Raw genomic sequence first — 56,519 nt, forward strand, 5'->3', positions numbered from 1 at the left:
TTCTTTAAGAAGAGAGAAGAACATGTGATCACCTACAAGAGTGGGTCGTCAAAAACACAAATAGATTTTCTTCTAAGGAGGAAAGGGGATCATATAACTTGTAAGGATTGCAAAGTTATACCAGGAGAGAGCGTGGCTAATCAACATCGCTTGTTGGTGATGGATGTACATATCAAACGAGTGAGAAAAAAGAACAAGACTTGGAAGTGCCCAAGGACTAGATGGTGGAATCTAAAAGAAGAAAAACAAGCCATTTTCAAAGAGAAAGTAATCACCCAGTGTGTGTGGGATAGAGAGGGGGAAGCTAACCAAATGTGGGATTCCATGGCTAGTTGTATCCGAAAAGTAGCAAAAGAGGTATTAGGAGAGTCCAAGGGCTTTGCCCCACACCAAAAGGAATCTTGGTGGTGGAATGAGGAGGTACAAACAAAGGTGAAGGCTAAGAAGGAATGTTGTAAAGCCTTATACAAGGATAGGACCGATGAAAATGGTGAAAGGTATAGAAAAGCGAAGCAAAAGGCGAAGAAAGCTGTGAGAGAAGCTAAGTTAGCGGCTTATGACGATATGTATAAGCGACTAGATACCAAAGAAGGAGAGTTGGATATCTATAAACTAGCTAGAGCAAGGGAAAAGAAGACAAGGGACCTAAACCAAGTGAGGTGCATCAAGGATGAGGATGGAAAGGTTCTTGCTACAGAGAACGCGGTTAAAGACAGATGGAAATGTTATTTTCATAATCTTTTCAATGAAGGACATGAAAGGAGTGCTTCTTTAGGGGAGTTGAGTAACTCAGAAGAGTGTAGAAACTACTCTTTTTATCGTAGAATCCGGAAGGAAGAAGTGGTTGTAGCTTTGAAGAAGATGAAGCATAGAAAAGCAGTAGGTCCAGACGATATACCAATCGAAGTGTGGAAAGTTTTGGGAGAGACAGGTATAACATGGCTTACTGACCTTTTCAATAGGATTTTGAAAACGAAGAAGATGCCAAATGAGTGGCGAACGAGCACTTTGGTGCCTATCTACAAGAATAAGGGCGATGTACAAAATTGCATGAACTATAGGGGTATTAAGCTAATGAGTCATACAATGAAGCTCTGGGAGAGAGTCATTGAGCATAGATTGAGGTAAGAGACACGGGTTTCGGACAACCAATTCGAGTTCATGCCAGGGCGCTCAACCATGGAGGCAATCTATCTCTTACGAAGATTGATGGAAAGATATAGAGATGGGAAAAATGATTTACACATGGTCTTTATAGATTTGGAAAAAGCGTATGATAGGGTCCCAAGAGACATTCTTTGGAGGATTTTAGAGAAGAAAGGAGTACGAGTAGCATATATCCAAGCTATACAGGATATGTATGAAGGAGCAAAGACTGCCGTAAGAACTCATGAAGGACAAACCGAAAGCTTCCCCATAACTGTAGGATTACATCAAGGCTCATCCTTAAGTCCTTACCTTTTTGCGTTGGTAATGGATGAGTTAACAGGACATATTCAAGATGATATTCCTTGGTGTATGCTATTCGCAGACGATATAGTGTTGATAGATGAAACTCAGGAAGGGGTAAATGCAAAGCTTAACCTTTGGAGAGAAGTGTTGGAATCTAAAGGTCTTCGCCTAAGCCGATCAAAGACAGAATATATGGAGTGCAAGTTCAGTGCAAATGGAGGCCAAAATGAGTTAGGGGTGAGGATCGGAGATCAAGAAATACCAAAGAGCGACCGTTTTCGTTACCTAGGATCTATCTTGCAAAAGAACGGAGAATTAGATGGAGATCTCAACCATAGAATACAAGCTGGATGGATGAAGTGGAAGAGTGCATCCGGCGTGTTGTGTGACCGCCGTATGCCACTGAAGCTCAAGGGAAAATTTTATAGGACGGCAATAAGGCCGGCGATGCTGTATGGCACAGAATGTTGGGCGGTGAAGCATCAACACGTACACAAAATGGGTGTAGCGGAGATGAGGATGCTTCGTTGGATGTGTGGGCACACGAGAAAGGATAAGATTAGGAATGAGGATATCCGGGGTAAAGTAGGAGTAGCCGAAATTGAAGGAAAGATGAGAGAAAATCGGTTACGGTGGTTTGGACATGTGCAAAGAAGGCCTACTGATGCTCCGATTAGAAGATGCGACTATGGGACAGAGGTTCAGGGCCGAATGGGTAGAGGAAGACCTAGGAAAACTTTGGAAGATACCCTAAGAAAAGACTTAGAGTACTTGGATCTAACGGAGGACATGACACAGGACAGAACACAATGGCGTTCTAAGATTCATATAGCCGATCTCACTCAGTGACTTGGATTTTCCAAGTCTCCAACCGAGAAGTTTTCCTCACTCGGGAAATTAAGGGAACACTACCTCAACCTACATGCTCCACTCACAAAGCTTCAACATACAAGCTTCAACAAAAGAAAATTCAAAGAACTTAGCGAATAAGGCTTTGGTGTATTTAACACAATACGTTGAAATGAAGGAAAGTTTATTTATTGATATGCCCGATAAGTTACAAATATGTACATATACTTGAGTCAAAATAAACAAACAAGAGGGAGCCTTCACAAAGGTTGCTTAGGAGAAGTCTCAGCAGTCGGTAGAGCCCCAGAAAGAGAAGGCACCGGAGGGGGATCATTCAGAGCCTCAGTACTGGACAGAACCCTAGAAGGAGGAGGCATCAGAGGTTGATCATTTGGAGCTTCATTACGCGGTACAGCCCCAGAAGACGAAGGCAATAAATGCCTTTGGAACAAACCCACAAATCTCTGATGATCAAGTAAAACCTGACCATCAGATTCCTTCATCTGGTCAAGCTTCCTCTTCATGTTTGTAGCATAGTCATGTGCGAGCCGGTGCAACTGTTTATTCTCATGCTTGAGCCCTCTAATCTCCTGTTTGAGACTCATCACTTCAGCCGCCAATGATTCAACTTGGCGGGTTCGAGCAAATAGGCGTTGGGTCATATTAGACACAGAACCTGCACACTGAACACTAAGAGCCAGAGAATCCTTAACAGCCAACTCATCAGACCGTTTGGAAAGTAGTCTGTTATCTTTGGGAGTGAGAAGGTTCCTGGCCACTACCGCAGCGGTCATATCATTCTTCATCACGGAATCCCCAACGGTAAGAGGACCAGTAGGGGAGACGAAGGATGGGCGCCATATGTTGTCTGGAGAAGGCGGGGCTGCCTCTTCAACAAGGTTCAAGTCAAAACGACGGTCGGAGGGGCCAGACATTTTCAAAGGTGTTGAAGAGAGAAGAGGTCGGACAAATCAAGATATTAGAAGTGCAAGAATGGAGCTTCTACTGGTGGATATTCAAGTGTGCTTTGGAACTTAATGTCTGCCCCTATAAAAATCTGCACTCGATGAAGCTTCAGAAATCGAAGAGGCGCCTACTCAGAAATCGAAGAGGCGTTTGCTTTCTCAAAAGTTGGGCTGCTCAGAGACCACGAGGGTCGATCTCAGAAATCGAAGAGGCGTTTGCTTTCTCAAAAGCCGGGCTGCTCAAAGACCACGAAGGCCGATCTCAGAAATCGAAGAGGCTTGCTTTCTCAAAAGGTGGGCTGCTCAGAGACCACGAGGGCCGATCTTAGAAATCGAAGAGGCACCTACTTTTCCAGCCCTGTCAGCACCTGTCACACGCACACTCAGCTTTGCGAAAATTATGGGCATTCTGTCGAAGATTTCTGGCGAAGTAGAAAGCACATGAATCGTACTGTTCAATCACCCACTTCCCACACGCAACAGTAGCTTATGGGTACCACATATAACTTTGCCAAAGTTCTCTGACAAAGTTGAGACACGTGAAGCTTGCAGCTCCCACTACATCGCTCTGACCAAGAAGGGTAAAAGATTAGCAAAGAAACAACACTAACAAAGTTTAGACACATAAATTTTGAAGGTCTAGCTACCATATTATTACCCACAAGGGTAAAAGAATAGTACCACTGCTGGATAATTGGAAAGTCCCTGTGTGTCAACCTCTGTGCTTCGTGGCAAGGTAGACTAGCAAACATGCCCAACCTTTACTCACATTCGAGAAAACACTCCCAACAAGATTGCTTGCTCCAAAATTGAAGAGGCACCGCCCTCCGAATCTCGAGAGCCAGACTCCCAACATGATTACTTTCTCAAAAATCGAAGAGAGGGTAAAGGAACAGTACCATGGCTGGATAATTGGAAAGTCCCTGTGTGTCAACCTATATGCTTCGTGGCAAGGTAGACTAGCAAACATGCCCAACCTTTACTCACATTCGAGAAAACACTCCCAACAAGATTGCTTGCTCCAAAATCGAAGAGGCACCGCCCTCCGAATCTCGAGAACCAGACTCCTAACATGATTACTTTCTCAAAAATCGAAGAGATGGTAAATGAACAGTACCACTGCTGGATAATTGGAAAGTCCCTGTGTGTCAACCTCTGTGCTTCGTGGCAAGGTAGACTAGCAAACATGCCCAACCTTTACTCACATTCGAGAAAACACTCCTAACAAGATTGTTTGCTCCAAAATCGAAGAGGCACCGCCCTCCGAATCTCGAGAGCCAGACTCCCAACATGATTACTTTCTCAAAAATTGAAGACACCGCTATTCGAATCTCGAGAGCCAGACCCCCAGTAGGATTGCTTTCTCAAAAATCGAAGAGGCATCGTTCTCTGAATCTCGAGAGCCATATCCCCGACAGGATTGCTTGTTCGAAAACCGAAGAGGCACCACTTTCCCAACTTCAAGAGCTGGATCTCCTTGGATAAAGCTTGTCTGTAATCTTCACATGCAACATCAGCTTTCCAGATACCACAGACCACTTTTTCAAAGTGCTCTGACAGAGTTAAAACTTGTGAAGCTGGCAGCTCCCACTACCGTGTTATGACCAAGCAGGGTAAAGGAATAGCATTATTACTTGATGTTAAGGAGACTCCTATATATGTCGACCTCCATCCCCAACGGACAGGCAGACCTGCAAAAATGCTCAACGCTTCCTCTTATCTGAGAGGGCACTCCCAACGAAGCCTTTCGAAATATTCAGCTTTCTTTCCCCCCGATAATACCTCTGTAAACAAGCTATACTAGAGCAAGAATATCTCATATCATCAGGGTTAAAAGTAAGAGTATCCCATATCATGCTTTTTCCCTGTCTTTTCCTTTGGCCTTGTTCTTACCTGCAAGACAAGGAGAAAGAGAGCAATCAGTCAGCACTTGGAATCAAGCTTCCAGCCAGGAACTGACTGCCTGGAACCCCTTACCTGATTACTTACCTGGCATTGCTCTCGAGTACTCATCTTCAACATCTTATGCTTCCAGGGAAGATCCCGCATCTGCCTGAGGAACAAATAGGGCAAGTGAGAAGGATACAAGGAAGCATGTGGAGACAAGCGTAACAGCACACGTGCCGATACATCCATTACTCTGTCAAAAGCAAAAGTATCACATATCAGCAGGGTCGAATGTACTCTAGATTTGATGGACTTGTTTTGACCCTCAAATTCTTCAGTCAGCCTTATCTCTGGAGGAAACCAGAAAACCCTCCAGCCTAGTTCAAGAATAAGCCTGGGGAAAGTTACTTCTTCAAAAGCAAAAGTATCCCATATCATCTCTTCTCATTTTTCTTTTCTTTATCCTTCATGCTGCCTGCAAGATAGGGAGAATGTGAACAATCAGCCGGAGCTCTGATTGCTTGCCTTGTCTGTCACCTCTTTCAGCAGATCCCCTAGCTCGACGACTTGGGGGACTCCTACTACATGGTTTGTATCGCGCTTGACCAAGCCTGAAACTACAAGTAAGCTTCAAGTGACATTGATACATTACCTTGTGCATCTCCACCAGTTACAGATACCACCCCTGGATGGAGGAAGAGTACTTCCAGAGAAGATGCCACATCTACCTATGAGACAGATAAGGAAAGTCAAGACGATACCACACTCCAGTACTTAGAAGTTTCGTGGTTACGAGATCATTCTCCCACAATATTTCTTACTGTCATTTGTACTAATTCATTCACTTGTACTCACTAAAGGAGAGCTTGAACCTATGTACTTGTGTAAACCCTTCACAATTAATGAGAACTCCTCTATTCCGTGGACGTAGCCAATCTGGGTGAACCACGTACATCTTGTGTTTGCTTTCCTATCTCTATCCATTTATATACTTATCCACACTAATGACCGGAGCAATCTAGCGAAGATCACAAAAAGTGACCGTTTTCGCTACCTAGGATCTATCTTGCAAGAGAACGGAGAATTAGATGGAGATCTCAACCATAGAATACAAGCTGGATGGATGAAGTGTAAGAGTGCATCCGGCGTGTTGTGTGACCGTCGTAGGCCACTGAAGCTCAAGGGAAAATTTTATAGGACGGCAATAAGGCCAGCGATGTTGTATGGCACAGAATGTTGGGCGGTGAAGCATCAACACGTACACAAAATGGGTGTAGCGGAGATGAGGATGCTTCGTGGGATGTATGGGCACATGAGAAAGGATAAGATTGGGAATGAGGATATCCGAGGTAAAGTAGGAGTAGCCAAAATTGAAGGAAATATGAGAGAAAATCGGTTCCGGTGGTTTGGACATGTGCAAAGAATGCCTACTGACGCTCCGGTTCGAAAATGTGACTACAGGACAGAGGTTCAGGGCCGAAGGGGTAGAGGAAGACCTAGGAAAATTTTAGAAGAGACCCTAAGAAAAGACTTGAGTACTTGGATCTAACAGAGGACATGACACAAAACCGAGCGCAATGGCGTTCTAGGATTCATATAGCCGACCCCACTTAGTGGGAAAAGGCTTTGTTGTTGTTGTTGTATTAGTGTCGGTTATAACCGACACATATAGTTTGAAAAAATTTGAATACAACGGCTAGCTGAATGCCAGCCGTTGTATTCAATTTTTTTTTTTTTTGAATTTAAACCTTTTTTTACTTCTATAAATATGGTGAAGCTCTTTCAATTCTTCACTTCATCTGCAATATTTCCTTCAATATATTTTTCAATATTTCCTTCATCTGCAATATTTCTTTCAATTTTTCAATAATTTCCTTCAATACTTTTTCAATAATTTAAATAATAAATTATGTTTGGCCCTATGACCCTTTGGCCTTCGGTTGAAGACAATTTTTTGTGACAAGGCTAAAACGAGCCATCTGGCCCTTTGACCCTCGGTTGGAGACGGATGCAAATATGGCCTTGTACTGTTCATTAAAATATTAATATCTTGGAGAATCTTGGAGGGCTAGAGGCCCAAGGATATCTCCAACCGATGGCTGGCCAGAGGGCTCGTTTTAGCCCTCTGGCCCTCCAAGATTCTCCAAGATATTAATATTTTAATGAACAGTACAGGGCCATATTTGCCTCCGTCTCCAACCGAGGGCCAGAGGGCCAGATGGCTCGTTTTAGCCTTATCACAAAAAATCGTCTCCAATCGAGGGCCATAGGGCCAAACATAATTTATTATTTAAATTTAAAAACTAAAACAACTTAAATTTAAAAACAACAACAACTTAAATTTAAAAACTACAACTACAATTTAAAAACGACAAATTGAATTTAAAAACTACAAATTAAATTTGAAAACAACATTAACTTAAATTTAAAAACTACAATAACTTAAATTTAATATCTATAATCAACATCGTCTTCATCATCCGCCATCGTAGGAGTATAGTTAGAGGTAAACAACTGCCGTCGGCTCATAATTTCTTTTTTTTTTCTATCAAAATAGGCCTTACTCATTGGAGTGTAATTTGAAGTGTTCATTTCCATATTCTTATCATCCATCTCTTCTTGTATTTGTTTGGCTCGTTCTTCATGCCTACATTTCCTTTCTTCCGCCTCAAGGGCATTTTGCTCCGCCAATAATCGCAATGAGGCTGCCACTTCATGTTAAGTGGCGCAATCATCATTTACCTTGCCATTTTCCTTCAACATTCACGCCTTGTTTTGTCCCATAGCCTCAAAGATAGATTTTCTACCTTTGTTTGTTGAATGGTTGGAGATTCATCTTCATTCATATCTGCAGTTGAGGATGTAGTTCCGAACACCGGCGTAGGAACTTTCTATGGTGGATCTTCAAATAACACCCACCCTTTACAAATTTCCCAACAACTGTGAAACTGAAAGGGTTTCGAGCTGCTCTCCATATACAATTCCTCCGCTTGGCGTACCTAAAAAAAAATTAAAGGAAATTAATTTATGAAATTAAATGTAATATAATTAAATATTTAAAATAAATTGTGAAAACACTTACTTTGTCGTAGTAATTAGCGCCGCTTTCATGTCTACTTGCGGCTGCTAACAATGCTTGATGCCATTTGTTCAAACTTGGCTGAAGATGTTTCTTCCATCTTGAAGAACAACTCTCGTGGTTTCGAATATTCACTGGAGTGGTGTTTTCATAGAACTATAAGTATTTTTTGGACACATGAGTCCAAACACCGTCATTTGTTTGACAATTCCCCCTCACACTATTTTCTGACACCTATCTATAAGCCTTGCAAAGAGCTTCATCTTCTTTTCAGGTTCAAGCCCTACCTTTCATTGCAGACGAGGCCATTTGAAAATTATTGAAAAAATTGAAGAACATATTTTTGAAAGAGGAAGGAAAATATGAGAATTGAAATGGTGTAGGAATTGTGAAATTTTTGTGAGGAATGGTGAATGAATGGTTTAGGTATTTATAGGAAGAAAAAAAATAGAATTTTTGAGAATTAAAAAAAAAGCCCCAAAAACCTAAAAAAAAATAAAAAAAATTGAATCCAACGGTAACTAGCACCAGCTAGCTGTTAGATTCAAAATTCTTTTTAAGAATTCCTGTCAGTTATAACCGACAGGAATACATTTATATTCAATACAATAAATGTATTCATGTCGGTTATAACCGACATGATTGAGCAGTTTTTTGGCCAGCCCTCCAGCCCTCTCTGATTCTGTGGGGCCCTCTGGCCTAGCCCTCGGTTAGAGACGATTTTCGGGCTAGTTTCGGCCCTCTGGACCCTTCGGTTGGAGATGGCCTTAACAACCTGAATGCCAAACTCCATAGAAAATGACATACAACTCCAAGCTGCTTCTTTAGGAATTCTAATCTTCTGGTTGTGTTCAAGAATGCCAAATCTATGGAAAATGGCACATTGTACTGGAATGCAATCATGTGAGGAATTACTCATATCAAGCTTCAGCATCACCATTTTCCTCGGCTCCAACTTACTCTGGCCAACCACAGCCACCATTAATACTTTCAGTTCTCTTTGCTGCCCATTATTCATATCAAGTGTCTTCTCCTTAAGGATTTACAATACAACAAAGTGTTCCAATTCCTGATAATCACTATCAGCCTTTATACATGAATGCCATGATTGCTCAAAGATCTAAATCTTTTTCCAATCCTACCACTTGGTTTATGGATACAAGAGCTTATCACCATATGACTTCAGATATTGCCAGTCTTAATCAAGTAACTCACTTTGAAGGTTCAAAGAAAATAAAAATAGGCAATGGTCAAGGTTTGCCTGTTAAAAATCTTGGACATTCATTGATTCACACTCTTTCTCACTCCCTTATTTTAAAGAATGTTTTACATTTGCCTTCCATTGCTGTGAATCTTTTGTCATTTCCTTAATTGTGCAAAGACAACAAATATTTGTTTGTCTACGATGATACTTAGTTTTTTGTGCATGACAAGGTGACAAGGGTGATCTTTTACAAAGGTAAGAGTAATCTTGGTGAATTGTTTCAAATTCATGTCTCTACTTTTCAGAATGCAAGTGCTTTCATTGGACAATCGGTGAAATCTTCTATTTGGCATCACATATTGGGTTATCTAGCAAATGAAGTCATGTCTGTTATGTTATCTAAGTCGCAAATTTGTCACACCTTAGAAGCTTAGATTATACTCATAGAATGTGTACTGCTTGTATTCAAGGAAAGAGGAGTATGAATCATTTTCATGTTGAATCTACTAGGTGTTTGTTCATTTTTTATGGATTCATACAGATGTATGTAGGCCATCTCCTATAAAATCCATTGAAGGCTACATATATTATGTAGTGCTTGTTGATGGTTGCACTCGTTTTGTATGCATCTTTCCTTTATTCAATAAATCAGAAGTTTTCTCAATTTTTGTGAAGTTTTATAAGTTCATAAAAGTTCGTTTGGAATGAATATTAAATGTTTGTAATCTAATGGGGTGGTGAATTCACAAGTAAGTTCTGCCACCAAATTGTAGTACAAAATCATCTCCAAATATCTCAGTCAGAGCAAGCATATGCCACTGTTTTGTTTAAGCCAGGGGAGAAGCAAAGAAAGCTTGTTAGAGTTGTAAACATGGGAATTCCTGCAATGAACGAGACAAGAACACGTGTACAAAATAATATTTGTATTAATGATTTAAGGGTTACAATCTCTTCTACAAATTTAGCCTCTGATTCTATCTTTGTAATGGGTAGATTTGATGTTGTTGATCCAAAGGGTCGTCAGGGCTTGATCTTTAGGGTGAACGGATAATGAATGATGAACACTTTCTTCAAGGGCCGTCGGGGCTTGATCTTGAATTAATGAAAGTTTCTTTAAGGGTCGTTGGGGCTTGATCTTGAATTAGTGAAAGTTTCTTTAAGGGCCGTTGGGGCTTGATCTTGAATGAGGATTTTGACGAAGAACGAAGAGGGTTTTCTTGATTCTTCGGTATTTGCTTGAGAGCTTTAGAGTTTTGGGGCTTCAAGGCTTTGGTGTGATGTGAATTCTCTTCCCATTTGGGAGTAGAGAGAATGTATGTAAAATCCTTTTTTATTGCTTGATGGAGAAGCCTATTTATATGCTTTGAGAATGAATCACCACTATCCATTTGTTTGGTGAAGTAAGTGGATATTGTAGGTGGGATGGGGGTGTGTTGTAGGTGAGGTGAGTGTATGATGTATGTGATGTGAGTGTATAATGTAGGTGAAATGAATGGGGGTTGTTATTTAATACAATTGTCAATACTTATTTCACCGAAATTTCAATGTCTATAAGAGTTCAACAGGAAATGGTATTTGGACAGTAGTGGATCAAGGTATGCAATGAGCATTTAAAGATTTCCTAGAACCCAAGTGTATGGTTCATAGGATTTCATGTCATTATAGCTTGTCATTACATCAAGATTACTCCGTAATGACATGATTACACTGTTATACTCAGCTTGTCATTACTTCAAAATTACTCAGTAATGACATGATTATACAGTCATGCACTTAGCTTGTAACATCTCGCATCGCCTAGGGAGTGGATCATGTAAGCCATATATGTATATTCTCATCTTTACCTAGCACGAGGCCTTTTGGGAGCTCACTGGCTTCGGATTCCGTAGGAACTACGAAGTTAAGCGAGTTCGCGCGAGAGCATTCCCAAGATGGGTGACCCACTAGGAAGTTCTGCTCGTGTGAGTTCCCAGAAACAAAACCGTGAGGGTGTGGTCGAGGCCCAAAACAGACAATATCGTGCTATGGCAGAGTCGAGCATGGAACGTGGTGGAGCCCAAGCCGAGGTATGACAATTTGGTATCAAAGCCAATCCCTGGTCGGAAGTGTGCAGATGAGGACGTCAGGCCCTTAAGGGGGTGGATTGTAACATCCCGCATCGCCCAGAAGAATGGATCATGTAAGCCTTATATGTATATTCCTATCTCTACCTAGCACGAGGCCTTTTGGGAGCTCACTGGCTTCGGATTCCGTAGGAGCTCCGAAGTTAAGCGAGTTTACGCGAGAGTAAACCCAGGATGGGTGACCCACTGGGATGTTCTGCTCGCGTGAGTTCCCAAAAACAAAACTGTGAGGGTGTGGTCAAGGCCTAAAACGGACAATATTGTGCTACGGCGGAGTCGAGCCCAGGATGTGGTGGAGCCCGAGCCAGGGTGTGACATAGCTTGTCATACTTCGAGACTACAATAATGATATGATTATCTTAACCAACTTACACTAGCTATGGCTAGTGTATTGTATTGTATGCTATGTCACTAGTGTAAGTGACAGTTTTAGTGAGCATGTTTGATGTGGAGACATCTTCTCGAAGCTATGACACATTCTTACCAGATAAGTTACTTACTCAGTTTTATTAACTTGTATTCTGACAAATATGCTCTAAACACGTTATTAGGCATGTTATTAAGGGTCAAAGACCTATTAGAGTGGCATTTTAGGGGATGTCTGGGAATATTTGTGATACTTACAAGTGTTTTAATTTGGGCTTATTACTATTTTTAGGAGCCATACTGCTAAATTTTTTATAGATTGTAATAGTTTCACAGTCTAGCTATGATTTCATGTGTATCATGGCTTCATCACCCATCCGGGTGATGGCCAACACACCTCGGTTTTGGTGCCACTGGACATCGGGTCGGGTTGTGTCAGAGAATATGTGAAAAGTAGGTTGCAAAGCTTTTAGAAGTATTTTTGTATGTTGAGTTGAATGTCCTTTTCTTTAACCTTTTTGCCGCCTTTTTTAGAAACCCTTCATTCTTCGAGATTAAACCTTTCATTCTCAGTTCATTGCCTTTGACACAAGTGGTAGATTTGATTGTTGCTAGATGATGAGCTTCCACTTGGATACTTGAGCTCTGCTCTTCTTGGAACTATCAACTTGCCATTGAAAAGTACTTTTCCTTTGCAAAACTCGACTAACAATCCTCCTTCAGTGTGAAAGAGTGCGATCCTGCCGTCCATTCCTGCCACTTCAAAAGTACTTCCAAACTTTGAGTCGTCCACTGTTTATGCCTATAAAAATGAGATACCCATTAAGAAATCAAAGTGATTTGTGGGATCTTGGACTTTGGCCAGGCCAATGTCTATTTTTAGTCCAAACATGGTCTATTGGACGTAACATTTTTAATGGGTTGGGTACTTGTTTGAAATGTTTTGAAATATTATGACCAATTTGAAATGACACTGAAAGGTTGGAGAATTTTCGTTACTTAATCCAATAATTAAATGGGAAGTTTAGTTTACTTTGTGTACGTGTACTTATTATCATTGAACAATAAATTTGTAGTTCAAGTAATTAAAAACGTTTACTTTACACTCAAAATACCTCAGGACCCAAAGTTTTGATCCATAAAATTTCTCTTAATTATCCTCTCTTAGTACAAAACAGATAAAGCCCCAATAAATAAAAGGGAACTTTAACGAAAAGCTACCGGTACTATTCACTTTAACGAAAAACCACATTTTAACACTAAAAAGTCAATCTTGGAACTATTCACTTTACCCTTTATTTTGTCCTTATTGTTAAAACTCAAAGTTTTCAAGTCATTTTCATTAATTTTTCTTAAATAAAAATAAAATTCTAGATATTTTGGGTCTTCTCCTCATTCAAGTGGCAAAGACTAAACTGGTGGCTCAAGTTAACATTACATGCAAGGTTGATCAATTGTACCAATAGCCAATTAGACTCCACCATATGTCTTTACCATGATAGATACACATCAGGAACACTCAAATAGATGATAATGGATTTGTCCTCGGATTTGGATCCTCTCCTGAGCTAATGGAGAGGATCCTCCTGACTAATCATCGTGGACCGTTGGATTTTTATCCAACGGTTACAAACAGGGGGTCCCTTTAAAGTTATAATAATTATAGCCGTTGGATAAAAATTCAACGGTCCATGATAACTGGTCAGGAAGATCCTCTTCATTAGCTCAGGAGAGGATCCAAATCCTTTGTCCTCTATCTTTAACAAAAAATTAAAAACTAAAAAGCAGAAAATTACAAACAAATGAGTTAGATGATAAAGTATTTGCCCTCTATCTTTAACAAAAAATTAAAAACTAAAACAAAAAATTAAAAACTAAAAAGCAGAAAATTACAAACAAATGAGTTAGATGATAAAGTATTTGCCCTCTATCTTTAACAAAAAATTAAAAACTAAAAAGCAGAAAATTACGAACAAATGACTATCAAACCGCCCTTTAAACTGTTACTTGAATTGACTCACGTAGATGGTTCCTAAGACTCACCATACACATATCAGCAACACCATAAAACTTTTGCAATATTTAATCAAATATTGGCCCGTTCACATGAAGCACGTTTTTGTCTCCTGGACCAAACGAGCAGACGTGTTACAACTTACAACTTGGAATTAGTTTATTTCTTTTGTTCTTTCAATTATTGTCGTTGTAGTTTGTTAAACACGGAAAATGATACTTGTCGGATCTTTTTTTTGGGGATCTTAAAGATTTTATGATCGTGACCGTTCATTGTATATCGTAGAGTCAATTTTTGTTAGGTACAATTTATATTTAATTTTAAATTTTAAATTTAAATGATTTCTGACCGTACGATATACGATGAAAGATCACGATCATAAGATCTCTGAGATCCACATAAAAAAATCCAACAAGGATCTTTTTCCGTTAAACACCACCACCAATTAACCTTATTGGATGACTTGCCAAGTTGCCAATCCAATATCTATCTCTTATGCGCTAAATGAGCTTCTCAGCGAAAACAGAGAACTAGCGCATCGTACCGTGTCTGACTGAGTACAGTGTGAACAGCCCAATTACCTATAAACGCAGGTGAGGTCCCTTTTATTGGATGTGGGATTTTTTTTAATAGGCTTCTTCACGTGTGATAAATTTTCTAGTTTAATACGGAGACAACATAAATCTGAGTGACGTGGAGCATGTGTGGTCATTGAATTACCCATTTGGAACAACCTGTTATGATATTATGAAGAAGTTGAAGTTCCATTATAAAACCAAATAGCAATAGGGAAATATCTCTATTACTTATAGTCGAAGGATGTTCTCTTGTAACAAAGGATTATAATTAAGAAACTTTCTCTCGAATGGATCGTACCTAAACTAATAAAACTCCATTACTTAGGTAATGGCGGTGATATATTGTTAGGTGACTTCAGCCAATTTTCCCTTGAATGGATTATAATTAAGAAATTTTCCCTCAACTACACCCAAAACTTCAGCCAATTAGATTGAGCACCACCATGCTGGCCAAACCATTTTTTTTGTATTTGTATATGACTTGCTCCTAGGAGTCATAACATACTACAACATTAATTAATCAGTGTATTTCCGCTAATCTTTTCTTTATATTATATTTCTACCTTTTTGTACATTTTTTTCTCTGAAAAAAAAAGTAATATTGGATCAGATTAGCATGTTCGTTATTAAGAGGCCATGGTCTAGAAATCTTGGCTTCCAAGACTCAGTTAAATTCATATTTTAGGCAATGGGACGGTGCCTGTAGGCATTAGTCATCATGAAATAATATATTCTGCAAAGACTAAGCTCCTATAAATACCCTAGCATCGTTGTTACTTTGTAATTAAGATCCAAAAAGAAACTTTTTTTCATATTCACAGATTCAAAGAAATTTTTGTTCCCAAAAAGCAACTCATTTCATTTACATGAAGGTAAGAATTTTAATCGCATTTAAGTACTCCATGCATTTTACGAAAGTTTAATGGTGGTTTCTAGGCAAATGAAACAAAAGGCTTTAACTTGCGATTGCTTGGCTTAATGGTACTACTATTCAGTTCGAAGAGGTCTCAAGTTTTACTCGACATGAGACCCCATTGTGGTTTGTCGGGTTATCAGTCGATCGGTTGTATAAATATAACTTTTTAGATATCATATCAGTCAACAAAAAGAGGAAACAAGAATTTAACTATGATCAATTTATGCACGCAGAAGATAGTCATCAAGGTGCAGCTGAAATCTGAGAAATGCAGAACCAAGGCCTTGAAGATTGCCGCAAACGCCAAAGGTATGCAGATTAGTATTCAATTAACTAAATAATAGGCAGTTTTAATGAAGACTTGGGTGAAGTTTATTTTAACCAAAAATCATTATATAACTTTATTTAATGAAAATGACTTAGATTTTAATGGAAAGAACTTCAATTTTAATGAAAAAGACAAAAGTTTAATAATAAAAAAATTAAAATAAAAGTAATAAAAATTTGCCGTGCATCCATCACACACACACACTCTCCTCTCCCACACTATTTCTTAAACTGAATACGTGTATTACATTCTTAAACTGAACATTGACTATTTTTAAAAACTGAATGCAGATACTATCACTTTTGTTTGTACCATACTTGACCAATCCCGAAACTACCGAGCACTGGCCAACGCTATACTGTCAAGGACCCAGAAGAGTTCCCCTCCGACCAGGAGGCCAATCACTACTCGACACGTGTCAAGATTAGAAGCCAATCAGAGCGCAGCACGTGTCAACATCAAGAACCAATCATAACATGACACATGTCAATGTGACAAAGCTACAAGTTTTTCTATAAATAGGGGTCATTCCCCCACAATATTGCCAAATGCCATTTTGTGTTAAATCATTCACAAGAACTCACTAAATTGAGAGCTTGATCCTTTGTACTTGTGTAAGCCCTTCACTACTAATAAGAACTCCTCTACTCCGTGGACGTAGCCAATCTGGGTGAACCACGTACATCCTGTGTTTGCTTCTCTGTCTCTATTCATTTACGTACTTATCCTCACTAGTGACCGAAGCAACCAAGCGAAGGTCACAAAACCTGACACTTTCTGTTGTACCAAAGTCTTCGCTGATTTTGTGCATCAACATTTGGCGCCGTCTGTGGGAAACGACACTTATTCCTACTCTCTTCAGCTGTGTCAAGCTGGTTTCTATCATTCGTACACTTTCTTTTGATCAGGCATCCCTCTCCAACATGGGAAGCGAAGGAAGCCACAGCACACAGAATGACACCCCCCTTGCACATAGTGCGAAACAACGAAAGAAGGAAGGAAAACGAGTTCTTCTTCAAGCTAAAGTCGATGAGTTGGAAGCTCAGAACAACAAGATAGCAATGAGGAATGAGGTCCTCCAGGAGCAATATGAGAAGCTCTTCGAGACACTCCACGAAGCTAGGCAAGCTCAGACACGCGAGCTTGTTGCCCCCGTGGAAGTCAACCATCAACTGGGTGCCCTCCAACATGGAGGGTCACATGCATTCGACATAGATATCCCTGATAGGGAACAGATTACCCCTCGACTTGATAATCAACATGAGGCTTCTCTTAACCCAGTTGCTTCGACCCGAACCATGAGAAGTGGAGGGAGACACCTCTTTGCTGAAGGGGCAGAAGGATCGAAAGCCGTCTTTCGCGATTGTCGGGATTTCCTGAAGCAACGTCGAGAGAATTCCATCCATATAAGCTCAAAGATCAATGACCCAAGGATTTCTGAGAGACTCGGTCCCCTGCCACGGCCCGAGCCGGCCACCAATTTGGGGAAGGGGCAACAAGTCCTAGAGAGACATGAGGGTACAGGGGACTCAGAGGTGTTCCGACAGACATACCCTGGAAGCCAGTACAACGAGTCCAAGGAAAAATCACATGCCCTTGATCAAACCTTCCTAATTCCAAGAGGAGATGGAGATTTACGAAAGAAAGCTCCAGTGGCACATAACTCCGCTCAGGACCCCCTTGTCCTACAACTTATTGAGGAAGTAAACAAGTTGAAGGCTGAACGTCAGGCTGAAATACCTGACTGGAACCAACCCAGGCCTGGCCCTCTTACAAGGAGGATCCTCAACACCCCCCTTCAAGCAAAGACAAAGCAAAAGCTTGGCTTGCAACTTTATACTGGAAAATAGGACCCGATTGAGCACCTTAACCTCTTTGAGTCCACCATGGCATACCGGATGCACACCGACGAAGAGCGATGTCTTCTCTTCCCCTCCACCCTCTCTGGCGGAGCTCTAAATTGGTATTGTCGTCTTACACCTGAGACGGTAGACTCATTTGAGGAATTGAGGAAACTATTTGTTTCCCAACACATTTTCCAAACCGATCGCTTGCACTCTGCAGATGACCTGTACACTATCCGCCAGAAGCCAGACGAGTCATTACGTATGTATGCTGGCCGCTTCAGCCATGAATACTCCCGGTGTGCCGAGGCAGACGACAAGACTGCCCTCAAAGCCTTCACGGCAGGCCTACGTGATTGTTTCTTTAAATACATGATCAATGCCAATACTTGGAAGACTTACTCTGAGGTGATGGCGCAGGCTTATAACCATGCCTCCGCCGAGGCAAAGACATATCAGGAGAAACCCCCTACAACCATCCTTTATCAACAAGTGGGAGGTGGAAGCCAGACTCACCTAAATGAGAAGACCTCGACTTTCCAAACAGCAGTGGCACCTCCCCATGCCTTGCATAATGCTTCGCCGAATCAACAGACATATCAATTTCAAGGCAAGAGGAAGGATTTCCATCCTCACCACTCTCATTTCAGTAAAAAGAGTAAGGGACACTATCCCGATAACCAAGGGTATCGCCACAATAACGCTCGCCCCCAGGCAGTCAATGCAGTGGGTCAAACCCGCGTCAAGATACCCCCTACCCCAAGGTATGAGACATACACGCCCTTGAATGCCACATGCGCGGCCATTTACCCCAGCATAGCTCACCTGATACCAAAGCCAAAGCCGAGGCACCCAGATTACACGCCCCCGAATAACGCGGGCATGTTTTGTTGCTACCATGAGCATAACGGCCATGATAGCGAGAAATGTATCATCCTCCGTGATCGTATTGAAGCTTTGGCACGAGAAGGAAAAATTGATCAATTCCTCCTTCACCCTCAAAGGGATAACCGTAACCAACGCCAGGTGAATGTCATATATTCCATAAGCGGCGGCACACCCATATCTGAATCTTCCAATAGGGCCATGAAAAACAGTGAACGAAGTCTGAGGCCTGGTCACCAAGTGTTTCACGTGGAAGACATCAGGGGAGGGAAGTATCAAAAACCTAACTGGGATCCGATATGTTTCTACCCTGAGGAAGAAAGAGGCATCATCTACCCTCATAACGACCCATTGATCGTGGAGGCTCACATAGCCAACTTTGATGTTAGACGAATCCTCGTAGACACAGGGGCTTCGGTCAATATCATGTTTGCCGAAGCTTTCAGGGCACTCAGTGTAGCTGAACACTTGCTCGATCGCTCGATTTCTCCTCTGATAAGCTTCTCCGGTGATATCGTGCAACCCTTAGGGAGCATACATTTACCCTTTACTATTGGTACAGGCCCTTACACGGCTACCATTACCACTAACTTCCTAGTGGTTGACTGCCCAACGGCATACAATGTCATCTTTGGGCGCACAGGCATCAATGATCTCAAGGCTATGGTATCCACGCATATGCTGTTGATGAAATTTCCAACCCCCCATGGCAACGGCTACATCAGAGGAGATCAGCTTAGTGCACGATCATGTTACAACACTTCAGTTAAGCAACAACACTTGCCCGGACCCAAGGAAACCCTGTCTGTACATGACCAAGTCACAAAGACCAGCCTAGATGAAGCGAACTTGGATCTTCCTGATAGCAACAATCAACCCGATGATCCTCGAGATGACTCTTTCACCCAGCAAGCCCAACCTGCTGAAGAGTTGGAGAAGGTACCTATCTCAAGAGATTATCCAGATCGCATGGTGAAGATTGGCACCACATTGTCACCACCCCTTCGGTTAGCATTGATATCTTTTTTGAAAGAGAACACTGAAGTCTTCGCCTGGTCATACGAGGACATGCCAGGCATCTCTCCCGATGTCATCTGTCATCGTTTGAGTATTGACCCCAAGATCAAGCCGGTGAGACAGAAGCGAAGATCTTATGACGCTGAACGATACGAGGCAATGAAAGCAGAAGTTGAAAAACTCAAAGGCATAGGCTTTGTCCGCGAAGTCAATTACCCGACATGGGTAGCAAATGTGGTCCTTGTTAAGAAAAATCCGACCAAAGAAAGTCTTTTGCTTCAAAAGGTCTTGTGGAGAATGTGTGTTGACTACACCGACCTAAACAAAGGGTGTCCGAAAGATAGCTTCCCTCTTCCTCTTATTGACAGACTTATAGACTCTACGGCCGGGTGTGAACTCCTGAGCTTCATGGATGCTTACTCAGGATACAACCAAATCCTCATGAACCCCTCAGACCAAGAACACACGGCCTTCACTACTGACAGGGGACTATATTGCTATAAAGTCATGCCTTTCGGCCTAAAGAATGCAGGAGCAACTTATCAGAGACTGGTCAATTCAATGTTCGCCGAACAAATTGGGAAGAACATGGAAGTTTACGTTGATGATATGCTAGTCAAAAGCAAACATGCTGACCAACACATCACCAACCTATCTGAAACTTTCACCATTCTAAAGAGGTATCGAATGAGGTTGAACCCCAACAAATGTGCCTTCGGCGTGGGCTCTGGCAAATTCTTAGGCTTCATGATTAGCCAACGAGGCATTGAAGCTAACCCTGAAAAGATCAAAGCAATCCTCGACATGAAAGAGCCAATAACTTCAAAAGACATCCAAAGTCTTACTGGCAAGGTGGCAGCCTTAACCAGGTTCATTTCTAAGGCCACAGACAAATGTGCTCCCTTTTTTAAAGCACTTAAGGGAAGTAGGAAGTACATTACATGGACTGATGAATGTGCCGAGGCATTCAAAAACCTCAAAGAGTACATGAGTAAAGCCCCTCTGCTCTCCAAACCAGAAGTTGGTGACACTCTCATCATCTATCTATCGGTTTCGGCTTCAGCAGTCAGTTCTGTTCTTATTCGAATGGACAGTGGTGTCGAACGGCCCGTCTACTACGCTAGCAAGGCCCTACAAGATGCGGAGACACGATACTCTAACATTGAGAAATTAGCTCTAGCATTGGTCATGTCTGCTCGGAAACTTCGCCCTTATTTCCAAGCACACGCCATCATCGTGCTTACCAATCACCCTCTTCGACAGATACTCCAGAGTCCTGACACGTCTGGACGAATGATCAAATGGGCGATAGCATTGGGTGAGTTTGACATCTCCTACCAACCAAAACCAGCTGAAAAAGGCCAAGCAGTAGCAGATTTCATCGCCGACTTCACATATCCTGTTGACATTGCTTCTACACCTGAAGCAGTAGCTTCATTACCATCGGAAGCTCAGAAAGTAGAATCAACGACCTCAGCATGGAGTCTATATGTTGATGGCTCATCCAACCAACAGGGCTGTGGAGCGGGACTAGTCTTGACTACGCCCGACAAAGTAGCAATGGAGTATGCTCTTCGTTTCAAATTCAAGGCATCAAACAATGAGGCCGAGTATGAAGCCCTTCTAGCAGGATTACGTTTGGCCAAACACCTCGGGGTTAAACAAATTGATATTTTCAGTGACTCCCAATTAGTGGTCAACCAGGTTACCAACAACTTTGATGCTAAGGACAGCTCCATGGCAGCATATCTTGCGCAAAAACAACTTTTGCTCAAGCACTTCCACTACCAGATCACCCAAGTTCCTCGAGCGGCAAACAGTCATGCAGACGCCCTGGCTCGCCTCGCCTCAGCTGTGGAAGACAAGATTGGAAGAAAAATTCATGTCGAACTGTTGGCAACACCAAGCACCATGGCCGCAGAAGTATGCAACTTACAACGGGGGGATAGTTGGATCACCCCGATCTATAATTTCCTTGCTCATGGCACCCTCCCAAATGATAAAGTCCAGGCTAAGCAAATTCGATACAAGTCTACCCGCTACCTGATCATCAATGATCAACTCTATAAGCGAGGTTTTAGCCTGCCATACTTAAGGTGTCTTACGCCTGCCGAGGCGGAAATCGTCCTTCGGGAAATACATGAGGGAGTCTGTGGAGATCATGCTGGATCTCGGTCCCTAGCACACAAGATTTTTCGCCAAGGATATTACTGGCCAACACTCCACCAGGATGCCATCAAAGTATCCCGCTCATGTGACAAATGTCAACGATATGCGGCTATTCCTCATTCCCCTCCAGAGCCTCTTACTCCTATGATCAGCCCTTGGCCCTTCGCCCAGTGGGGACTTGATTTGATCGGCCCAATGCCGGCAGGGAAGGGCAAAGTCTGTTACGCAGTCGTTGCAGTGGACTACTTCACAAAGTGGGCCGAAGTAGAACCCTTGGCAACCATTACTGAGGCAAAGATAGAAGACTTCGTGTGGAAGAACATCCTTTGTAGATTCGGCATTCCCAATGCGATAGTCACTGACAATGGGCGACAGTTTGACAACAAGAAGTTCAGGTTGTTCTGCTCTAAGTTCAACATCAACTTATGCTTTTCCTCTCCAGCTCATCCCCAGTCTAATGGACAAGTTGAGGCCATCAACAAAATAATCAAGCGCACTTTGAAAACCAGTTTGGACAAAGCTAAAGGCTGTTGGCCAGAATTTGTACCCCAAGTTCTTTGGTCATATCGCACTTCATATCGGACTTCAACAGGAGAAACTCCATTCTCACTTGCCTTTGGCACAGAGGCGGTTGTCCCTGTTGAGCTCGAGCAAGCAATATTCCGAGTCCAGAACTACATTCAAAGTGAAAATGACAAACAACTCACCCTCAACTTGGATTTAGTCGAGGAACACAGAAACCAAGCTCACTTGAGGAATGTCGCCTACAAGCAGCGCATCTCCAACTATTATGACTCTAGGGTCAAGCCTCGTTCTTTCAAAATAGGAGACTGGGTCTTAAAGAAAAGATTACTCTGCGACAGAGTCCCGAGTGAAGGCACACTTAGTCCAAACTGGGATGGACCGTATGAAGTCATTGGCATCAGTCGCCCTGGCTCTTACACACTTAGAAGCTCCGATGGCAAGACCCTTGGCCATCCATGGAACGCTGATCACTTGAAGTACTACTACAAATAGACTCACGATGTACAAGTGTTGAGCTATAGCCGTTCGGCATCCTATGTAATGAAGGCCATTTGGCAATGAATTCAATAAAGAGGTAATTTAGCCAACTCAGCCCTCACTCTTTTACATTCATAGCAAGCGATGCCGGAACCCTTCTCAATCAGAAAGCAATCTGTCTTCCACAGTCACTACAAAACAAGCAAATGAAGACCGTGTCAAGCGCCAAAAAAAAAAAAAAAAAAAAAAAAATAAAACAACTTCATCCAAAAAGCTTCACCCGAAAAGCTTCACCTCCAAAGCTTCACCCACAAAGCTTCACCTAAAAAGCTTCACCCAAAAAGCTTCACCATCAAAGCTTCACCTAAAAAGCTTCACCCAAAAAGCTTCACCTAAAAAGCTTCACCCAAAAAGCTTCACCATCAAAGCTTCACCTAAAAAAGCTTCACCCAAAAAGCTTCACCTAAAAAGCTTCACCCAAAAAGCTTCACCATCAAAGCTTCACCTAAAAAGCTTCACCCAAAAAGCTTCACCTAAAAAGCTTCACCCAAAAAGCTTCACCATCAAAGCTTCACCTAAAAAAGCTTCACCCAACAAGCTTCACCCGAAAAGCTTCACCTCCAAAGCTTCACCCACAAAGCTTCAACACCAAAGCTTCACCTACAAAGCTTCAACACAAAACCTTGCTCCAAATAAACAAATTTTGTTCACAAAACCCAAGATGCCCTTGAACTTGTACAAAAACACTTGGGTAAACATAAACATTTTTTGTTTTACACCCACAAGGGCCCAAAATTTTCCTTCTTATTTATTCACTTATATATGTTCCCAAACATATTATAATAGATCCAACAACAAGCCAAAGTCCCAAATTTCATAATGGACAAAAGTACAAGCAATTCATCAATAATGAAGGTGCTACAAAAATTGGAATCTGCCCCAAAATAGAAATCCAACCCAAGAGACTTTTTCTCTCTCTCCCTCTTCCGCCTCCTTTCATCTATCAAATTTCTGCAACCTCTGCTCTTCTCCAATGGAGCTGAATTTTGGACACCCTATAGTTCTTGAGCATATGAACAACTTTCAAGAAGGAACCATTTCTGTTTGAGCGACGGAAATTAAAGTGTTGAAGCTCCAAACATGATAGTCGGCTTCTTGCAGATTTCGAAGCTGTTGTGATGTTTCAAAGATCTGTCAATATTTAACCGTTAGTTCATCCTGAATTTTTGATATGTTATGAAAGAGTCGATGAGGAACAACTTCAATGAAGAAAGCATACCGATCTGAACAAGATAAAATGGAGTTTCGAAGCTCACAACAAATCTGACGGGTTGACAGACAAATAATAACCAGTCCTTCATCATACCTGAATTTCTTGAGTTATACAGCTCCGAGGGATCTCAAATTTGGATATGTTGTAGTTCACAAGCTGAGGAACAACTTCAATGAAGAAAGCATACCGATCTGAACAAGAGAAAATGGAGTTTCGAAGCTCACAACAAATCTGACGGGTTGACAGAAAAATAATAACCAGTCATTCATCATACCTGAGTTTCTTGAGTTATACAGCTCCGAGGGATCTCAAATTTGGATATGTTGTAGTTCACAAGCTGAGGAACAACTTCAATGAAGAAAGCATACCGATCTGAACAAGAGAAAATGGAGTTTCGAAGCTCACAACAAATCTGACGGGTTGACAGAAAAATAATAACCAGTCATTCATCATACCTGAGTTTCTTGAGTTATACAGCTCCGAGGGATCTCAAATTTGGATATGTTGTAGTTCACAAGCTGAGGAACAACTTCAATGAAGAAAGCATGCTGATCTGAGCAAGAGAAAATAGAGTTTCAAAGCTCACAACAAATCTGACGGGTTGACAGACAAATGATAAACAGTCACTCATCATACCTGGATTTCTGGAGTTGTACTGCTCCGATGGCTCTCCAATTTGGATATGTTGTAGTTAAGGAATTAACGAACAACTTTCATGAAGACAACTTTGTGATTCGACCTACAGATGATGGTGTTATGTTGAAAAACAATTCCGGTTGTTAGGGGAAATGAAAAACAATTCCACCAAAGAAACATCATTATGATGTTTCATCATTATGGTGTTTTCATCATTATGATGCTTTCATCATTGTGATGCTTCCATCATTGTGATGCTTCCATTATGATGTTAATGCACCAACGGTTACACCTTCTGCAATTCCACTTATTCGGGCCTAGCAACCTTCATCAACAAAATCTATGAAGAAAAAGTCCGGGGCTACCACTTAGAAAACAAAAGAATGAAGTTTTGGTACTTACGACATGGACTATTAGCAAGACACCTCATTCGTCAACTCCCTCGACTAGAGACTTGGGGGACTCCCACCATATGCTACTACGCCTTGGTACTCAAAAGTTCGTGACTACTCAGTGACTTGGATTTTTCAAGTCTCCAACCGAGAAGTTTTCCTCACTCGGGAAATTAAGGGAACACTACCTCAAACTACATGCTTCACTCACAAAGCTTCAACAATACAGGTTTCAACAAAAGCAAAAATTCAAAGAACTTTATGAAGAAGGCTTTGGTGTATTTAACACAATATGTTGAAATGAAGCAAAGCTTATTTATTAATATTTTCGATAAGCCACAAATATGTACATATACATGAGTCAAAATAAACAAACAAAAGGGAGCCTTCACAAAGGTTGCTTAGGGGAAGTCTCAGCAGTCGGTAGAGCCCCAGAAAGAGAAAGCACCGGAGGGTGGTTATCCGGAGCCTCAGTACTTGACAAAACCCCAGAAGGAGGAGGCATTGGAGGTTCATCATTTGAAGCTTCATTACCAGGTACAGCCCCAGAGGACGAAGGCAATAAATGCCTTTGGAACAAACCCACAAACCGCTGATGATCAAGTAAAACCTTACCATCAGATTCCTTCATCTGGTCAAGCTTCCTCTTCATGTTTGTAGCATAGTCATGGGCGAGCCGGTGCAACTGCTTATTCTCATGCTTGAGCCCTCTAATCTCCTGTTTGAGACTCATCACTTCAGCAGCCAATGATTCAACTTGGCGGGTTCTAGCAAATAGGCGTTGGGCCATATTAGACACAGAACCTGCACACTGAACACTAAGAGCCAGAGAGTCCTTAACAGCCAACTCATCAGACCGTTTGGAAAGTAGTCTGTTATCTTTGGGAGTGAGAAGGTTCCTGGCCACCACTGCAGCGGTCATATCATTCTTCATCACAGAATCCCCAACGGTAAGAGGACCAGTAGGGGATATGAAGGATGGGCGCCATATGTTGTCTGGAGAAGGCGTGGCTGTCTCTTCTCCAAGGTTCAAGTCAAAACGACGGTCGGAGGGTCCAGACATTTTCAAATGTGTTGAAGAAGGAAGAGGTCAGACAAATCAAGATCTTAGAAGTGCAAGAAATGAGCTTCTACTGGTAGAGATTCAAGTGTGCTGTGGAACTTAATGCCAGCCTCTATAAAAATCTGCACTCGACGGAGCTTCAGAAATCGAAGAGGCGTTTGCTTTCTCAAAAGCTGGGCTGCTCAGAGACCACGAGGGCCGATCTCAGAAATCGAAGAGGCGAATGCTTTCTCAAAAGCTGGGCTGCTCAGAGACCACGAGGGCCGATCTCAGAAATCGAAGAAGCACCTGCTTTTGCAGCCTCGTCAGCACCTGTCACATGCACAATCAGCTTTGCGGAAATTACGGGCAATCTGTCGAAGATTTCTGGTGAAGTAGAAAGCACGTGAATCTTACTGATCAATCACCGCTCTCCATATGCACCATCAACTCCTCGGGTACCACATATAACTTTGTCAAAGATCTCTGACAAAGTTTAGGCACGAGAATTTCGAAGTGCCAGCTACCCTACTATTACCCATAAGGGTAAAGGAACAGCACCACTGCTTGACAACTGGAAAGTCCCTATGTGTGTCGACCTCCGTGTTTTGTGGCAAGACAGGTTGGCAAGAACGACCAACCTTTACTCACATTCGAGAAAAGACTCCCAACATAATTACTTTCTCAAAAACCGGAGTAGCACCGCTTTCCGAATCTCGAGAGTCAGATCCTCGACGGGATTGCTTGTTCGAAAACCGAAGAGGCACAACTCTCAGAACTTCGAGAGCCAGATTTCCTTAGATAAAGCTTGTCTGTAATCTCCACACGTAATATCAGCTTTCCAGATACCACATACCACTTTTTCAAAGTGCTCTGACAAAATTAAAACACGTGAAGCTGGCAGCTCCCACTACATTGCTGTGACCAAGAAGGGTAAAGGAATAGCATTACTACTTGTTATTGGGAAATCCCTATATACATTGACCTCCCTCCTCAACGGACAGGCAAACCTGCAAAAATGCTCAACCCTTTCTCACATTCGAAAAGGCACCCTCAACATAACCTCTCGAAATACTCAGCTTTATTTCCCCCCGATAATACCTCAGCAAATAAGCCACACCAAGAACAAGAGTATCTCATATCATCAGGGTCGAAAGCAAGAGTATCCCATATCATGCTTTCTCCCTGTCTTTGTCCTTGTCCACACCTGCAGGACAAGGAGAAATAGAGCAGTCAGTCGGAACCTGAAATCAAACCTCCAATTTGGAACTGACTGCCTGGAGCCTTTGCCTGGTTGCTTACTTAGCATTGCTCTCGAGTACTCATCCTCAACTGCTGTCAAGGTCACGAATTCCACCGGCAAATACCTCATGACAGTTGATCAGATATTGGCTCTTTACACTGAAGCTGCCAAGCGTGGATGAGTCACTATGAAGGAATGTTCTGAAGGACCATTTAAATGCAAAGGTTGCACACCACTTCTGCCATGCAAAAGATTGAAGCAGAAGGTTCAACGGTGAGCTGAAACAGATCACTACAGCACGACACCTTTCCATACCACATTCATTATTCCGTCAACAGCAAAAGTATCCCATATCATCAAGGTCGAACGTACTCTAGATTTGATGGACTTGTTTTGACCCTCAAATTCTTGAGTCGGCCTTATACTCTGAAGGGAACCAGAAAACCCTCCAGCACAGTTCAAGAATAAGCCTGTGGAAAGTTACTTCTTCAAAAGCAAAAGTATCTCATATCATTTCTTCTCCATTTGCTTCTCCTTATCCTGGCAGCTGAATGAGAGACAAGGAGAAGGAGAACAATCAATCGGAAGCCGAAGTCGAACCTCCGATCCTGGGTTGCTTGCTTGGAAGTTTGACTGCTTACCTTGTCTGTCACCTCTTTCGGCAGATCTCCTAGCTCAACGACTTGGGGGACTCCTACTATAGGGTTTGTATCGCACTTGACTAAGCCCGAAACTACAACTAAGCTTCAAGTGAAATTGATACATTACCTTGTGCGTCAACATCAGCTAAGTACACCATTCCCGGATAGAGGAAAGTTACTTCCAGAGAAGGGCAGATGAAGATCAGACCACACTTCGGTACTTAGAAGTTTCGTGATTACTCAAGGGATTGGATCTTGCAAGTCCCCAACCGAGGAGTTTCCCTCACTCGGGAACTTAGGGGAGCACTGTTTGTACCATACTTGACCAATCCCGAAACTACCGAGCACCGGCCAACGCTATACTGTCAAGGACCCAGAAGAGTTCCCCTCCGACCAGGAGGCCAATCACTACTCGACACGTGTCAAGATTAGAAGCCAATCAGAGCGCAGCACGTGTCAACATCAAGAACCAATCATAACATGACACATGTCAATGTGACAAAGCTACAAGTTTTTCTATAAATAGGGGTCATTCCCCCACAATATTGCCAAATGCCATTTTGTGTTAAATCATTCACAAGAACTCACTAAATTGAGAGCTTGATCCTTTGTACTTGTGTAAGCCCTTCACTACTAATAAGAACTCCTCTACTCCGTGGACGTAGCCAATCTGGGTGAACCACGTACATCCTGTGTTTGCTTCTCTGTCTCTATTCATTTACGTACTTATCCTCACTAGTGACCGAAGCAACCAAGCGAAGGTCACAAAACCTGACACTTTCTGTTGTACCAAAGTCTTCGCTGATTTTGTGCATCAACAACTTTCTCAAACTAAACAGTGGTACTATCACTATTTCTTAAACTAAAAAGAGTACTATTTTTTAAAATGAACACAGGTAGATGTGTGCCTTGCACGCGCTTTTGGTCAAGTTTCTTTCTTTTGTCATTATCATTAAATAAAATTATTTGATGACTTTTGATTAAAATTTCTTGTTTTGAAACATTTTTTCATTAGTTTTATAGTGTCTACCCAAACGATCATTCCTAGGAATTAATTGTTGATAATTAACAAACTAATGATGGAGCACAAATTAAGCAGGTGTGAGCAGCGTGTCGATAAAAGTGGAGACTGAACAGGTGGAGGTGATTGGAGATGGAGTTGATGTCGTTAAATTGGCCAGATCATTGATGAAGAAGCTTAGCTTCGCCACCATAGTAAGTGTTGCTGAAGTGATAACAACGGGGGAGGAAACACCAGCTAATCCAATTCAATGGGCATCAAACAATATTCACCATCCACAGTTTCCTATGCACTATGATGATAGGTACTACGGAAGGCGTTTTTAGTCGTGCTTGGTGTTTAGAGTTGGATTTAGTAAGCCACGTTTTAATGTTTAGGATTGGATTAGATAACTCACTAGATTTAAAGTATATTGAAGAAAAAAATTGAGACTAGCTTTATATCCCCACAAAATTGTAGAATATCAACACCTTCAACTTTCAACTTGAACAAATTTCCAAAGGCAGCCTTCATTTCTTACATTAATCTACCTTAAATCTAGTAGGTATCTAATCCAAAACTATCCAATTCAAGCGTGGCCTTGCTTTTTTAAACAACGTACATGTTTTTTGGATGTACGTTGTTAAACCTACTTGTATACTATTGACTTAAAGAATCAGCTGTATATGTATGGTTTTTACCGTAGGATCTTATAACGTTAGTGGTTAAATAAGTGCGTTGTGGAGCGTCTCTTTATTGTTTTTGTTGTTGTAAACCTTGCTATATATAAATTATGTTATCGTTTTTTAATTTTGTTGATTAGGGTTTATGAAACCTTTAATTTATGATCCACGTATGTTTCCTTTGTTATTTTCCTTATTCACACCTTAAAAGCACCATTTGACCCAACAATAATGAGAAGGGTTAGAGCCAACGACCTAGAAAAACAAAACCCTGAACTGATATATAACCGACTTCTGTTTTAGCGATAGTTGTCTTTACTTGTTGGAATTGGTTTTAGGTTCAACTTATGTAGGGTCAAGGAACATATTTGTGATGTGTTTGATATGGATATGGCTCCATTTTATTTGCGTCACAGCATTACAAAACAATGATTTAAGTTTGATTTTGTCTCCTTTTTACACCTAGCCCAAGTGTAAGAAGTGGCAGCCCATTTTAAAGGCATGTAGAACATAAACTTTATTAGTTGAGAAAAATTGATTCAAACGGCCGACTTTGTATAAATGTGTAAATTGGGTCCAGATCCATAGAAAACACGAATTGGAGTTGGCCCTAAAAAGAAATTAGAAAAGGGAAAAAACTTTCCAGGCGCAAGCTAATAGTGGGTTATGTGGAGTTCCATTCTACGTAACTACTTCCATGCTATGGGATGATGGGCTCTGGAGTATGCTATGACGGTTATGAAATAGAGAACTACATAGTGATTGACTAATTGAAAGTAAACAAACACAAGCACTCCTATATATAGAAAAAAAAAAAAACTAAAACAAACCCTATATCCTATAGAGCATAAGATCATAATCCTTAACACACAAGAAAACTATAAATAATAATAAAATAATTAACTACTTTTCCAACAAGTATGATTCAATAAAATTATTTACCAATGTGTTCAAGTTGGGTTCATGCTTGAGATGGTTTGGTGTAGGGCTGGGTTCGGTTCTTATCGGTTCGGTTTTTTGCCAAAACCGAAACCAAACCGAAATTTCGGTTCGGCTCGGTTCGGCCCATATTTTTTTCGGTTTTTTTCGGTTCGGTTTTTTTTTCGGTTCGGTTTTTTCGGTTCGGGTTCGGTTTTTTTTCGGTTTTTTTTTTTTTTTTTTTTTCCTCCAAAAAATGCAAAACAACCACAACATAAGATAGAAATAGAAAATATGACATGTTTCCATCTCTCCAGGACGGTTTTTCAATATTCATGAGGGAAGTTACTACTTACTAATTAATCTAAAAACATAAAGTCTCATAAAACTAAAAGTCTTCAAAAAATGAAAATAAACATTTAAAGTCCAACTAGAAATAGAATCAATCATCAATCAAGTTTAAGTCTTCAAAAAGTCCAAATTAAACATCAAAGTTTAAGTCTTCAAAAAGTCCAAATTTAAACATCACACAAGTCAAATAAACCTTCAAGGTTTCATCACTTCATGTTTTGCACAAATAAAATCTTCCAGGTCTTCAAGCTCAAGCTCAACGCATAGGCGGTCTAGGAGGCAACATAGCACCTTTCTTTGAGCTTTCCCTTGCCATTTCTACATACAAATAAAAAAAAAAAAAAAAGAACATGATGTAAAGCAAGCGTGCAAAGAAGGAAACAAAGAATAAAGCTGGATATGAGCAAACTGTAAAATGCTATAACTTACAGGACTATATCCATATGCCGAGGAGCATAATGTCCACCACCTAATCCAAGAAGAATTTTATTCTTATCCTTCTCCCTAGATCGCCAATAATATAGAAAATGAAGTTAGAGAAGCATCAAACTTTGGTTAAAATTGCAAACAAAGACATGAGCTTTTCAAGAAAATCAATATACCCGTTCCAGTTTCCAACAGCAGCTCCTCCTCCAAGCCCAAGTCCTTCCCAAACCAACTGCAAGAACAGAAATTGCCACCAATTTACTCTCATGAGTTGTTTATTCTATTATTTTTTTAAGATCAGGGAAAACTAGAAACATTACGAAGAGGAAAGTATTTATTCAACAATAGGACGTATCAATGACTCTTGCTCAAATGATTGAAATGGTTAACTGTGTACTTAACTAGAGCAATAACTTGTGCTGCATCCTGCCTTTTCCAGTGCTCATCTGTACTGCCTATATCAACCAGAAGGAACAAATAAAAAAAAACAAAGAAACCCTCAAGTGCATGGTAAAAAATACGAAAAACCATGTCATATGCCGAAACTTCAGACCGAGCAGTTACAACAATAGAAATAGCAGAAGCAGTAAACTTTACCCTTTGAACGAAATAAATCAATTCTACGAACTGATCATCAAAAGGTATAAAAAAAATGTTCATAACATTACTAAAAACGCATTGGAGGAAAGTAAGAATTCATGCCGCGCAATGGAAATATGTATAATTTTCCCTTCCAACAAAAAGAACAAATAGCATCATGCAATGTAATTCCAGAATGAACAGCATAAGAGCAACGGGGTTCATCAAAAACTCACCAATCTCTACGAACATAGTGGGCGTATTCGTTACCGGTCCATGATGCGTACCCTCCAATGTAATCTACATTCAAACATACACAACGGTATAAATTATGAACACACAGACTCAGACCCACACACACACATTTACACAAACAGATGACGAGCATTAAAAACGGAGATCAAGAGAGTGAGAAGGAAACCTCGAACTCAGGAACCATGTTGTGGGCTTGGGCAAGCTTCCTCAGGTGCCTGAGCCAGGGTCCAATGCGGGGGCTCGGCGGCGCAGCCCAACCCGGCTTCCCGCCTTGCGCCCCAGCCTCGCCTTCACGCAGATGAGGGATTCCGATCGCAGCCATGGGGATCGGTGCTGGAGCTTGAGGGAGGACTGAGAGAGAAGAGGGGACGAGAGAGAGAAGAGGGAGAAATTGGAGGCATGGAGTAAGTCTGGAGGTGTGGCTGCGCAGAGAGAGATGAGGGGAGTGACAAATAGAAAAAGTGTGGCTGCTAGGGTTTTATTGATTTGATTATAAAAATTAAAAAAAATCCCAAAATCCGGGGGGCGTGAAGAGGGTTCGAACCCATGCGCTCCACCAGCTTGGAAAGTTTCACTAACCAACTTCACAACAAGTTCTGTTTTGTTATAATTGTATGACTAAACTATTTATAAACATTGAAAAAAATAATTAAATATATATATCGGTTCGGTTCAGTTCGGTTCGGTTTTCGAACCTCAAAAACCGAAACCGAACTGAACAGATTCGGTTCGGTTCGGTTTGAGAGTTTCGGTTCGGTTTTTTTTTCGGTTCGGTTTTTTTCGGCTTCGGTCCGGTTTGGTTTTCGGTTTTTTTCGGTTTTCGGTTTTTTGAACCCACCCCTAGTTTGGTGTAATTTCATAATCAGCTTGAACATCTTGGTACTCGATTCGGCTAGCTAATTTCATTTACAACCTTAGTTAGTGAAGTAATAATAATTTACCTACAAAAGTAACATACTAAAAAAATTGGAGTAATGTACGGAGAGTCATATGTCAAACTAAAAAAAAAATAAAAAATTGGAGCAGAAGGTTTGGTGTGTGTTGTTTGGTCCATATGCACTGGTTTGATGGCTTACCCTAGTGCCAATCACATAAGCATGAAGCAGCAGCCGCCGTTTGCCTCGTTAGTGTTTGCTGACCGAAACCAGTATTATTTGCCTCGTTAGTGTTAGCCACACAATAGATATAATTTTTATATTTTATTATAGAGAATGATTAGTGTTTATTATTTCGTCGTTATATAATTGTTGTGTAGTCTGTCATCAATATATGAATAATATATTGTTCTTACTAAAAAATGATCATTTTTGTAAAATATGTTTATTATAGCTACTTTCTTTATGTTTTACTCTTCAGTTTTGCTTATATTGAAGTTTCATTAGAATCATTTTCAATAAATAAATTTAAAAAAAAAATAGTATAATGCGTTACAAAGTTACCATCTTCCCCTGTGACAACTACCATTCAAAGATTCAAACTTTGACATACAGGTCCGTAGGGGTGCCATGTCCCAATTGTCTTTCTCAATGTTATCATGTAGGCAAATGTCTCTTTCAGTTTTCTGTAACTTGTTTGATCATCTCCATACAATCAACGCCCAGGAAAGAAAGAACTATTATTTGGACTTCTATTAGTTATGATTTAATTTAATTATGAACTCAAGACAAAAGGGTCACTAGATCTCCTTCAATAAACTAAAGTGTTTATTTAGAATTAGAGAAACATAAACAATATTCAAATAAAAGAATGTATAGAATATGCATGCGTAGAAGGTTTGTTGATTACATGGTCTTATATTAGGATATCTAGCTAACTTGTAAGCTTCAACAGAATCTGTATATGGGAACTCGAAATTTCATAGAACCTTGTAGTCACATGGATGCAAATTATAGCTACCCTATACCTACCATTATCTATATAATTAAGTAGAAACTTTTCGATATCAAATGTTTATTAGCTACTACTAATTGTGACTAGGTGTTTCGCCTAATACTAATCATTTTAATGTTCTGCTTAGTTACAAACTCACTCTACTAAGCTTAGAATTCATAAAATCATTAAATCAAATTTAGCTTTAACCACCTTTATCCCGTTGCCCTTTACTGGTTACTAAGCAAATTCTAGTATTGGTTGCTCACAATCAGATGCAATCGCGCACCCATTTTTACCTTTCACAAATTTTTCTAAATTTTCATCTATCTTCATCTATCGGATGGTATGAAGATGATCAAAGGGCAGTCAATGTATCTATCATATGGTAATAGACATGGTAGGGTAATTATGCCTCATTCTAGAAGATGGACTCAGTCCATGCTCACCATCATTACCCATATATATCAAATCTTCAAAGGTAATGTAAGTTGCAAAAAATATGTACCTCTTTTGATCACGTTACATTTCTCAAAGATATGAGATCTACTTGCATACATAATTCATGTGTGAGAGACACATGATGAACGATGCAGATTCAAGATTTTTCTTTACAAGAACAAGATGAAGAAACGATCATATATTTTTACAGAAAAAGAAAGTTCACATTACTCAACTTCGCAACTGCTTGTTTACACAACCTATTTAACGCACTTTATCAAACATTCTGCCCTTAGTTAGCCTCGTAGTTGGGCAAATAATGAAAACCCTATTTGAGCGGGATAACTCGAACCCGGTGTGCGAGAGAATGTTTCACGCACCAGACACGAAGTTATTTTGCATCAATTCCGAATCCGAGACGTGACACCCCCTCTACTAATCCGCCCCCATCATATATGTCAATTTCCAACTTGTTCACATTTCTCAACCCAAACAAGTAAAAACAACCCAACTTTCGTTGTAAAAACAACCCAATTTTCGTTTTCTGTGAAAAAATCATCAACTAGTCTATAATCCCAATTGAGTGTCCTACATATACAATTAACTTTTGGTGTTAATCCACCAATTTGGTCTGTTGCCTACGTATGTGGCTCATGATTCATCCCACTAGCATGCATAGTGTGTGTGCCTTATTTTACATAGAGGAAAGATGGATTAATAAGCCAAGTTACTTGCAATATTGGGATGCTTTATAAGGATTCGAGTTTATATGTCCCACACAAAGATACCTTTCTTGTCGACTTATATTGTATGCCCAAGCTTCCAATCAAAGAATTTTCATTTCCTAATAATATAACAAGAGGAAACAAACGAACCCAAGATTCCAACCCTTCCTAATCGATGCCCCCACCCCCACTTTGCTTTCTCCCTCTCTTAATTATCTTTCTAATGTTCTCTCCCTACAAGAAAACTATCAATTGTTTTTACTTTATTTTATCAGGATTCTCTTTCCATATCGCAAATTAGTTTTATAGTGAAACCTTAACTTTCTTCATAGTATCAGAACCAACTAGGTTATTTCATGTGTGAAACCCAACGGCCACACGCGTTCCACGTTACTCGAGTTGTGTTATATGCGTGTTAGGTTTGAAAATTTATCACATGTGAAGGGGCGTGTTGAGAATGAATCGTCACATTCTCACACCCCTCCTATTCGAACGGTCACAATTAAGTCATATCAACATCTAGTGTTGACTTTTTTTTAGAGAGAGAAAAAGATAAAAGTGAGATAGAAGTTGAGGGGAGAAGGGAAGAAGAGATTTGAAAGGGAGAAAATTGTACTCTATTTTATTAAGTAAATCATGTTCAATTACATTAGTAAGTAGATATCAGTATTCAGGATATGGTCCAAAAGATTTAATGGCTGATGGCGTGTGGTACCATCAAATAATTTAAAGTGTAGGCATAAATTCCATTGGATTTGCCTATTAGTTTGCACGTCCTTTTCCTTTTCCTTTTTTCCTTTTGGATATAATGAGACTACCAATAATAATATACTTGTAAATTGTGATTTGTGACTCATGAGTTTTAACTTCAAAGTCACCACAGAGCTAACATACCTGAGGTGATGAGCTAAACATCCTAAAAATACATAGCCAGAAGCTTACAAAATGAAACTACCAAATCATTACTATTCTAGACACTTATCCTTTTCTTGACGTCTTAATTTACAAAAACATATTCTCTTCCAAATAGTATAGATATCCGGTCAAAATGATCGTCATGACAAATGGCTCGCACACAATAAAAGAAAGTTTAGGAAAAAGAGTTATTTATATAATATTTGTACCTACACTGTAAGTGCTTTTATCATAAACACTTTGAATTTTTTATGAAAAACCCTAGTGCTCTCGAAAGTGTTTTCAAATTGCAAGTTTTGTCAAACATCGACATAACAATAAATAAGCTAGGACATTACTCAAAAGTATAAGATGCTTTGCTTCAAAGCACCAAACACCCATGCAAACAAACCAAGAATCCAAGCTTGTTTGCTTAATTAAAAAAAAAAACCCCACACCCACGCACATAACCCATCACATCCTCTCCTCAACCAGTTTGTAATCCAACAAACCACCCCCATACACGAGAAGCACCTCTCCCTCTCTATAGGCCCCTGCCCCATTCCCTCTCCCTCCCTCCCTCCCTCTCTCTCTCTCTCTCTTCCAAAACAAAGCTTCACTATCAATGGCGTAAGAAACAACCAAAGCAAAGCTTGCGTGCCAGAAACCATTGAAAAATCGCAACCTCAGGAGATTTAAATAACAAAGATTAAAACCCATATCCAAAAAAACTTTATCTTCTCCTGAAAATTTTGAAATTTTTCACACTGATACAGTAGAAACAGAGGAAAAAACAGAGTCAATCAGTGGGAGAGACAGAGGGAGAGAGAGACCAGAACGGTGTCGTTTTGGGTTCGTGGCACATGCTAATGAGAAGTAGCCAGCATTGTGGGAATTGTCAACCTGGGAAAGCCGGGAGAGCATCTGTTGGAGGGTATTTTCGACTGCATCCATGAAATCACGACGGCTCTGGCTTTCTCTGCTGCTAATAGGATGAGCGATTCAGCTTACAGAGTCGAAACCACGTCGCGCCTCGCCCAATGGAGAATCGACAACTTGTCTTCCTGCACATACCGAAAGTCCGATCCTTTCAAGATTGGCAAGTGGAATTGGTCAGTCATAAATTTCCTCCATTTTTTTCTTCAAGTTTTCATTTTCTTTACCAATTTCCTCGATTTAATTCAAATAATTGATTAAGAACCTTAATCAAGAATTACCCTTTAATCTTTCAATCATATATATGATAATCTGATTGGTAGCTGGGAATTTTGGTTTGTATATTTTCTGGGATTGAATAATTTTTAACCTTTTTTTTCCTACTTATTTTTTTGTTTTTTTTTTTGGGTTTGAAATGAAGGCACTTATCTGTGGAGAAGAACAGAGTGTTGTTTGTTAAATTGTATCCAGAGATATCGAATTTCACGAGAGAGAATCCGCCGATTGCTTCGTTTATTATTCGAGTGGTGTGTTCTGTTGGTGATCGAAAGGCCTTAACTCATCCAGGTAATGGAATAGATATGTTATCCACAATGTGTCGATATTATTGTCACCAAAACGTAGCAGCATGTTATCAGTGTGTAGATACAATATCGATGCATGTCCGTTCTCTACCGAGAGAATTTCTGTGAGGATTAACTCTAATGCCGGCTTTTAAGATATTGTTCTTTTTCGGTTTTTTAATAGACTCTATCTTTGTTACGTATGTTTTAGAAGTTACAAACAAAAAGCTCAAAAGCAATGATGATTTTGTTTGGGCTATTGAGGTTCCCTTAACTGGAAAATTCATCATCGACGTTGAATTCCGTGATTTGAAGACTGCGTCCGGAGAGGTAAGCATCTTTATTGCTGATCTCTTCCAATTTTTTTGTTAATACAACATTGATGAAATTTGCATAGAGCCAACAAAATCACGTTGTTCTTACGGAACTGATCGGTTAGGGTAAGCAAAAGTGTAGGTGCTGGTTTTACCGTTCCTAATTTGACAATGATTTTGCCATTACATGTATAGGGTGGAGAACCTTGCTCCATTTGGGCTGGAGGATCAACGCAAAAGCAATCAAATGCAACTGCTCTTGCGTCCCTGAGTCGAATGTTAACAGAAGGCATCCACACGGATATCATGATTAACGTGTCTGATGGAAGCATCGGAGCTCACCGGGCGATTCTTGCTGCTAGATCACCTGTTTTCCGGAGCATGTTTTCACATGACCTCAAAGAGAAAGAACTGTCTACCATAAACATCTCCGATATGTCAATTGACACTTGTCAGGCTTTTCTTAATTACATTTATGGAAACATCGGACATGAAGAATTTCTGACCCACAGACTGGCACTTCTCCATGCTGCTGATAAGTACGACATCTCTGACCTGAAAGCCGTCTGCCATGAAAGTCTTTTGGATGACATTGATACAAAGAATGTGCTCGAAAGGCTCCAAAATGCATCTCTATACCAGTTGCCTCAATTGAAAACCAGCTGCATGCGGTATCTTGTGAAGTTTGGGAAGATATATGACATCCGAGATGATTTCAATGCTTTCTTGATATGCGCAGACAGGGACTTGATAGCAGAAGTCTTCGGCGAAGTTCTTGGTGCCTGGAAAGGTTTCTGAAGTCTGCAAAAATTAAAGAAGTCATAAGCGTGGCTTCATATCTGTCCTACCTATGAATATGTGGATTGCTAGTAAAATTAGTGTCCAGGATTTGTTGTCATGATGATTCTTTAGTGCAGATTGAATTTTTTTTATGTCTTCATGTACGTATATATTGGCTCTGAACTGATGACATAGGAGTCGTCATCCGTGTTACAGAAACATAAATTCTTGGATTCAACAATGAAATTTGAATGATTTATATCTTGTTCTGTTCCTGTTTTTTTTTTTTTTTTTTCCAGATAACTGGGGCCAAGTGAGTTGATATGTGCATACTGAAATTACTTCACCATGTTTTCAATCTATTCGGGATCAATTGAACAAGAACCTAGAACAAAGATTTCATCCAAATTTTAACAAAATGCAATCCAACTATATGAAATGATATCGACCAATGTCAAACAATATGGTCGAAACTGTATTCAATGGGGGCGAAAGTAAGCATATACAATTTATGGCATCAATATTAGTTTTCACCAAAAAAAAGAGACAAACATTTGTTTGCTGCATAAAATGCGAACATATTCCTACTCTGATATCAGATAGTTTAGTAAGCAACATCAATGTGAATTCAGAGTCCGACAACTCAATCCAACTCTTCCTCAATCCGATTTCTCCTCACCCAGGACTAAGGATTAGTAATCATGTCATTAATGTAACGCTAAGGAAATCATTAATGTAACGCTAAGGAAAGTAATGAAGACAGAATAGTATAGAAATTCTCCTTTTTACTCAAGTCTTAAAACTCAGCATGAGCAAAGCAACCACAAGGGCAACTGGGCAAGTTTCAAAGCAAAGTTGCTTACCTTGGAGAGAAGCTCTCATTTGGGGTTCTCCCTTCTTCTTTCTAACGTTGATGTAAAGTAAGGGATGCATAAAAATGAGAGCTTGAATTATTGCTAGCAAACCATGACAGAAGAACACCTTCTGGGAGCTGCTGTTTATATGCATTTGCTCATGGAGAGAATATGGAAAGAATATATTAGGACGATCCTTTTATTCTCTTTTTGATTTTTGGGGTGGGCTACATGATAAAGTGGACTTTTTGGGCGCTTGGAGCCTTCAAATATATCTATCTATAAGGCCAGTACAAACTCAATAATGAACTCTTCTAACATCCAGCCCAAATTATTACAAAGAGAAATGGAGAAAGGTGTCAATAGGTCGTGTTCTAGTTTATTTATTTACATATATGCCGTGTTTATGTCAACTCAGTTAATCAACAACATGTATGAAGATATAAAAACAATCATACAACTCAGACTATTCATAAGAAAAATGAGAAAACTATCAATTAGTAATACTAATATCAGTTTTTTTTTGTCAAATAATACTAATATCAGTTAAACAATATTGTATACATCAAATGTTATATTTTATAATGTGTCGTGTTTGAATTTGTCATCATTTGCATCATGATTTTAAAGTTTTATTGTTGCCTTTGTTTCTTTTCCTTTCTGTTTACCATTTTGGTGAATGAAGGGTCTCATCCTACAAAATAGGATGTGAAATAATATGATCATTTTACTAGTTGGAAAACTATAAGTTCCCACCCTAATAAAATAGACTTCTCAATAGGAACAAAAAAAGAAATAGATTCCTTAGCAGCAGACAAACGTCAATGTGTTAGGTTCTCCTTTGAGGGGAGGCTTGGAGTTATGGCCACATGTTAAAGCAAGAAGGTTACTGAAGGCTAGAAAAGCTTGAAAGCATTGTTTTCTACGTTCTGCCAAGTTTTAGCGTCCCGCAACCCATAAGCTATGCAGCATTTGGAACATGTAATAGGCAAACCTTTTTTATATTCAAAATAAATAAAAAACATTAGTATGAGAACGAGTCACTTAATACTATGGTCTAGTAGTATTTTTTCTTTATTTATAAGTAAGAAATCTTAGGTTCGGATTTTACGAATTGCGAATTAGATACTGATTTGTTCTTCCCATCTCTTAGTGTAAATATATTATTGTATTAAAAAAAAAAGGAATTTTAACGAAAAGCTCCCGGTACTGTTCACTTTAACGAAAAACCACATTTTTACACTAAAAAGTCAATCCTAGTATTATTCACTTTACCATTTATTTTGTCCTTATTGTTAAAACTCAAAGTTTTCAAGCATCTTTCATTAGCTTTCCTTAGAAAATATATATATGAAAAGATGAAAACTGTAAAAGTTCTTATCGTTAAAACTCAAAAGTTTCAAGTATTTTTCATTAGCTTTCCTTAAAAAAATATATATGAAAAGATGAAAACTGTAAAAGGGTTAAAGATATATATTAGTATAGGGTCGAACATGGGAGATCATTTTGGTCTGAAAAATGGTGAAAGGGTTTAGATGTTCGTTGGTTAAAATAACCTACAGGTCATCCAAGTGGGTCAGTGCAAGACATTTCACTAAACAGTCTTTCTCTGTATATGATCTCTTTTATTTTTTAAAGACATGATATATTGAGAAAATCTCACGTTTACTTAAATTTTTTTATCACAGATATTCAATTGAACTATGCATCAAATCATCACACAACTTGCTCAATTTTCTTCAACATTGATCCCATTTATTGACACAATTGTTTGTTTACGGTATAGACTTTAGATTTCTAGTCTCATATTAATTAATCAATTTAATCTTGTAGATTTTATATCCACTAATAATAGTGGCTCTAAATTACCTTTCTATGAATTTATACCCTTTAAAAAACAACTGTGTCAATAAATAAGTCAAGTTGAAGAAAATAGAGGAAAAGCTAAGTTTTCTCAAGACACCTTTAACAAAATTGGGAGTAATTTAGCTCAACCTAACACCCATAAAACGTGTACATAAAACTAAATCAAAAGGCTAGTCTAATTGTTCTCTTGCTAGATCGTCTTGTTAGATTAAATTAAAAGGAACCTCCCGACTTTTCGGCGAATTTATTTTAATTGAATGTTAAGGTTGATTTGTGTGAGGGCTATTTCGTGTCCCTCCTTATGCTTGTATGGTGTAATCTAAACTTTTTTTTAAAAGGAAAACTAATGAAAAGTTTAAAAAAATTTCCTTTTAATGAAAAGCCTTTTTTAAATGTATAGTGAATAGGATCAAAAAAATGTATAAATGTGATTTTTCATTAAAAGTGAACAGTACCGAAAATGTTTTGTTAAAACTTTCTTTTTTAAAATGAAATTTTATCATTGCTTTTCAAAAAAAAAAAAAAAAAAAAAAGAGCTAGTCTAAATTCTAAATTTCTAATGTTCAAGAGGATCCTTGAGAGCCTCATGACGTGTCATGCAGCAATCATAAACTCTCATTTATCTAAAACTGGACTACTTTATCCTTATATCAGAATGATGAAGACGTTTTTATCTATTTTGGCAAACCTAGTTGAAGGTTTGCATTCCCCAAAGCAGAAGTTGTGTTTTTTTTTTTAGTACATCAATATTTTTACATTCTTACATTAAAAGGAGGGGGAGTTCGTATTGAACTAAACATGGTAAATACCAAAAATATATATATGACAATATTTGGGAATTTCTAATATATTCATTAATCTCCAAAGTGGAGTATATATAGGAGTTATAATTGGTATTACATATATATTTCACCAATATGTGACAATAAACTACTATTTACACTCTAACTAATATATAACTCGCAACACTCCCCCTCAAGTTGGTGCAAAGATGTCACGCATGCCCAACTTGTAAAGCGAGTTGGAAAACACACTATTAGACACAGCCTTAGTAAGAGCATCAGCAAGTTGATCTTCAGATCTCACAAACGGAAACATAATAATTTCAGCATCCAATTTTTCCTTAATTAAATGTCGATCAATCTCCACATGTTTTGTTCGATCATGTTGCACTAGATTATGAGCAATCTCAATAGCAGTCTTGTTATCACAATGAAGTTTCATAGCACCTTTGGGTTTAAACTCAAGATCTCTCAACAATTTTTTCAACCACAACAACTCACATACACCATGCGACATACCACGAAACTCAGCTTCTGCACTTGACCTAGCCACCACGTTTTGTTTCTTACTTCTCCAAGTAACTAAATTACCACCCATAAACGTAAAATATCCAGATGTAGATCGCCGATCAGTGATAGAACCTGCCCAATCTGCATCTGTATACCCTTTGACATTCAAATGACCATTCTTGGAGAAAAATAGGCCTCTGCCAGGAGCCATCTTCAAGTACCTCAAAATACGGGTTACTGCACCCATATGAGCTTCACTATGAGAGTGCATAAACTGACTTACCACACTAACTGCATAAGCAATGTCAGGACAAGTGTGAGACAAATAAATTAATCTCCCCACAAGCCTCTGATACCGCTCCTTATGAGTAGGAACTTGATCTGGAAATAAACCCAGACAATGATTCTGCTCAATCGGAGTATCAACAGGTTTGCAATCTAACATACATGTTTCAGCTAACAAATCAAGAACATATTTCCGTTGAGACAGAAAAATACCATGCTTGGATCGTGCAACCTCGATTCCAAGAAAATACTTCCATTCACCCAATTCTTTCATCTCAAACTCAGTAGCTAGGTACTTTTAAAGACGTTGTATCTCCTTCTGATCATCACCAGTCACTATCATGTCATCAACATAAATAATCAATGCAGTTAGCTTACCATTTTGTCGCTTTAGAAACAAAGTATGATCTGAATGACTTTGGATATACCCAAACTTCTTCATTGAACTTGTAAACCTCCCAAACCACGCTCTAGGAGATTGTTTCAAACCATACAAAGCCTTTCGTAACCTGTATACAACACCTTTTCCAGGAGATGTTCCAATACCAGGTGAGAGATCCATATACACTTCCTCCTTAAGATCACCATGAAGGAAAGCATTCTTAACATCAAACTGCAACAGAGGCCAATCCTGGTTTGCTGCTAAGGACAGAAGAACACGCACAATATTAAGTTTGGCAACAGGAGCAAATGTCTCCTGATAGTCCACCCCATAGGTTTGAGTATAACCCTTAGCAACTAATCTAGCTTTATACCGGTCAATATAACCATCTGCTTTGTGCTTAATAGTAAACACTCATCTACATCCAACGACTTTTTTTCCGTTTGGTAAAGGAACCAAATCCTAGGTAGAATTCTTTTCCAAAGCTTTCATCTCAACTTGCATGGCATTAACCCACTTAGGGTCAGACAAAGCATCTTACAATTTTGTTGGAATTGATACATTAGATAGCTGACATATGTAAGATGCATATGGTTTGGATAAACGATGAGTAGACACATAATTGTTGATAGGATATTTGGATTTGGCATGCATATTAGGCTCATATTGTACTTTAGGTTTTCCACGATTAGCTCGTGGAGGCAACTGATAAGTAGAAGAATCGTCAGAATTTACCTCATGTATGCCATCATCTTGTACCAAACTGTTATAAGAATCATCACTGGATGAACCATCATCAGGCAACTGGTTAGACATATCAGCAGCAGGCAACCGATCATTAGAAGGTAATTCGTCAGACATACTAACAGGCAACTCGCTAGGCACATCTGATCTATCGTCAGTAGAAATAGTTCTGGGAATAACAGGTGACCGATCACTATCTGTAGTCGACTGATCAGTATCACGCAACATAATAGATTCTGTTCCCAACTCTGCCTGTAACACATCATCCATACCATCTCTTCAAATCTGCACTTCACTCCCACTCTCCCCCTGAAGTGGAGAGTCGGAAGAGGGCTTCACAAAATACGAAACTTCTTCATGGAAGGTGACATCCATGGTAATATAAGTTTTTTGAGTCGGAAGATGATAACATTTATAGCCTTTTTGATTGTTAGCATACCCAATAAAGACACACCAGAGAGCACATGCATCAAGTTTACTCCGCTGATTAGAGTAGACATGCACATACGCAATACACCCAAATACTTTCGGAGGAAGCTTTGATACAGAAACAAGAGAAACATGTTTTTGTAGCACATCGAACGGTGTCTGAAAATCAAGAACCCTACTTGGAACACGATTGATCAAATACACAGCAGCCAAAACAGCATGACCCCACAAATGATTAGGAACACATTTATCAAACATCAAGGAGCGAGCAACTTCCATTATTTGATGATTCTTCCGTTCGGACACACCACTTTGTTAGGGTGTAAATGGAGTAGTCGTCTGGTGAATAATACCATGATCACGAAAAAAACATGTCAAAGTGTGATTCACATATTCTCCCCTGTTATCAGACCTGAAGACCTTAACTTTGGTCTGAAACTAAGTAGACACCATTGTACAAAATTCTTGAAGAAGTAACGGAACATCACTCTTATTCTTCATCAAGAACACCCAAGTTAACTGAGTACAATCATCAATAAAAGTAGCAAACCAACGGAATCCATTAGAAGTAACTTTCGCCGGGAGAATGTATCAAATCAAATGGCAAAGGATCTTTAGAATCACTTACAGGAAATGAAGCACGATGACTCTTAGTCATGACACATGTTTCACACTTGAACTCTGAATCACTACAAGTGCGAAACAAAGAAGGAAATAGATGTTTCATATAATTGAATGATGGATGTCCCAATCGTCGATGCCACAACCAAATTTGATGTTTGTCATCCACTTTAGCACTTAAAACTTGGTGATTATTTGAACCATAAACAACAGTATCCTCCATAGTCAAGATGTACAAACCCCCTATTCTTTTACCATGACCAATTATCTTCTAAGTTTGAATATCTTGAAAATAACAATACGTAGGGTAGATGTGAGCAGAATAATATAAGGTATCAAGAAATTTTCCTACCGACAAAAGATTGCACTTAAGATCAGGAACAAGTAAAGCACGGACCAATGATAAGGTTTGAGTCAGAGAGATAGTGCATTCACCCTGCACAGGGGAATGTGCTCTATTTGCACTAGTAACATACGGATCACAAACATAGTCACATAACTCATCAAACACTCTAGGGTCACTAGTCACATGATCAGTGGCCCCAGTATCAATTATCCATTTATTTGTTCCACCAAGATGCATAACAACACTATAATTATATTGAGCCATTGAACAAAATCACGAACAATAAATGCACAAAAGATATGCAGCGGAATGAAAATAATTTACCAGAACCCTGTAGCAGCTGTTCACGGCACTGTAGCAGAGCACTATTCATGGCACTGTAGCAATAACTGTTTACGGCACTGTAGAGGATCATTGTTCACAAAGCAGACCATTGTTCACGCATTGTACTGTTGCGCGACACTATTCACTTTTTTTTTTTTTTTTTGGAAGGAAATCACGAAAAAATGTGGGTACAAAATTAAAGCACACAGGTCACTAAGAGCAAATTGCTCTGATGCCATATTGAACTAAACATGGTAAATACCAATATTAAACTAAACATGGTAAATACCAAAAATATATATATGACAATATTTGGGAATTTCTAATATATTCATTAATCTCCAAAGTGGAGTATATATAGGAGTTACAATTTGTATTACATATGTACTTCACCAATGTGGGACAAAAAACTACTATTTACACTCTAACTAATATATAACTCGCAACAGTTCGGCTAAACCATACAATGGACAACCTAATTTGGTTTCCTCAAATGACAGGGAAAAAAACCCAAAAAAGTAGATTAATTGATGCTAATTACTGATTTCTTGTACTAATTTCTTGTCAAATTCAATCACTATCTCAAACTTCATATATAATCCAGCAAAATAGTGTTTGACTAATGGAGAACATAGTTATTTGCAAAATAGTCAATTGTCCTTTTTTGAGACCACTGATTTTTCCACCAAAATTTTCGAAATCTTATCCAACCATACATCCAGATAAAATAAATAAATAAAACTGTTTGCAATGTTTTTTTTTAATTATATCTCCCCAAAATTACTCAAATTCCCTTAAAAGGTAACTTTCAAATTGGAGGAAATCCCACCACTTTCCGTTATTAATGCAGAAGGAGGAAGCAATTTTTGCTTCCGAAAACAGGCAAAAACGGAGTTTTAAAAACAGGAGAAGGAAGAGCCTCTTTCTACACACACTTCTTCTCTTTACAAAATATTGGCAGATGGGAAATTCAATTCTCCCTTCTTTTCTTCTCTCAGTTCTTCTCATCTCTTTGTTTCATATTCCAGCGCATGCTGCCAAAAGTGTATGCATGCATTGCATTCTTTCATTTCGTCGAATTAAGTTTTTGAAGTTTCGGTCTGGTCAAATTTCACTAATGGCCTTGAAATGATTTCTTTGTTTCAGTCTTACATTGTGTACTTAGGAGCAGGTCCTCATGTTCTGGACCCTTTGTCCGCCGATCTCGATAGCGTGACAAATTCTCATTACAATCTTCTTGGAACAGTTTTGGGAAGGTATATGCATTCTGTGTAGGGTTTGAATTTTCTCCCCGTGCTAATATCGTTGGATTTTTTTTTTTCATTTGTTCCAATTTGTTCAACAGCAATGAAAGGGCACAGGAATCAATATTTTACTCATATACGAGAAATATCAATGGCTTTGCTGCAATTTTGGATGATGAAGAGGCTGCTCAGATTGCAAGTAATATTTCTATTTGCAGCTTCCTTTTCTTTCCTACGTTACTTTTTTTTCACAATGCATTTTCTGTGAACTGCAGAGGATCCAAATGTTGTGTCTGTTTTTCCAAACAGAGGAAGAAAACTACACACAACTCGTTCATGGGATTTTCTTCGATTGGAAGAAAACGGCGAAATCCGGGCCGGCTCTATTTGGAAGAAGGCACGGTTAGGTGCAAATACAATTATCGGAAACCTTGATACTGGTAATCTTAATTATTTTGTTGCTTTACAATTTAGGTTAAATTGTACTATTTGAAGTGTAAAATCGACCACATTCTTTGCTTTCCTTGATATATTTCTGCACCAGTAAATGTTGCATGAGTATTTGACCTAACCACATTAGTTCAACGTTTTTCATATTATATAAAAGTTCAGGGAAGTGATGTATGATAGTTTAGGTTCAAATGTTATAATTTTTTTAAACCCTACCAACCCAAATGATTTTTGACCTAACCATAATGATTTTGACCAAACCACTTTCATATTTTACAGCATTTTGCAAGTTGAAGTCAAATTCTCTGAATTATAAACAAACCAAATGTATTCCTTTTTTGTTTTACTTCACTACAAAAAGAGAATTTATTTCTTAGAAATTAACTGCAGTAAGAAATGCAGATCAGTCGAGATTGTGCTTCTAATTTCTTCCTCATTGGAATTTTCTCGGAAATATGAACAAATTAATTTGGCTGTAGAATTTTAATTAAAATAGAATTGGAAGGATATTCTAAACAGACAAGAAATTGATACAAAATTTATAATTTATATATGATTTATTGTCTATTTAAGGTCTTTTAGTTCTATTCCTGAATAAAAAATTTATAACTAGTTTTATTTGTGAATATTTCTTTTCTTTGGCATATTTTCTCCATGCGTTCTAGTAATTTTCCATTATGTATAGCATATTATTTTGTGGGCAACACTAGTCATTTGTCAAACATGCTTTCTGACATTTTCTTGTTGGGTGCTATGTTTTCTTTATTGGTTTTGTGATAGGTGTTTGGCCGGAATCAAAGAGCTTTAGAATTGAAGGGATGGGACCAATCCCATCTAAATGGCGTGGAATCTGTCAGCTGGACACCAAAGATGGTTCTCGTTGCAATAGGTCCATTCTCTTCTCCACTTCTTGCTCTTTTTTCTCAGATACTTCATTTTTTAAAGTAGATTACATCGTTTTAAGGGTGGGTTCATTGGTCCCAATTTGTATATTCAGTTAATTTAGAATCTTGATATGTAAGGTGAAAATACCAAAAGGTGTAATCGAATCTTACTCAAGTCCGTCTCTTACTCGGACGACTAATGACCACTAATATATGTTGATGCCACTTTGCATAAACAGCTAGAAATCGCTCATTCACGCAAGTAGTTATCCTTAGCGTTATCCATTAAATACTTGCCCATTTAATGTGTGTGTGCTAACGACCTGCCTTGATATTTCACTTATTAGGCACTTGTTTAAACTATGTGCAATTGAACGCCTGTTCTTAGCACTTCACTTATTAAACACTTGCCTGACTAATGTAGGATAGGTTCTCACCAATATGTTGGTTTCTACCACTTAGGACCAGCTTTCATTCATGTGGAAAGTGATTGGGTAATTGACTTTTGAAAGTGAAATAGCATACGTTGGGAATCGTCGGGCTACATCTATCTAAAACGCGAACTTTAATATAAAGTTTGAAAACAAAGGTGGGTCCTTGGTACAAAGTTCCCCAAAGTTGTGTCTCCCACCTCTTTTTCCAGTATTGTATATATTTTAGCAATTTATCACATATCATGTTGGGGAAAAACTTTTCATTCTACTCGGAACATAGAATTTATTATTTCTACTAATTAATAAAATTCTTTTTGTCATCCAAAAGATGATGGAAAAGGCAAATTAGTCTTATATCACATTAAAAAAATGATGGGCAATAATGTAATTTCCCATATCTAAATTTTACTTTTTTTTATTGAAATCTCACCAATATGTGATGTCAAAATACCTCAAATATTAAAAAATAATAATAATAATAAATAAATAAAACCAAAAATAAAAACCTCTCACTCTCCCCACGTCCTCTCTTCCTCTCCCTCTCTCCTTCTCATTTTCTAAAAAAATGTGTTCATACACACGAAGTGTGTAGGCAAATGCTAGTATGTTATTAAAAAGGTTAAGAAAGTTTTATTTTTGAAATGTTATTCCACTTGTATAATAACGTGTAGTGTATCATCCCATAGTTTGGGGACACTACAAAATCTCTCCAGGTTGGAAGGCAAGAATATTTTGGAATTGTGATGGCAAAAATATGCTTTAGGAGCCATCAAAAGGAAATGTGTAGATGACAAGAAAAGCAATTTCCTCACTTATATCCACATTTAGAGGCTTTTGTTTGGCCAACTGGAACCAATAAATCTGGAAAATAAGTCAACTGGATCATTGTTTATTTTGTACATTTGCATCACATGCAGACGTAATACCAACTATGCTAGCAATGTTTGTATCATACAAAATCGTTTGGGTTTGAACTAATCTAATCCAATTAAACAATTATTTACTATTTACTATCATATTTAGATCTGTTGCTGTGTTTTGTTCATTTGCTTAATGCACATCACATCGTTATTTAATTTCGTTAATGCTGTTGTTTAACTAGGTGATAATGGCTAATTAATTTGGATTAACACCTATGTAGGAAGCTGATCGGAGCAAGGTACTTCAGCAAAGGATACGCCGTGTATGCTTCCACGGTTAACTCCTCTGCAGCCAAGTCCATCCAGCCCAACGCTCGTGACCATGCCGGTCATGGCTCACACACCCTTTCAACGGCAGGTGGTAATTTTGTTCCTAGAGCAAGTGTTTTCGGTAATGGCAATGGCACTGCAAAGGGTGGATCCCCAAAAGCTCGCGTGGCTGCGTATAAAGTATGCTGGCCTCCAATCGATGGCAACGAGTGCTTCGATGCAGACATCTTGGCCGCATTTGAAGCTGCAATTAATGATGGTGTTGATGTGCTCTCAGTGTCTCTTGGTGGTGAAGCTGCGGAGTTTTTAAGTGATGGGATTGCAATAGGGTCCTTCCATGCTGTTAAGAAGGGGATTACCGTGGTGAGCTCAGCTGGGAATTCAGGTCCTACTCCTGGGTCAGTGTCGAATGTGTCACCGTGGATGCTCACAGTTGGAGCTAGCACGATTGATCGCGAGTTCTCCAGTTATGTTACTCTTGGCAACAAGAAGCATCTCAAGGTATATAAATCTAACACCCTAATCGCTAGTCGTGCGTTTATTGTAACGAGTAATGCTATAGGGGTCACCTTAATCTATGACATGATATGGTAGTCGGTGTGCAAATACACAGTTTTGTGTAAACAATTAACCCTAATCGCTGTTAGTCTGTTCATCATCACGAATAATGCTAGAGAAATCACATTGATTTACAACGTGAACAGTTTAACATCCTTACCGTATTCTTGTTAGGCATTGTACTTCAAATGAAATCCTTTACAAGTACGAAAATTCTTCTCGTTGTACTGATAGTATTCCAACGTTTGTTACTAGGGAGCAAGTCTTTCCTCTACAGCTTTGCCAGCTAAAAAGTTCTACCCATTGATAAGTGCATGCGATGCTAAAGCTGCTAATGCGTCTGGTTCTGAAGCGTGAGTAACATCAATTTTCAATGATATGCCGTGCATAATGTACATTAACTGTATCTTCTCGAACTTCTTCAGCCATCTCTGCAAACCTGGAACCCTCGATAAAAAGAAGGCAAAGGGGAAAATTTTGGTTTGCGTTCGAGGGCAAAATCCAAGAGCCAACAAGGGTCAACAAGCTATTCTTGCAGGCGCTGTTGGAATGATTTTGGTTAATGATAAGCTAAGCGGGAATGAAATCATAGCTGATCCTCACTTGCTTCCAGCTTCACATGTTAATTATTCTGACGGAAAATCTGTCTTTGCCTACATCAAGTCGACCAAGTACATATCCTGATCTTTCATTTCATGTTTTCTTTACCTGAAAATTTCATGATTAATCTTCTAGCCTCTCATTCAATGAAAATCCATCAGGAATCCTATGGCTTACATTAATCGTGTAAAGACAGAACAAGGAACAAAACCAGCTCCATTTATGGCTTCATTCTCTTCAAGGGGACCCAACGCCATTGAGCAGTCAATCCTTAAGGTATTCCTTTGAAATTATTATGTATAAGGCTTCTTCAAATTAGTCTATCTAACTTATTCTTGTTTGCACATCAGCCTGATATCACAGCGCCAGGAGTGAGTATAATTGCTGCTTATACTCAAGCAACCGGGCCAACTGGTCAGAAGTTCGATAACCGGCGTGTATCTTTCAATACACAATCCGGAACTTCCATGTCGTGCCCTCATGTATCTGGAATTGTCGGTCTTTTGAAAACCCTTCACCCGACATGGAGCCCTGCAGCTATTAAATCTGCAATCATGACCACCGGTACAAGTTTCCCCTTCTGATTTAAGGCACCATAATTTTGTCACACTTGTGTTCGAATGGTTAAGTTTATTCGTTGGTTCCTTCTACAGCAAGTAAACGAGATAACAGCAAGGGCACAATGCTGGACTCATCCAAGGCCAGAGCAAAACCGTTTGCTTATGGTGCAGGACATGTTCAACCAAACCGTGCGATGGACCCTGGACTTGTTTATGACCTAACTACTGATGATTACTTAAACTTCTTATGCGCTCGTGGCTACAATGCAACGCTGCTCAAAGTGTTTTCTAAAGAGCCACACAAATGTTCCAAGGCATATAGTCTTTTTGATTTTAACTATCCTTCTATAACAGTTCCCAATCTCCGTGACACGCCAGTGACTGTGACTAGAAGGGTTAAGAACGTCGGCTCTCCAGGCACATATGTAGTTCGTATTAAGGAACCGGTGGGAGTTTCTGTTACAGTTAAGCCTAGTACCTTGCAATTCAAGAACAGTGGCGAAGAGAAGAAGTTCAAGGTTGTTCTGAAGCCTAAGGTTCAAGGGCCTGAAGACTACGTATTTGGAGAGTTAAATTGGACGGATGGGAAGCACAATGTCAGGAGTCCTATTGTTGTCATGCACTATCAGAGATGATAAAAAAGTTCAATTCATGTTCATCATTGTTTAGAGCCTTCAAGATATCTGAATTTTAGGTTAGGAAGATGTATTTAAACGTCTTTTCTGTCATTCGGAAAAGATTTACTTATCGAAAACATCAGTGCAAAATAAGGGGAATAAAGAAGTTGAAGTATTCAGTTGGTTATCACGGTACACATGTTATATAAATTTTATAGTTATGTTAACTTCTGCAATTCTTGAAGAAGAGAAGAAGAACCCGCAGGGATTGCAAGTACTTAGCTAATTACACTTACCCCGCGTTTCGATGAGGAAATTTAAGGGTCATAATTTTTATTCCAAAGTCATATCTTTATTTATTTTTTCATCTGTACAAAATTATAAGTATGAAGTTACACCACCAACACTCCAAACAACCAAATTAGATACTCATGCACCACGAACAAACGCCAACCCCCTGTTAAACTTAAGCAACCGCACACCGTGAACCAAAATAGATAGGAACTTCATACTCAGAGATGCACCACGAAAATATGGAATAGCATCGTATTCAAGTGCCAGAACCTGATAGTTTCATTTGAACATAAGTTTCGGTGTCTTTAAAAATAGAAATACCCTGATTAATTAATATAACAAGTAGAGATGTCAAAACAGATTAGAAACACGGAATCATCAGTAAGTAGGAAAAGAATTAAATAGTAGGGAGGACAGGAAAGAGTAGATACAAAAACAACAGAAAGTTGACCAGCTTGGAGACCAGTGATGAGATGGGGAAGTAGCAGATTTCGTGGGATGCTGCCATGAAAATAGAGTTTGGAGGACAGGAAAGAGTAGATACAAAACAACAGAAAGTTGACCAGCTTGGAGACCAGTGATGAGATGGGGAAGTAGCAGATTTCGTGGGATGCTGCCATGAAAATAGAGTTTGGAATCGATTCATCTCTCAGCGAATAGAGCACGATCAAGTACATACAGATTGTCCATCTCAGCAATGCAATTAAAAAAAATGCAGCACATAAGAACAAAATTTCACTTGCAAATTGTAATTTGGATTCCTTGAGAAGGCAAATTTCAATAGAAAATCATCCATAAATGCTGCTAGTATACGAAAGAACGTCATATATCGCTCTAACCAGCCTCTAGAGACCAGTGCCATTGTCTCTAAACTTTAATCTCTAGCAGCCTCCCACACTCTTACTGCAAATGCAAGTTCACATGCCAAGTTTAATAACTAAAGGAAAGCAGAAACAGTAGGAACACAAATCGGCTTGATTTAAACAAGGTATCACTAAATCCCTATAAAACATGACAAGCAAAGAGACAGGCACATGTTATGAACATTTGCTCAAATATTTCAGACTGTATATACCAACCCGTGCTGATCATTAGACTTCTAGTAATATTCAATTCGTGATGCTTGTCATGTCGTGGCCAACAACGATGTTCTAGCGTGCCATGATGCAAGGGCTACCGTGTCAAGATAAGCCATGACAAGCCATGCCTAGCATGCAATATGCATGCCATGACATGTCATCACATGCCCACAACAATATTTTGGCATGCCACGATGCGAGGGTTAGTGTGTCAAGACAAGTAATGACATGCATCTTTTATTTGCAGGTGTTCTTACCGGTAAGTGTTAGGGAATGCCTTAGGTTAGTGCCAGGTGTCATTAGTAGAGTAGAGAATATGGAGTTAGTTATAAGGTGGTTGTATTTATATATAAGTAAGGGATGTAAACAGATTGATATAGATGTGGAAAATACATAATATTCTTTTAGTCTCTCTCTACTTCCTCTCTCTACATTTTCTCTCTGTACATTCCTTCATTACTATTGACATGGTATCTTCGTCGGCAAAGGGTAACACCGTCGTCGGTTCCTGATCCCTGTGCTTCCGCTCGTCTTGTTAGTGCTTTGTTCTTGGTAATAGTTGCTCTCGTTCCGTCGAGGATCTCAATCGGTGGCTGAAACCTTAGAAAATTTGGGGCTTTTTCGTCTGTCAGTTGGTGATTGTTCTTCTTGAAATTCCTTCGTTAATTGTTGCTGTCGTGTGTTTCTTGAAGGCATTGTGGTGTAGTTTTATCGTCATTTTGTCTCGCTCATTTGCGATTGTTGCTGAAGTTGAATTGTCGAGATTTTCTTGATATTATCTCGATTGGAGATTATTGCGTTGCTTGATCTGGTTTCTTGATGTGCCTATTGCTTGCATATGTATTGTTGTTCGTCTGTGGAGAATCCTGTTGAAAAGTTGTGTGTTTTGGTTGTTTTCTGAGTCTTGAAGATACGTTGATCTTTTACAGTTCTCATCATGGTTACAGTTGCTCAATTAGCACTTACTCAATCACCAATTTCTTCGTTGATTCCTAGTATTGGTAACAATGTCACTGTTAAATTGGATGATTCCAATTATATTACCTGGAATTTTCAAATGGGACTTTTATTAGAGGGAAATGGAATTCTTGGTTTTGTGGATGGATCCATTCCTTGCCCAGATAAATATCATGATTCTGATTCTGAGGACGAAACTGTTACTAATCCACACCATATTACTGATGATTACAAAGTATGGAAGATTCATGATAAAGCTCTCATGACTCTCATCACTGCTACATTGTCCACTGCTGCTCTGTCATGTGTTATTGGTTGTCAAAGTTCACAGGAAATGTGGAATAATCTGAGGGAAAGGTTTTCTAACATGACTAGAACCAGTATTGTTCAAATGAAGATTGATCTGCAGAACATAAAGAAGGGGTCAGAGTCTATTGATTTGTATCTGCAGCGAATCAAGGACTGTAGGGATCAACTTGCTGCTGTTGGAGTGCTTATTTCCGATGAGGATATTGTAATTGTTGCTCTTAAATGTCTTCCCCATGAGTTTAATACTATCAAGGCAGTTATAAGGGGCAGAGAGAATCTTGTGTCTTTAAAAGAATTGTGATCCCAATTGAAAGCTGAAGAGGCTACTTTGGACGAAGTTATTAAACAGGCTCCTATAATGTCTGCTATGTATGCTTCTAATTCAGTCTATGATGTTGGGGGATCATTTGGTGGTGCAGCACATAGTGCATCTCAGCATTCTTTCAATGGTTCACATTTTCCGATCTCTTCAACGCCAGTGCTTCAACAAATGCCATTTCCTAATCAAATGTTCCAGATGAATAGTCCTCTTGCTTTTGTATCTCAGGGTGGTTCAGGGACTTATAAGAATTTCAGGGGGAATAACTTCAAACCAAAGGGGAAAGGCAAGAAATTTTATAATAATTTTCAGCAACATCAACAAACTGGTGCTTCATTTCCACAACAATCTTCATCAAATAATTTTCAGGGCTCTTCTTTTCAGTCTCTCCATTCTCCTATGCCTACTGAGCAAGTGTATCAACCTTTGCAAATTTGTCAAATATGTAATAGGAAAGGTCATAGTGCTCTTCATTGTTTTCAAAAAGGGTGTCAAATTTGCAATCGGAAAGGGCATACTGCTGTAACTTGTTTTGATCGAAATAGCGGTTCTTCTTCAATGGTGCCTCCCCAGTTTTATTCATCATCACAAGGGTTCTCTCCACAGCAATTTCAACCCTCTCAACAGGCTACTTTTCCTGCACAATTTCCACCTGCCCATATGGTTTATCCACCTCAGTTTCATCCTGCAATGATAAGCTCTCAAAATCATTCTCCGGTTGCTATGACTGCGAGGTCTACTTCTTCTCCCTTTGCACCACAGCAAGAGTATTGGTTACTTGACTCAGGGGCCACACATCACATGACTTCTGATTTGTCTAACATTCAAATGGCTGCTCCTTACTCATCATCTGATACTGTCACTGGTGCTAATGGAGAAGGTTTACATATTGCTCATATTGGACATTCTAATCTTCCATTACAGTCTCATAATCTTTGTTTAAAATCTATCTTACATGTACCTCAATTATCACAACATTTATTGTCCATGCATCAACTGTGCAAGGATAATAATTGTAGGTGTATTGTTGATGAGTCTTCTGTGTGCATACAGGACAAGGTCATTAAGGAAGTTCTGTATCGAGGATTGAGTAACAATGCTGTCTATCCTTTACCAGTAATGAAGTCTTCTCATGTTTCTCCCGCAGCATATATTAGACAAAGAATAAATTTTGCAATCTGGCATTGCAGATTGGGTCATCCTGCTAATTCAGTAGTCCAGGCAGCTCTTTCTAAGGCAGAT

At 39.3% G+C, this 56,519-nt stretch overlaps 4 protein-coding genes across 4 annotated transcripts; 3 read left to right on the plus strand and 1 right to left on the minus strand.

Moving 5' to 3' along the window:
* Positions 1-15,329: 15,329 nt before the first annotated feature.
* Positions 15,330-29,252, plus strand: LOC126589278 (heavy metal-associated isoprenylated plant protein 47-like). Its single transcript, XM_050254531.1, has 3 exons — positions 15,330-15,389; positions 15,667-15,742; positions 29,005-29,252. Exons 1-3 carry the CDS (start codon positions 15,384-15,386, stop codon positions 29,250-29,252), a joined length of 330 nt encoding a protein of 109 aa, XP_050110488.1. The 5' UTR covers positions 15,330-15,383.
* Positions 29,253-30,903: 1,651 nt separating this feature from the next.
* Positions 30,904-32,565, minus strand: LOC126588612 (D-aminoacyl-tRNA deacylase-like). The gene is made up of 6 exons (XM_050253714.1): positions 32,284-32,565; positions 32,099-32,162; positions 31,686-31,738; positions 31,460-31,515; positions 31,287-31,361; positions 30,904-31,175 (listed from the first exon to the last, which is right to left on the minus strand). Exons 1-6 carry the CDS (start codon positions 32,437-32,439, stop codon positions 31,130-31,132), a joined length of 450 nt encoding a protein of 149 aa, XP_050109671.1. The 5' UTR covers positions 32,440-32,565; the 3' UTR covers positions 30,904-31,129.
* A 3,859-nt stretch (positions 32,566-36,424) lies between these two features.
* On the plus strand, positions 36,425-38,900 carry LOC126591293 (BTB/POZ domain-containing protein At1g55760-like). The gene is made up of 4 exons (XM_050256943.1): positions 36,425-37,158; positions 37,404-37,549; positions 37,757-37,875; positions 38,055-38,900. The coding sequence occupies exons 1-4, from the start codon at positions 37,040-37,042 to the stop codon at positions 38,655-38,657; spliced, it is 987 nt and encodes a 328-aa protein (XP_050112900.1). The 5' UTR covers positions 36,425-37,039; the 3' UTR covers positions 38,658-38,900.
* A 7,673-nt stretch (positions 38,901-46,573) lies between these two features.
* On the plus strand, positions 46,574-52,506 carry LOC126588432 (subtilisin-like protease SBT5.4). Its single transcript, XM_050253517.1, has 11 exons — positions 46,574-46,827; positions 46,929-47,038; positions 47,128-47,225; positions 47,302-47,466; positions 48,257-48,365; positions 49,936-50,485; positions 50,798-50,895; positions 50,968-51,213; positions 51,304-51,418; positions 51,493-51,706; positions 51,796-52,506. Exons 1-11 carry the CDS (start codon positions 46,627-46,629, stop codon positions 52,335-52,337), a joined length of 2,448 nt encoding a protein of 815 aa, XP_050109474.1. The 5' UTR covers positions 46,574-46,626; the 3' UTR covers positions 52,338-52,506.
* The last annotated feature ends 4,013 nt before the right edge of the window (positions 52,507-56,519 follow it).

The sequence above is a fragment of the Malus sylvestris genome, chromosome 11, assembly GCF_916048215.2.
Source record: "Malus sylvestris chromosome 11, drMalSylv7.2, whole genome shotgun sequence".
In the NCBI taxonomy this organism is placed as follows: Eukaryota; Viridiplantae; Streptophyta; class Magnoliopsida; order Rosales; family Rosaceae; genus Malus; species Malus sylvestris.

Bases quoted from the DNA above. Each gene is read 5' to 3' on its own strand.
- LOC126589278 (XM_050254531.1), top strand. The intron at 15,743-29,004 runs GTATGCAGATTA...CAAATTAAGCAG, and splicing joins GATTGCCGCAAACGCCAAAG to GTGTGAGCAGCGTGTCGATA.
- LOC126588612 (XM_050253714.1), bottom strand. From the start codon at position 32,439: ATGGCTGCGATCGGAATCCCTCATCTGCGTGAAGGCGAGGCTGGGGCG. The intron at 32,163-32,283 runs GTTTCCTTCTCA...GTTTGAATGTAG, and splicing joins ACATGGTTCCTGAGTTCGAG to ATTACATTGGAGGGTACGCA. The intron at 31,516-31,685 runs GTTAAGTACACA...CTGTTCTTGCAG, and splicing joins CAGCACAAGTTATTGCTCTA to TTGGTTTGGGAAGGACTTGG.
- LOC126591293 (XM_050256943.1), top strand. From the start codon at position 37,040: ATGAGCGATTCAGCTTACAGAGTCGAAACCACGTCGCGCCTCGCCCAA. The intron at 37,550-37,756 runs GTAATGGAATAG...CGTATGTTTTAG, and splicing joins AAAGGCCTTAACTCATCCAG to AAGTTACAAACAAAAAGCTC. The intron at 37,876-38,054 runs GTAAGCATCTTT...TTACATGTATAG, and splicing joins TGAAGACTGCGTCCGGAGAG to GGTGGAGAACCTTGCTCCAT.
- LOC126588432 (XM_050253517.1), top strand. From the start codon at position 46,627: ATGCAGAAGGAGGAAGCAATTTTTGCTTCCGAAAACAGGCAAAAACGG. The intron at 48,366-49,935 runs GTCCATTCTCTT...ACACCTATGTAG, and splicing joins GATGGTTCTCGTTGCAATAG to GAAGCTGATCGGAGCAAGGT. The intron at 51,419-51,492 runs GTATTCCTTTGA...TTTGCACATCAG, and splicing joins TTGAGCAGTCAATCCTTAAG to CCTGATATCACAGCGCCAGG.